Source organism: Orbicella faveolata, unplaced genomic scaffold (genome assembly GCF_042242905.1).
Source record: "Orbicella faveolata isolate gen_17 unplaced genomic scaffold, um_ofav_v1 contig_35, whole genome shotgun sequence".
NCBI classification, from domain to species: Eukaryota; Metazoa; Cnidaria; class Anthozoa; order Scleractinia; family Merulinidae; genus Orbicella; species Orbicella faveolata.
Genome location: NW_028301564.1, coordinates 6,325,838 through 6,397,426, shown reverse-complemented (window position 1 = coordinate 6,397,426; position 71,589 = coordinate 6,325,838). Strand labels below are relative to the sequence as shown.

The window sequence follows — 71,589 nt, the reverse complement described above, 5'->3', positions numbered from 1 at the left end:
AGTGAATACGAAAGCCATAAAACAAGACAAACGAAAATGCTTTTAAACAATTCATTGTATCAACAAACTAAGGATCCTAGCACAACTTCGCAATTGTTTTTTCCAAGTGAGTAGGTATTGGTCGGTATTGCGTCCTTTCATTGAGAAATGATTAGTCATTCTGACTCCATCTCTCTAGGCCTCGGGATATTTTTAGCAAATTTTGGCTCGATTAATTGGCGTCGGTGGAGAGCAGCTCATTGAGCAACCACCTGGGGACATCTGGCTGTTAAACTCGTCTTTTTGGTTCCAGAACAACATCTTATTGAAACTTTTTCTTTCTCTTTTTCTCCTTTTCTTAGGTACAAAATACCATGGTAACTGATACTAGTGAAGTAGTGTGTCTACTAAGCTGTTCAGTTATAATCGTTGGTTTTCACTTAAGTGTTCCCAGTTTTCAGATGATATGTAAAACAGTCCGATCATTCTTCACATTATAATTGTCTTTCACATCATGAATGGGTTTTTGGTTCTTTTGTACTTTTCACTGTTGACTCCAAGTAGGCGCATCTTCCATTATTGGGAAATTAACTTGAGGGAAGTTAATTGTACAAGATGACTGCGGGGCGGAAGACCAAATGAAGATAATGTCCGCTAAATTGGAGTTTTTCTGTCGCGAATTCTTGATGGTTCATGAAACCCGAAATGATTTTGAAATTCTGTCTGAAGATTTAAGTTTTAAAATCGTCTTGAACGGGATTTTAAAAGAACCTTATTTGAAATGGTCATTCTTGTAGTCTCTTGACCCATCGCGCCACCTAGAGAATTAATTTTTCTGCAGTCAAAAGTTCTTTTAATCTACTTCGAATTTATGGTCGCCAGTTTGGAATTTAACGCGTCGTAAGGGAAACGATACCGAATTCTAAGCTAAGTTCCCTCCACTGACTCAAAATTCTGTTTTCGAGAATTACGCAAGTATCCGAAGGGAGATTGTGTCGTTTTGATAAACTCAGCTAGCATTAATAAACCAATGCAACAAGCATGTTCTTTTCGATTTCTCAAAGGAGTAATTTATCACGAGAGTTTTAAATGTATGATATTCCTAACGCACATTGTAAACTTACTCCTACTTATGTAGCTTGGTAATAACTTCAGCGATATTGTCGAGTTCAGACTATTAGCTCTTTGCTCATAAGTTAGAGTTATAGAATCCAAACTTGTCTATGAATTTTAAACCCTGTTCTGCTAACTTAACTTGCTAATCAGGTTTTAAAAGTTAATCATTGGACTTAGCCGGCATTTTAACAGCTGTTTACGTTCAACAGTCAGCTATTTACTGGAACACGCCATGTCGAGAGGCAGCGAGATTTGAATATGTGATGATAATAATAACAGAAATAACACTTTCTCCCGACATTTGTCTCCGTTAGTCACTTTCCATAGTAAAGTCATGTGACTAACTTCGCATAAAAGAGAGAGGAGAGAGTGAACTTGTTAAATTTGAGACTTTGTGGCCAATAAACCGGCTTCAGATTAGCATAAAACCGCAGTATATTTCAATGGAGGTTTTACGTTTTCTCTTAATAAAGTGCAGAGACAACGAAAATTCTTGTCATTTGTTGACCTTAAGTTCAAAGCACTAGGATTAATGATGCCGCGCTTAATTCCTTATGAGTTCTTTTCTAATCAATGCTAAATTTCATGTGTAATACTTCTGGGAAATTTTCCTTAATATTTTCAAATATGATGATCATGCTAGAATACTACTTTTACACGTTTTCAAATACGAGGACTAGATTGGACTTTATTTTTGTTTCTCTGATGATTTTGTCGAAAATTAAAATCCTAACAGAGACAATTAGCTGAGAGAAGCTCACTGTCAGCTAGGGCAGGATTTGGAGTCGGACTTCGAGTTAGGATCTCCAGTCAGGATCTCGAGTCAAGATCTCGGAGCATGACTGTTTTATGCCAACAGTATAACACTGTGAAAGCCCTTTGCTCTCTGATGTTTATGTATTTTTTAAACTAATGTAATAAATATATGCATAGTATTGTCTAACTGAAAAATTGAGTCAAACTGCAGGAAAACCAGAGTCAAGGTTAACAGTGAGCAAACCGCATTGAAAGCTAACCACAATGCAAACCATCCGGAGAGTGAGTAAAGGTCCAAGCAACTCATAGTGAAAGCTAAGCGGTCCTCGGCTCGCGACCTTGACTCGAAATCCTGACTCGAATCCCTGACTCGTAGCGCGCTTACCATTTAGCAAAAAAAATTCGGAAATTTCGGTTGAAAGTCAAATGGAACAGCATTTTTCCGGGAAAATCCGTTTGGAAATTGTAGACCACCTCCAGAGGTAGTCCTCTTTTTCCGTCAGGAACGGAACGACGGAAATTTCCTTACTATATCATTTGCTAAATTTTAAAGTTTCCAGTCTTTCATCATCCGAAAACAATTACGAGAAATCGAATTGCAAATAGTAAGCGACATCTCCTTCGGTTGGTTTCCTGATTTTGGAAAAACGCTTACCATTATTCGACGGTCATCCCAACCGCTTCATTCTGACAAATGGTAAGCACCCGTAGTTGGTGACTAGCAATCCTAATTCGTGATCTTAAGTTTTCCTCACTTAAAAAGTGGGTCTGATGCACCATTATGCATCCCTATTATGTGTCTTTCAGACGCATAATTTTAATACTGCCTACCATGTTAAAAGTTTCCGTATTTAAATCGATGTATAATTCATCACTTTTAGATGAATTGTTTGTCTACATGTAAAACTACTACAAATATGACCAATAACACTTGAGTTCAAGTTCCCTAAACGTTGAAAACTGGGCGTATACAGATCCTTCACTCACTACCCTTTGTGGCCTGCGTAGGTGGATGTCCTTTAAAGGTTCAAAGAATCATCCTAACATTAAGATTCATATTCATAGCTGACTACAAAGATTCATGTCAGCAGGCTTTTCACCAAAATGTTTTGAAAACAAAGCAATTACGATCACAAGAGCAGTACTCTTCAAAAAATGAAGAAATCAATTAAACTTCGTGGCTTTATTTTTGATGTTAGGTCGCGCTAACGAATTGTTTTAATTTGTCTTTTCATTTTCCTCACTCCTCTTAATAAAAAAATTAGAAATATAAAATAGGTGCTCTAGCTACGTTTTATTCAGAATAAGCTCTTGGGAGGTAGCACTGACGTTTGCGACGTCAAATCAGCGGTAAAGAGCTTAACGTGGACACAATGTTGGCACCCGCCAAGTGAAGTGAAAATGTTTGAACCCATTGAGCATTTCAGTAATCAGAGGCGTTGTATAATTGTTGTTGTTAGCAAAAAAAACTAAGATGTTTACCTGTTGTTTACAGCTTGTGAAAAATTCGTCGATTTAAGGGTTATATGAAGGTTTCTGCCCCCGGGAAAAATAAACCAACTTACAGGCTCGGAACTGAGGTAGACTCAGCTCCTCTTAAGAGGTATATGTAAAATTGCAGATGTCAATCTGTCGCATTGTAAACAAGACCAATGAACAATTGCCCAGAGCTGAGAAATTTGCATTTTTGTCAAACGTATTTAGTATTAAGCAGGTGTGTTCGACAACACAGCTCTTTCTAGCCTTGGAAAACTGATAGAATCTAGTGAATAAATAATCAGTGAAGATCTTGTGATAATCTTTTAATTACCGAATGATTTAGAGTGTAGATCTTGGTCAATTCTCGCATCATGGGTTTAGCCACCTTTGGCTCAGTTAGGACCTGGAGCTTTGTTGATTTCTCTCAATGGTGAATGTTTGTAATTAGTTTTGTCAACATGTCCCTTCATAAATTAAAAAAGCAATCACCCCCAGAAACGGAAATTTGCCTTTTTATCGCAAGTTTTATCTCGAAAGGGAGGTTTCGTTAACTTTTTGATGAAAAGAATGGATAAAATATAGAAGCTAATTGTAAAAGTAGAGTTTGTCCCGTTTATAATCTTTTTTTTTATTTTTTACACCGTAGAGAATTTATCTCTTTCCATGTAAAATTTATAATATTGAGCCATTCTGTGTTGAATGCAAATAGTGTGGTCAAGACAAGTTACTGCATTTACTCATTATAAAAGTAACAATAAGAAAAGCTCAAAGAAATAGACAAAGATGTTGAATTTCATGTTTCCTTTTTCATCAGTTGGACATTATAATGGGTCACTTTTGAAATTTCACGTCTGCTGCAATTAAGTTGTAGCATATCTCCCCCTCAAGTTGCATGCAATCGGTTTAATCATCTGGTGGCTTTTCGGTTTTCTTTTTCCTGTCCCCTGTGGAATTTTACTATTCGTTGGAGAAATTCCTGTTGAGCGATGCTCAATAACCCGTCTAACTAATGCTCAAACAACCCACTGAATGTTATTTTGATTTTGAATATGATTTCTCGAGGCACTGTGAGAGTAAGGGAGGGTATTCAGTCCCAACTACGTAACACAATGGCGCGGAATCCGGACCACTGGAGTTCCACGTGCTGCAACTGTTGGTTATTGACCATTTTTGTTTTTTTTCAAAACTCAAATCTACGAAAATGATGGTAATAATAATAATAATTGCGATAACATAAAATACGAATAACCAAAATATAAATAACGATTAACGAATCAATTAAGATTTAAGGTTTTCAACTCAGTAATTATTTTCATTTTGTCGGATTCAGCTTGGCGAGTTTTAACGCAATCTCAGAAAGTAAACTTAAGCTTCAGGAAGAGACTGGAAGAAGCCACGAAACGGAAGATAAACACAGACCAGCGAACAAATCGGCATTGTCAGTTGCGTCAAGACCGAATACCAGACTGCCATTATTCATTACACTGCACGGACGTGATCTTTATCGGTTTTTTTGGGGAAAAAAATTATGACTGTTTGGATTAAAGTTGCTTCGGTAGCTATGGGCAGGGCTATACATATAAACATAAAATTTGCAAATTTGCGAGAAAAAAAGAAAGATCAAAATAGCGAAATGATGAACACTCATGTTAACCACGGATGCAGAGTTTTCTCAAGCTCCAGTTCCAAAAAGCAGTTTGACCCCGAAATCGGTGCACTATGTACTCGTGTGTACATTTGAGAAATTAGAGTAAAATACTGCGCTAAACTTCAAACCGTGATACGAACGCAGTAAGGGGGTAGCAGTGACTCGGGGGGCGGGGGGGGGGCATTGGGGTTACGGTCTTACGGTTTTGGTTATCTCTTTCAGGCTACAGTTGTAGATAGGCTTTTCAAATTTTGCCTTTAAAACATCCGATGTTTCGCTTATGGTAATTGTTATGGTTTTCGGCTTTCTCCTTTCCTTTTTTAGCATTTGGCTCTTGGGATCAAAAAAGCAATTTTTCGGTTTTGATTATTCCTTTGCCTAGTTCCTAGGCCTCTTTATTTTAACCTAGTAAATCTGTGTAAGTTCACGATGTGAGTCATATAATAGTGGCCTTTTAGATCGGAATTCGAGTGCGACATTGAGGACGAATACGATTTTTGAATTTCAATCCAGCGACGTCTCTAGAGTCCCCATGGCTCATGGGATGAGATGGATATGTGACGTAATAATGTGGAGCCTGCAAACTGGAATTTAAAAGTCGTACGGTCACTCGATCTCGTGCTCGTGCTTAAATTTTAAGTCCCCTTAATAATGCAAATTAACAACGAAAGACATTCCTTGGACCGTCGTTCTGACAACTGATGCTGCAAGCGAGTCCTTATTTCAGCCAGATGTGGTCCAGGTGTGTTTTACTCGAACAGATTGAAACAAATTTCGATCTGGAGATTAGAAACATCTTCTCCATACCTCGAAGTGGAAGGGAATGTTAGTTTCCTTGCTCAAATGAGTTTTTGGCTGGAAATAGGCATTTATAACATGCATTCAATTGCCGTTTTTTTGAAAATAGATAGCAGTCAAGGGGTAAATAGTTAGCTAAAAAGATTTCTTATTACAGTTTTAATCATTCTTTTCGGCGGTTTTTCGGTTTTGAGTGATTTTTACGGCGGTTGATCGGTTGTCAAAGACATTTTGAGTGATTTTCCAGTTTCTAGTAGGCCCCAATGACACACTCCCCCCCCCCCCCCCCTCACCCTCTTTAGCTACATACTCATTCGGTCAAGCCATGTCAGAGTCTGCCATCATTCACTGGCGAAGGCAAAACATAGCGATAAATTAAATATACCACCCAAACAAGGTTAACAAGTTTATCTGACAGAAAGATTATAACATGAAGAGAAAGAACTATATTCGTGATTAAATCGCCGCATATAAGATAAACAAGATACCCTCGATGACGTAAGCTTCCTCCCCGCCCATTCAAAGCAAACAGAAAGCAAATATTATTGTCTTGCAGCTTGACCAGACTATCAGACCCATTAGTAAGAACCAATGAAAATGACAAAAGGAATTCGTGTGATACGTGGCTCTTGTGACGAAGCATCCGTGACGAAAAAGATCCAACCCCTTAACTGTCTGTGTTAACTGTTCTTCACTAGCTGGACAATTTCAGCCTTCCACGACGGAATCACGGGAAAGAAATGTGTACACAAAACGAAACCCTGTATTCAATGAATTAATTTGTTTGACCTCAAAGAATTCAGACTAAAGTAACATTATTTTGACCAATTACTGTACACAGACGTCTCGCTTGATAGAACTTCACAATCGGCTTCAATATCCTGAAACGCCTATTGCTTTCGTTATGGGTCAGCAAGTATTTGAAACTGTACGTAATTAAACAAAATTAAATCAGAAAAAGCACTTTCTGTTCTTTACCAAATTAGTTTTGTTTTATCGAATTGAAGAATATTGGATCCCAAGATATACTGATTGACAAACGTAAATAAAACATGTCGATGGAGATGAATACGAAAAGTTTCAGACGAAAGTCCCCTGATAACTAAAGATCTAAACCATATAGATAAAATACGCTAACGTGCCAATAATGTAGTTTCACGGATGTCGTCATCCTAGCTGTTTATACGTAGACCCTGCCCAATTCCATTAGTTTTGCGTTTGATAACTACGTCATTTGTGCGTCAATTGCCTGCACTTGCTTACCCTCTAAAATTTTTATCCAAGAGATTTGTTATTGATACTGTAATTAGCTAGTGGGTTAGGATTCAGAGAGCGGATCGTACTCATATCTTCAAATGTTTCGCCCGATGTATTATTTCATTCCAAATTCCTTTCAACTACTGCGGTTATTATATTGGTGTTATTATTGAATTTTGCATTACCTAATTGAAGTAAACGTTTGTTTGTGTACTGAACCTGTACTATTTTGCGTTTTTTTTTAAGTTTTACTAATTTAAAAAAAGGACTGTTCTCTCAGGGCAGAGTTTCAGACATTCCATGTTTCAAATTGCGGTGATCTTTTCATGAGCATATATTTCGCGGATGGAATCAAGATAACATCAAAGACCAAGAGTTTGGATCTGTTTCCCGTTTTCTCAAATGCATTTCCTCAGCAAATAGCGTTCTTTACCAAAATACTACGTGAAAGATTTTCATAGATCGAGCAGATAGTTTATAACTTTTTTGCACCGAAGGAACACGAATTATATCATGATCCCGATTAGTGGAACACAGCTGAATTTTAAATGGCGAATGAAGGTTCGTATAACCAATTCCGATTGCCCTCTCGAGATTGCCCGCTATATTTAGCAAGGGAATATCTTCCTGTGTACTAAATGATGATTCCTTTATTAACCAAACTTATTTTGTCACCACGCCAGGAGCTAGCCATCTTGACCTCATGTTTGGTCAATATACTGTTTTTTATATGGAGGTTGCAACGCCCGTGTGTCATAATTCATTATTGTCAAAACAACTTGTTCCATACCTCAACTGGGATGCAGTTTTCTATTGGACGAGAATTTATCATGTGATGTACCTCACAACTTCTCTTCTCCTTTTGGCAACAATTTCACTATTTTCCCAGGCCAACAACAGCTTAAGCGTGATCAGGAAGTGCTCCTTGCCCCCGTGCAACGCACGCAAACAATGAAGGTGTCAGTTAAACAAAAACTCCTTGTTCTTCTTGTGGCTATTGTAGTCATTGATTGCCTATTAAATTCAGGATTGCACTCAAAACATTTGAAGGATTTAAAATTCAACTCAAACTGAGAAGGTTAAATATAAAAGACGGTGTCCTTGTTTAAAAAGAATATCGAAGATAAATTTTGCGTGCATGTCTTAATAATAATCAAGTCGGCCATTTGCTCTCCGCCAGTTCAACGAGCAATAGGAAATTTTGCAGACGGGATCTAGAATGAAGTTAATTACATTAAGCCGTTCGGCGCTTATGGAAATCTAGTCGGTTTTCCATGTCTACTTTTAGACATTAAAAGTAAGAGTATCCACGAGAGTTCGGAAAAAAGAAAACTGCAGGCTTTAAAGGGATTCGAACCAATAACCTCTGCGATACCGGTACATTTCTATACAGACTGAGCTATCACATGGTTTGATTTTACTGTTATTGTTATTATTCATTATTATAACTAAGGCCACTAACCACTTGCTAAGAATCTTGTATCGATGGAGAGCTCTATTTAGAAATAAATAAATAAATAAAATAGCAAAATGCCTGTCATGTCTTTACCTCTTTCTCCGCAGTTCCAATGTATGATCTTTCATGTATTCACTTACAGTTTAGAAAGGAGTTATTCTATTCTGTAGACACTGTCTACAAAATCAAGTGCACAACATTGCCTAAACGCTAATGTTCTAAATGCAAGTAGAAAACAAATCTGATTACTTACCCTGGTGGAGGTTTAAAGTGCTCCAATGATTTCCCTTTTGAGTACGATCAATCTTCCGCGATGAGCTAATTCTTCGCTTCTGGTTATGTTCTGCTGGTGATCGGGTGTGATAAGTGCTTTTGTACTTCAAGAGACCCCAATTTGTATTGCGATGAAATACGACAATGTCAGACATATGCAAATAATTAATGATGGCGTTGACGTTAAACTTGAAGTGGGAGGTCATAACCATTAAAACTTCCTGTGTCAGTGTGGCTTACCATGCCATCTACATTTATCAAGGATAGTTTGAATTGCTCAAACTATTTTAAACGAAACTTTTCGTCTGAGATACTCATTAACAATGCTACAGCCTATAGTGTATAGGGCATTGAGCATTTCGCGGGTACTAGCATTGCGCACTCTCGTCACATAATTCCTTGCTTATTTCGTGAATGTATGCACTCGATCGGTTTTATTGAAGTGTGGTTTTTGTCGTCAGACTCAAGCGTGCTTGAGGTCAGAGAATTTAATTATGAATAAAAGTAAAGTGCCCGTTCCAATTTACTGTTGAAAAAACTTTTTTCTTTATTCCACTGGTGTACAGAATGTTCGCGAAGCCTTTTCTCTCGAAAGTTCAACGAGTGGTTGTTTATAAATTTAAATAGATACAGTTGACAGGTGAAATGGGAATTTTCGCCTCCAAGACCAAGGATGACTTATTCAACTAGAAAAAAATGGGACTGTGTACAAATGGTGTATGAAATGTGGCAATAAGTAAAAATAAGATACTATGAGTATCTTAGTGAAAATGAGACTGAGCCAGAAATAATCCCTGTGTACGTCACAAGTCTGGAGGATGCTCAACACAACCAAAAAGGAAGCTAAATTTAGTTTTAAAAACAGTTGAATTTTAAAAAGGATGTCCTTTTTTAATTAATGTTGGACTAAATTATTCATGACATTGTATGATAGAAAAAAGAAAGTTTCTAGAGCTAGGGAAGTAATAAGACACCATTTCCCGGGAAAGTGGCACGATATCACTTCCCAGGTCATATCACCGCAAGAACAACCAGAACGGTCCGAAAATTTTCGAACATGAATGATAAAGCCATTCTAAGGTTTCCGAAATGTTCCGGAGAGTACCGAAGATCACCGGAAGGTAATGTAAATTTACGATGATTTCAGAATATTACTGAGGGATATCTTTTAAAAAAAAAAAAATCCGAAATTAGGAAGAGGTACAAAATATTGCTAAGCTTGAAAAACCGAGGCTTCCAAAGTTATGCGAATATCGCCCGGAAGATTTAAATGTGTTTTTTTTTTCTGAGTGAAATTACACCTGTTTTGTTATCTTCCTGAAATAGGTAGTGAGGAAATCATCAAATGGCGAGGGCGTGATATTGTGTTTATTCGCTCATATTTTTTTTATTCGCTCGTATGCCATACGAGTTAAAATCCCATCTTGTGAACGAGCGAGTTTATACTAGTCAGAAAAAATATCGTGCTCATAATATATTATAATATACACTTAACTACTGGTTCAGAGGGAAATTGTTAATCGAGATTCGAGGGAAAACAAAACTAAGTGTTTCTCAAGGGACCAGTAATTAAGAAGTCAAAATAACCTCTGATTGGTGGGAGGGCGGGCAACCATTGCGAAATGATTGCCCGCCGGAGCGACAGTTAGATCTAGCCATTGCCACGTGACCATAAGTCAATCAATAAGAGAGCGCGTTTGATTCGAATAAATTCCAGCTAAATAAGAACCATTTTCATTATCGTTATCGTTATCGTTATCGTTTTCCTTTTCGTTTTCCTTTTCCTTTTCATTTTCATTATCATTATCATTATTGTTATATGAGAAGCAAGATAAATCCTGCGCTTCGTTGCGCGGCCGAGATGAGGCTATCTTGCCGGTTTGGGATTATCAGCTTTATCCCTCGAAAAAGTAGTGTCCTGTATACCATATAGTAAATCCGGCTAAGTTTGTTAAGTCAAGACGGCTGAATATTGACCTTAATATCTTTTTGCATGTTTATAGACCGAGACTACATCGATACCATATCACCGACTAATATCAAGCAGTCTATACTATAATAAATAATGAAAAATAAATGATTGTATTTAAGTGTCAAATGTATTTAGCACTGTTGCGCTAATTGGGAACACTGTAAATAAATAAATAAATAAATAAATAAATAAATAAATATTGCAAATGGAACATAAACTATTAAGATTCCCAACTGGTGGGAGGCTGACCAGTTGGTTATTTACACAACGTGGTCGAGGAGTTGAACTCGGGGCTACCGAGACCAAATCCAGATAGCGGTACGGTAGAGGATTTGACTGGCCAGGAACCTTCAGATTTCAAATCTAGCACCCTAACCCACTCGACCACGCCACCTCCAGTAAATGACCCATTTAAATTGTCAAGACATCTATAGGCCTCTGAAGAAATGTTGTTGCCGAAAAAAAATTTCTTCAACTCTACTGCAAAGCATTGCCTGGATAACGCTATATTTACAAAGGATAATGACGGTCTATTTAGTTTGGGTTTTCTTTAAATGATTTCGCATTGTTGTTTAGTTTCAGCCCTTTTTTTTCTCCAGCTTCTCAGTGGTCCGGAATCCTAAATCCTTGAATCTGCTTGGCTAATAGCGAGCGCTCCAGCGGTCCGGATTTTCCCATCCGGACCCTCAGTTACGGACTGCTCTTAAATTTCCAACTTTGACAACTTTTCATGCTTTTTGTTATACCGTAAAACAAAGCAAAGTGGAAGCATTCAACACTTTGGCAACTTGTCAAGCTATTTTATTACTTTTTCTACCCGAAATGTCAAGTAGAGAAAAAATAAACGCGTTATTTTCCGGCCTTGGTCGGTCTGTAGGGGGAAAAAAACTGTACCCTCGATCTTGAGTAAGGCCCACGGTCGGGCACAGTTTTTCCCAATACGGACCTCCCGGCCGGCAAAAATAACATATATGTATTACTACTCGCCGCAAATACAGCGCCAAAGCGGCCGGGAGCGATGACAGGCGGCGGTGTTCACAGGATAGTAATCAAAATGACAGGATTAACAAGATTTTTTTGCCATTTCCTGCTGTCGTTTTTTTTCTGCTATGCTCTTCTTAAGTGAGTTATTATCTTTCGCACGTGAGGATATTGAACACAGCGTTTGACATAGTTAGACCGCAACCACCCAATAAACCATACGTGCTCGTACATCACGTACGTGGCCCCAAACTGTTCCTGATTTGCACTCGAAAACGGCTTCATATGAAGACTTCGAAAGACAGTGCCAACAGTGGCAGCTTTCTGGGCGCACTGCCAAGTTTTCATATCGAAGTCCACTAAGATATCACACAGATAGTAACGAGGAACACCCAGGAAGATTTTTGGCTATCTCTAAAATCGGGAACGGGGAATCGAAGAATCGGAGAACGCAGAAAGGGGAACGGGGAACGGGGAACGGGAAACGGGGAACGGGGAACGGGGAACGGGGAACGGGGAACGGGGAACGGGGAACGGGGAACGGGGAACGGGGAACGGGGAACGGGGAACGGGGAACGGGGAACGGGGAACGGGGAACGGGGAACGGGGAACGGGGAACGGAGAACGGGGAACGGGGAACGGGGAACGGGGAACGGGGAACGGAGAACGGGGAACGGGGAACGGGGAACGGGGAACGGGGAACGAGGAACGGAGAACGGGGAACAGAGAACGGGGAACAGGGAATCTCTAAAAGGGGGAATCTCTATAAGAGGGAATCTCAAAAGGCCGGTGGAATCTCTAAAAGGGGGAATCTCTAAAAGGGGAAACCTCTAAAAGGGGGAAATCTCTAAACGGGGGAACCTCTAAAACGGGGAATCTCTAAAACGGGGAATCTCTAAAAGGGGGAATCTCTAAAAGGGGGAAATCTCTAAAAGGGGGAATCTCTAAAACGGGGAATCTCTAAAACGAGGAATCTCTAAAAGGGGAAATCTCTAAAAGGGGGAGTCTCTAAAATAGGGAATCTCTAAAACGGGGAATCTCTAAAATGGGGAATCTCTAAAACGGGGAATCTCTAAGTTTTTTTTTCACTCCTCCTGTTTTATTTGCACTCATGATATTTTTTTCCGGTAGCTTATAACAAAACGATAATTGAATTTATTCTAAGCCACAAAGGTTAACATTTTCATAACAGACAAGTATATTCTTAAGGTTTTCTCAGTGTTTTCTTAGCTCCAACAAACTGATGGTGAACAATAATATCTGCGTTTATCGTAAATTAAACAGCTTTAGAGCACGGGTTTCGGTAAAGAAAACATCGTGGTAGTATTTCCGTAGCTAGTGACAAGCTTTCATGAAAATTCGCACAGCGAATTCGCACAGCCTGAGAGCAGGATCATGATTGTTTTCTCCAGATAAAATACACTTATCAACCGTAGCCGGTAAACATGGCGTAATGAAACAAAAGCCGGAAATGCGTCTGTGCCGCATCAAGTCCTTCGCACGTTCTTAAACACTGGTCTATTGTTCTCAGCAAAGCCGTGGCCGTGGGAACAGCGCTGCGCACTATTTAATACTATTTAATACTCAGTATAATAGTTTGCTGCTGTGTCAAGGAGACAGCGGATCTAGGGTATCCAGAAAAACCTTGTAGTTAACTAAAACCTTGTAGTTCAGTTACAGGATTTTCATATCACACTTCCAGTAATGTATATACATGTGGTCGAACATTCAATTTAAAACAAAAAATGCGAAGAGTCACGAAGGGGCCAAACCACCCCCCTAATGTTTCATGAAGGCTATATTTGCTTGGTTTATATATTTCTGAACCAAGTTTGGCAGATGAGCTTTCTTTGTTCTCCAGTTTATTTTAATTTGGAAGTTGTGACAAAATGTCAGATTATGACGTCATAATTGATGACCTCACCAAAACGTGCTATAATTTTTTGTAAAATCTGATTTAAAAAAAGATTATGTCATTGGAAAGGCCTTGACTTGAGGAGTAAAATGCGGGAAACCGTATTTTGCTATGATGATTATTTTTTGAGATATGGTAAATTAAATATTTTTTTGTTGTCCCCCCCCCCCGGAATTTGCTTAACCATACTGTCCTTCTTAAGTCAGTCTCTCTGGTTTATTTTTTTTCGGTTTTATTCAAGGAAGGCTTATAATCTAGGAAAATAGAAAGCTTGATGTTGTCAAAAATCGTATGGTTTTAGAAATTTGATTTTCAGCTTTGTTAGGACGGTATTAACAGTAAAAACACGGATGACGTCACAGGTTATGACGTAACAAAACTAATTTTAACGCAATAACACTAGAGGGATATTTTTTCCGATTTTCTTCTTCATTTTTGTTTTAGTCATCTGGCACATCACACGCGCAACATAGCTGCATTTGCTGGAACAAAATTACGGCTCCAATTTGGGGATTTTTCTCAAGTGGGGGGGACCCCATATTTTGCAGAGTTATTTTTCATATTTAAAAATGCAATATTTCATTTAATTTTTGTGATATGGACAAAATTTTTTCAGGCTTCAACTCCCCTTGATGTGCTTTTTCGAACACATTGTAAAAATATGCATATTAAAAACTTCAAAAGTGGCAAAAAACATGACGTCATCACTGTGACGTCACAACTTTGACATTTACTGACATTTTTCACGTAAATGTAATTGGCAATAGGTCTCCTGCTCATCTGCCAGGTTTGGTGTAGAAAGAGTCAATACTTTTTAAGTAATGCGAAATAATGTGAAATACCCAAGAACCGACGAAACATTTGGGCGGTGGTTTGGCCCCTACGTGAGTCGGAAATTAAAGATTTGCTACTTAAACAAGCTCCATTTAACGTTTCTGGCAGAGTGATGAAAAACAAATCAGATAAGATACCCCGAACTGTATTAAGTGAGGCTGAGCCAGTGTGGTTGCACAGGCGGAAAATGATCCCTTCACGGGATCTTGTTAAGTGTTAGGCATGAGTGATGCGAAGTTTGGCAAAGCCGTTGTAAAGAGCGCTCGAGCAATATACACCTTTGATAATCAGATCAGGAAACAAACCAAAGGCGAACCGATTGGCCTCGAATTAACTAGAGTACAAACACAAAGAACTTACCACCATACCAGGCTAAAAAAATGAGTATTTTTCAGAAGATGAATGAGCGGTATGTGGACGAAATCAACATGGCCATACAGGCAACACCAGCTGGATCGAGGAACAAGAATGGACAAATCCTCAAAGATGAAACTGCTGTGGAGGAGGATGAAAGAATCAGCGAGGATGAAAGGACAATGACATTGGTCAAACACATAGGAGATGACATCCATCCTTCAATAAAGCTTGAAGTAGACTATCCATCGAAGCACCAAGAGAGAAAGTAACCGATCCTTGACTTAAAGGTTTGTGTGGAGACCAGAGAGAAGGAAACAGAAGGTCAAGTCAAGACGGTATCAACAATCCTGTATGAATTCTCCTCAAAGAGGAGCGGCATTACTGTGGAGTACCAAAAGGATGGTGCTTACGCGAAAAGTCCTGAGAGTACTACCAGATTGTGGCATGTTATTACCATGGGAGAATGTAGCTGACAGGGTTAATTAGATGGTTTTGCGGATGCAATATTCAGGATACAGCTAGACGAGATTTACTAGGTCATTGAGCAGCAATGCTATTACTTATATTCCTAAGCGAAGTAGAACTGTTACTTATAAACGATCATTTTTCATACGCGCGTGCCGCACATGGAATGTTCTGCCCACCGAGTTACGCACAAGTCACATCTCTCTAGCCTCGTTTAAACGCAGCTACTTCAATATTAGAATATATAGGGCTCTAGATCTGTACGACGTTGACGACATAAGAACGTGGAAAACAATCTGTCCCAGGTGCAACATAGCAAGGTCTCTTCTGTGTTCGCCGTCGAGCTGTTTCTAGCAATTTGAACCTTTTTGTTTCCTTTTGATTCTTCTTGTTTACACATGAGTAGCTTAAGTTTAATTCTTATCAGTACCCTTTATAACATAGCGCTATCTTATTCCTATTGAGCCATCATGAACAAAATCTCTATGTACGCACGGCCGTGCGTATATTTGATGACGTGTGCAGTTTCAATTTAGCTACAAAATTTCCGTCGAGTTTAGTGCGAGTTCCTTTTGTTTAAGTTTCGGCAATGTGAAGATTATTCTGAACAATCAAAACTCTACTTCGAGCCTTTGACTTTTGCCAAGCTAAGATGTTTACTTAAACGTGAGTATTTTGACTTTGTTTGTTCACATTTTCATCAAGTATTTCTGACTTTGTCTGCCTACATTTTCATTATAACTAATTCGAAGAAGCGAATTTTTCATTGACAATTTTAGAAACCAGGTTAAGCGTTTTCGCTCAACCGTTGCTCAACTGATCGTGGCGTATTAGGATCCTAATGACCTTTGTTTTTCTTCACCGTCCATTGTGAGAACTTTGTAGTCAGTCACAAATTAAACATGTTTTAGCGCCCAAGTTGTTGTCGCCATGTTATAAAAGAATTGGTTCATGCTTTTAGCTGTGCGTATATCGAGTTATGGATGCACTTGGGAAGTTTGGAGACTGACTCGAGAAGCTAGAGTCGCACTCGGCTGTCGCCTCGTACGGCTCTTACGCTTCCTTCGTGCTCTCCAAACTTCCCACGTACATCCATAACTCGATATACGCACGCTGAGCATGAACCAATTCTTAAGGGGTCCACTGTAATTGGCTACGCTGTAATGGTCTCCCTGCCTCATGAATTTTGTTGTATATAAGTTAGTATTTTAGTTAGGCGAAGTTAAATAGATAAATAGAAATTCAGACATGAGTTCGTAGATTCTGCCCTCAAGGCATACAAAGCAAGACAGGAGGCTGATGAGAAAGAAGAACGACCATTGCACAGACCCAAGGAGTGGAGAAAGAAAGAGCGAGAAAAGGAGAAAGCAGAGAAAAATTAAGCAACTGGTACAAAAGAGCTGGAGACGAGTCAGTCATCTTTGTACCGGCCACACTAAGATCCCAACTACAAAGGAACCGCCAACAAGAGGTTGAACAGCAAGGGTCAGCAAGGTTTCAAGATTAAGGTTGTTGAGAAAGTTGGTGTACCTTTTAAAAGGTTGCTGCAAAGATCTGATCCATTCAGACCACACCAATGTGAAAGGGAGAGCTCTCTGGTTCGTAAGGCGGAAGGGAGGTGACCGTGTGATAGACATGGCGTGACATGTCAAATTAATTGCACCGAATGTGGCGACGTTTATGTGGGAGAAATACCGAGAGAACGCAGTTTTAAAACTGACAGCAATGAAAAAGAACATCTCGAGTACTTTTGAACACCAAAATATAGCACTTACACATACATTACAGTGATACAAGTGGCAGTTTTGCTGGTTTGCATTCGGGGCTTCATCAGTCATTGATTCCGCTGGTGCTATACTTTGTGTGCAAAGTACTCAAGAAGTTATTTTTAATTGCGGTCAGTTTTAACGCTGCTTTTCTCTAATCTATACATAGCACATTCGTACCGACTACAGTGAATCATGTGTCCAACAAAGCTTTTTTTAAAAAAACCGCTAAACTATCGGTTTCGTTGTAAAACGGCGTAAAAAAATTTATGGGCGGATGCATGGAAAATTAAAAACGCGAGTGGACATTTTCTAACGCAGATACATCCTTCAAATCAAATAAAATCCTTTGACTAGTATCTTAACTTTTGTTATTCATAAATTGTTCAGAATTCAGTATTTAAGGAATTTCTTTGCTATCGTATGCCCATATAAACACTGTACTTTCTGCGGCGTGTTGCCTACCCGAGATGGCTTCCAAAGTGTGATTCGCTACTCACCTTGCTGATCTAGTTCCTCATGAAAATTTACAAACTTTCCTGGCAAACTTCAGTCAATCACGACCCAGCAACTCAAGATCTGTCGATGAATTATTGAACCGGTGATATAGGGATGATTTTTGTTTACAAACACTGGTTTTGTTATTCAGATTTCTAGACAATTAGACGTCTTTGGTCAGTACTTTAATGGTTCCCATGTCCCATATAATGGGAACAAGAGTTGTCATAAAAGAACTCTTTGTTTCAGCAGCCTATAGTTCTCTGGTTTCCACGACGAAAATAGTAACGAGAACACCACCAATAAGAGGTGCAATAAGTAAAACAATGGCTGTGCAGGTGCGTTATAAATCTTTAGGGATATTACACGGTGGCTCAAAGATAATGAATTTTACGTCCGAGTGGCAAAAACAATGTAATATTCTCTATACATATATGTATTCACGGTAGCCAGTCTAGAGAATGCGAACGACGTATTTCCGTTTGACATTGAGCATTTTCATTACATATTTAGCCTGGGCAGCAAGTTTTAAGAGCCATGGGCGTACTAAAAAGATCGCTCTCGTCGATTGCGAAATACACCCTGGGGATACTCTCTTATATGGGCTAAAGGCAGCCTGAAGGGTATGCATGGTTTTTCAGCTGTTTTGGTCATAAATAGGGTATCGATTTGGCCATTTTGGTCTAAATAGGGTATGGTTTTTGTACTCTAGTCTTGAATTGTGGTATGTTTTTTAGAAGAAGCTACTTTTTCATCTTTATCGAAACGACCATCAACAAAAGCCCTTCAAAAACTATGTTTAAGGCAACTGTGTCAGCCGCAACGTCGAATTTTGGTCTGGTCATAAATAGGGTAGGGAAAATAGCAGATTTTGGTTATAAATAGGGTGAGGGTTTTGGGAAGCGGGCTCCACATCCCCACCAAGGGGGTACCCCCACCCTCGGGGAAATACGTAGGTGAAATATAAATTCATTACGACACTAGAAGTCGCCCTCGGCGTCGCCCTCGACTTCCTAATAGCTAACCTCGATCCCAGACTCTCTCCCCTTTGCCTGATAAAACCTTCAAAATTGATTTTTTTTTCTTAATGAGTGCAATCGAATGTAGTTGAAGCTTCTTCAAATTTAAAGAAACTTTTTAGTCTTTTTTAGGGTACAATCAGTCTTTTTAAGGGTACAATCAAGGCTAAATTGTTGGTCATTGATAGTATGATGAATTGATATCAATCCTAAACCAATACGGTTACCTTTCAAGTTCAAAGCCCTGTTAAATAACAGTTCATCTAATCATCATTTGAAGACCAGCTATAAGCGTAATTCAGAACAAGGTTCGTTATGAAAATACCACTAATAGTACAGAGGCTTGATAGCAAATGTTTGAAATGTACCGTTACTACGTATCATTTCAAATTAAAGTTTCTTACAGTCTTGGTTTCCGGAAAGCGTTATTCGTCCCTCGCGAAATTATGGTGCGATAGCTGTTTGTCTACTCGGCTTAGCAACCCCTCTTCATGACTCACCATGTGGTGATCTATTCTTCGTCATTCCTTTTCAGTTTGGTCGGGGTGCAGCTTCCCATTTCTAAATTTGGAGTGACATACATCCGTACTTTTTCCGAGAGGTGAACGCCATGTGTTCCAGGTTTTCCAATATAGCTTATCTCATTCCAAGTGTAGGGAATTAGTTTTCTGGTCTAGATCTAGCAGATACGTTGGTGGGTTCTGAGCTATTTTACAATGATGGGCATCTATAGAAGAAAACCTTTTTCCTGGTCCCTTCACATTTTGTCCTACAAAGTTCCGCTCTTGTAAGTTGGAATATTCGTTATAAGCCATTAAATAATAATGCACGTTTTGATTGCGCAGCTGTTATCTTAATTACTATTAAAAACTGGATCATTGGATAACGCAATATAAGAGTTTTAATTGGCTTAGCCATCATGGTATATCTACAATTACTAAAACCTGGATCATTGGATAATGCAGTTGGTTTAGCCATCATGGGTTATGGGCCATTGTACAACGCTCTACAAATATGATAAGAGTGTCTTTTCAAATGCAAATGACATTTACCTCTTTTTAACGTATTTCCCCGCATTAACCTCAGTTGCAAGCTAGTTCCAGTCCAATACCGAGAATACGAATACGGTGTAATATTACTTTGGTTCAGGTTTTATTACAAGTATGACTGCTTACCTTCCCGTCCAGGTAGACTGCTATTAATTCAGTAGATCTCAGAAAGCTGCTGGCGTAATGTCCATCTCATTGTTGTCCTTAGGTCAAACAAAGAATTCAGCTACTGACTCTTCTTCAACCTTTCATGTCCTCGGAACGATGTTAGAACCCGCTATTGCTGTTGTCTCCCTCTAGTACTCATTTTAGTCAATTTCCACCATCTCACCGCTTCAGGCACGGAAATTTCAGCCTCGCTTTTGAACAGTTTTCGTTTGAAGCATAGAAATAACTGCTCAAAATGTTAATACATCAATCTCTGACGCCCGAACCTCATACTGTTTTCCCGTGGTTATTGCTTTTCATCCTTTTGCTTTGATATCCGTTAATGAAGTATATTGCGCTTGTAAACGTGTTGTGCATACATAACAGAATTTAACACTTTATCTTAACATAGAGGTGTGAACTTCTTACAGTTCTACGTAAAAAAAAAAGCAATTAACTTTTGTTGCAAAAAATGTAAACAAAGAAACGAGGGTGCTTGTTGTCAGCGCTCAACTGTTAAAAATGTAAAGTTCAGTTGTACTGGACGACTGTTCTGCAGACACGTTGCTTTCCACTGTAAAGAAGGACCAGGCATGGTCAAATTCTAAATAAGTGGAAAATTACTGCACCTTGTGTTAATCAACTACAATGACTGACAAAAGCGTTGAAACACTTCGCGGTGAAATTCGATTTTCGAGCGTCTTGGAAACATTTACAGAGCCTAGTATGAAAACGCCGTGTTGGTGTACATCCGTGGTATGTATCCGTGGTGTAATTAAGCGAATTCGGCATCTCACTCCATTTAATGTTTTAATTAAAGTTTATAATAGCCTTGGTCAACCACATTTTGATTATTGCAATGTAGTGTGGGAAACTGTAACAAGGGCCTTTCTGAAAAACTGCAAAAGCTTCAAAATCGCGCAGCTCGCACCCTAATGTCTGCGAGCTATGATAGTGATTTGGATGATTTGTTCCGGGCACTAGGGTGGCAAAGACTCTAACATCAAAGATTGGAACAGAAGTCTATCCTAATGTATAAAACATTACATGGTAAGACACCTGATTATCAAAGATCAAGATTCGTATATAGTGACAACGTAAATGCTTATCGTTTAAGGAATACCGACAACAAATTAGTTCTTCCACAACCTCGACCTGATTATCTTAAGAGAAGTTTTTCGTACAGCGGAGCTCAGTTGTGGAACAACTTGCCTATAGACCTAAGACAAGCATCTTCATTGACCGATTTCAAATCTAAATTAAGTCGCCATAGTTTAAAGTAATATCTTAATTTAAGTAAATTTTTAGACATGGCCTCCATAAAAAGCAGTTTTTTTATTATTATTATTATTATTATTATTATTATTATTAATTTTTATTGTAGTTAGGCAGATAGTTAGATAGTCCATTAACTTTGTTGACTGATGGGAAAACCGTGTATAAATAAAGTTATCTTATCTTATCTTGTCTTATCTTGCCAACACCTGGGGAAGAGGAGTACTCCCTCATATGGCGGCCTGAAAATAGTGTTAACATCTGGAACTTACTTTAGCTATCTCGGCGACTGATTATCAGTGCTGAACAAACAAGCATTTACATAAGCACTTTTCCTAATGCTCCAACTTCTAAAAAGAGGGTGGCAAAGGTGGGGTACCAATAATGGATCACGCTGAATTTTTCTATTAAATCACGCATCACGGAGAATTTTTTTTTCATCGATCACGCGTCACCTAAGTACCTCGGCAATTTTACTTCCTCGACCCTAAAAGCGTCGTTCAAAGAAGAACTTTGCCGATTCAACCACAAAATGCATCGGCAAATATGTGACCTCTCACGCGAAAACGTTCCTTACAGTGTCCGTCCGAACGGCTGAACGCACGGCAAGTGAACTAGCTTGCGAACAGGCTCTCAGCGAGCCGCAACGGCGGCAAAAAAATGCGGCGGGGCGGAAAAAAGAAATACGGCGAACGAAGCGAGTCGTTAAGCGCGAAAAAAAGAGTTCCGCGAATTGCGCTCCCCTCGTCACCATCGGCTCTCCTCGCTCGCCCTCGACCACATTTGGCTAGCTAGCACTAAACCCATCAACCAAACCGGGAGCCTCTTCGCAAGCTACAAGTGAACGGATATTCAATTCACTTGTTCCAAGATATCTCAAGACCACTTGGTTCTACACAAGTTGATAACCACTGAATATAATGAGTAACGATTCTAGAAACGATTTAATGAAATGCAAACTGTGAAGGTAAATTTCAGGGATTCATGAGATGTGGGCTGTGTAGGTATATGTTGGGAATTAATACGATGAAAGCTGTGTAGGTATATGTGGAGGATAAAAGAGATGTATTCTATGTAGGTATACGTAGGGGATTAATGAGTCAGACTCTTTGGGGGTTTAATTAGTCTGATGATGATGAGGTTAATTAAATGTTTTCTGATTAATTTTTATATATTTTCTATTGAGTGAAACCTCAAGTAGTAACAATCCTTTTGTAGTACTTCATGATATTCTTCATGATTATGTTGTACTACATGATTTAAATTTGCCAGATACAAAGCTAGCAAAATGACTGAGGTATTCACAATGAGATTAAGGGTCACCTTCAGATGGTTGAAAGAAGTTACGTAGTCTTCAACGCTCTACAAAGTATTGTGTAATGTATGAACAAGGAAGATACTAAGTTAATGACATTAACCAAAGCAAAAGTATAGCTTAATTTAATTTTTCTTTTTCTCCGCTTTTTCTTTTTACACAGTTAGACCTCAGATTTCACCGCTCTCCTCTCTTTTAATAACTTGACTCTCTGGCTGGAGACAGTGTGACGTGGTCATGTACATCAAATTGAAGTAGTTTTTTTCATGGACAGTGAAATGAATGCCAACAGTGAAATGAATGCACCTGTTGGATACGAGATGATTAAAGCCAATTCGGCGCTACGCGCCTCGTTGGCTATCTATCATTTCATACCCAACAGGTGTGAGTGGAATAATTGTTTTATTAAAAATGCCTCCAAAATATAGAAAACTAGAGTTAAATAAAAATAAAAATGCTCAAGAAATCACACATACGCTTTCCATATTTGTGGAGCATGGCATAATGGGTCATATCCCATGATGGCTAAGCCAATGAAAACTCTTGAATTGCATTATCCAATGATCCAGTTTTTAATCATGCTCTTTGCTCATGTGTTTTTTGGGATTTCTTATTTTTATTTCAGTTTAGTTTTCCACATTTGGGGGGTGTTTTTAATAAAACAATTATTCCACTCGTGCTTGTTGCATATGAGATGATTAAAGCCAACTCATGCCTAGTGCGCCTCGTTGGCCATCTACTATCTCGTGTCCAACGCGCGCTTGTGGAATAATTGTTAATTAGCCAGAGATAATGAAACACCAAGAGTTTGAACACAAAGATCACTGAGTGTGTTTATATACTAAAACCAGTCATCCTTATTACAAAATGGCAAGGTGACATAAAGATCACTGTTGGTATATTATAGTCTGTGTTCACCTCTGAGAAAGACTGAATATTTAATCTCAGACCAAAGTGTTTACTAAATGGCTTCACGGTGTAGAGAATTCGGTCTTTTTGTTTCGGGATGGGAGAGATTTTTTTGAAGCTGGACTGGCATTTTCAGTGGGGTGTTTGGAGGAAGGAGTTTAATCCAAATGGATCATCGTGTTATGATATGAGCCCTTGTTACTTCACTGATGTTGGCAGAGATTTGAATGTCTTCTGTATATGCTATAGTCTTATTTTTTACAGTAGTGGGTCATCAGCCCTCAGCCCAACACCCAACCTGGACGGCCAGGTGATAACAATTTGTCTGGTCCCCATCCTTCAACCTACCACAAGTACAAGACTCCAGATGACATAGCTCATAGGGTCATGGATACAAAAACCATCCCTCCACAATTAGGTGGTGACCCCTTAGGATGGTTGGAAGTTGCGGGGGGGAGGGAGTAAACAAATATTTGGTAGCAGGGTCTGCAAGGGTATGGATTTTATGTGGAACATAGTATGAAAAAGTAGAATTTTGTTGCGGTGTAGGCTACTGAACCTCCTCCTTAAAAGTATCTAGGAGAGATGACATACAGTATTTGCTTGGAACAATTTAAGACGGTGCTTTCTGCAAAAAGGCATATTTTCCAAGGTGGAAGACGCAGACTTCGGACTGCAGGCCAGGTGTTGGTAATAGTTTAGGTTTCAAGTTAGCCGCGTTTTTAATTCATTTAAGATGGCTGCCAACAAAAGTGCCAGAAAACTGGAAAAAGTGAGCAAAAGTGGGCAATCAGGTGGATCACTTTAAAGGCGGTGTAAGGGAAAAATGGAGATGCCAAGTGGGTGGTGGTGGGTTTTCGGGGGAATCAGGTGGATCACAGGCTTTGTAAGGCAAAAGCCAAGTGGGGGGTTGTGTGGGTTTTTTTTTTTTTTTTTTTTTTTTTTTCAAGAGAAAGGGAAAAGCCAAGTGGCGGTGGGTTTTTTTGGATGTCATGGCCATAGGGGATACCCCCTCTGCCCCTCCTCCCCTCCTCCATTTGAGTGGGCTGATGTCATGGCAAGGGGGGATACCCCCTCTTAGGAGAGCATAAAAAGAGTTGAGTTGTCGTTTTTTTTAATAGACTCACTAGACTTTGAAGAACATGATGACCAGATCGTGAAAGACTGGTTATGGAGGCAGGTTTGGCGGAACGCGACCATAGCAGAAGAATTCAGCCACGTATGCGACGGATACGATGTGGACGAACTGGGTCTGGGCGGTTTTCAAGCAAGAGAAAAAAAAAATTCTTGCTTTGTTTATAAGTCTCGTAGTTCACTTTTTGCATTTGAATGCCAAGAACAAACTACCTACATGTACATTAGCTTGGAGAACCGATAAGTTCACTAAATTTTCCGCACTCGCTGTCATTGATAATAGTGTGGTAACTGGCTTTTGCGTTTGTACTGAATGTCAGTGACCATTAGTACAAGACAAGGTCGGAATTTTTGTTTCTAGCTGATCGCGTTCCTGATCTAGTTGAAACTTGCGTAGTGTCATCTTCTGGTTGAATCTCATCGTCCTTTGCTCCTTCTTCTTCAGTAGCGTAAGTAAGGGTCCTACTGTCACCACTGTCGAGGAACGCCACTAGAAGACAGTAGTAAACATTGTATCGTCTTCTCTCTTATAGTTTGCAACAGGGCTGAAAATACTGGTTGTCTTGAGTTGACCAGTTGCAGTTGTTTCGACAAATTGAAAGGGCAATGGAGGATCTTGTCCAAAATAAGTAGCCTTCACTGCGGGGTTCTCAACAGCATAGTACATGTTCTCGTCGAGCCTGGCCAGATAGAAAGGTGATGGCTGTATTGGAGGCTGGCTAACCTTCCTTACACAAACAATGGCACCTTCACAAATTGCCACTTCTATTTATTGCCACTTCTGTCTGTGCAAGTCTTGCAAAATCAACCGGCTTTGGATCGCCCGTTTTGGTTTCATAACAGTTCATGGGCAAATAGTACTATTTAAACGTTGTCCAACTTTGACAATCACATCCGTTTTAGTCGACAAAGAGAGGTGATCACAATCTAAAAACCAACAAACACCATCAGCTACATTTACCATTGCACTGTACACAAGGATTTTGGTTGATAAGATTCGACAATTCGCAAGGTATTTCATGATCACTTACAAAACCAATTAATTTAGGGGTTTGTTGAATCTGCGTTATTTGATCTTACTTGAGTCCTGACAGAAGACGCAGGACCAAATAAACAGAACTGGTGACTAACCAACAGCTTTTTAATTTAATTTTTTTGTAGGGGTAGTTAACCCCGCATTCCATCGTTAACTACCCTTAGTTAACTACTACTGTCTTCTAGTGGCGTTCCTCGACAGTGGTGACACTAGGACTCTTACTGAGATACGGGATAGTTAACCCCGCATTCCTTTCATATTTTAATTTCACTCTGTTACAGCTGCCAAAAATAACTTTTGTCCTAGGAAACACAGTTATGGAACCCGGATCATTTTCTATTTAGAGCCATGAACGTGATCAACAAAACTGCAGTGCGATGTCTAAGACGAACCACAGATCTAGACAGTAATTCAGAAAAAACCGCGCATTAGTTTTCGGTGAACGTAAGAGAAACCTGATCTTTGTCGATTTTTGTCCAGTTTCTGAAAGAAGAGGTAAGCAAAACCAACGAAGTAAAGATAACCGACGTTGAAATCGTGCTTTATATCAATGAAATGACCTGGAAAGACGACCTTCATGCTTCAACAGACACATTAGACTTCCTGTTTTCGATTCACTGATTGGGGACTGTCCGGTTGTCTGTGTTTTATGCAAATGCAGCTCACAACGGCTGTTGAACGTTTTATAGAAAACGTCATACCATCATGAGTACAGAGATAACAAGGAAAGACATCCTGATGTTGCTTCCATTAACCGCTTTGCGTCTAGCTGATCCCATCACAGACATCCTCTCATTGATGGAAGTTTACAGTGCAGGCCACAAGATTTGGTTTGCAGTAGGACTGATTTTTTTGATTTTACCTTGCTTCGCGTTTTTTGCTATGTTCTATGGGACTAGTAAAGAAAGTACCATGAGATGCATGTTTGATTGTGCGTGTCTTTGCGGATTTCATCCGTTCTCAGCTGCTGTACAGAGACTGGAAGCTTTCATTGTCTGCAGCAGGAAGAAACTCTGGCGTGGCGAAGCAATCGAGGAGGGCTCCCACGAATTTGAAGTTCTGGACGCCTCCAAAATGTCTGCGTTGTTTGAAGCCATCTTTGAGTCAGCTCCACAATTTGTAATCCAGCTCTATGTCGTGAGTGTTCAACAGGAACCGGTGAGCATCATTCAAATGATTTCTTTACCAGTTTCATTTGTAAGTTTGGTTTGGTCTTTTAAAGCTGCGGATGAGGACGAAATAATAAACATACCCGTGAAATACAAGATTCTGCACTTTCTAACACACTTACTTCTTCTGAGCGCTCGACTGTCTGCAATCACATACTTTGTCGTGGTCTACAAGTGGTTCATCATAGGCGTCTTTATCATTCATTTCATTATCCTACGGATTATGCACTGCATTTGGCCATACACCGAGGATACTAGTAACGATTCTACTTGCGAAAAGGTGTTTAAATGGTATTTTATTTTTGGTATATCCTGGATAGGATACGAGACTTTTGATACAGATGACAATGAAACAGAGACCGCCATGAAACACCTGAAAATAATTGAGGTGTGTTCTTACATTTTTCTAGTGCTGGAAAACTTTGCTATGATCTTGCTGTACTATATCCCCTTTAAATATTTGCACCCCTGGTACTCACTACCACTTACAGTGTGTGTATGTTTATTCAGCTTTTTCGGTGTTGTTTTCAGATTTACTGTTGCTCACTTATTTATATTCAACGATGGTGCTGTCCATCCCCAATAATCGTTCATCAACTACAGTCAGTCGACCACAGCTACAATTAAGCACGTATTTTAGGATATGTTTAGGATCTATTTGATATTTGTTCAATTGGCATTGTTTTCATTTAATATTTACTCAAGCGACATTTATTCATATTTGATTAACTCAGTATTTCATTCGTTCAGGAAGTTCCCCTGCCATCGATAGAACTTTTTATGACGGGACATACTCCCTGATATTCTTTCAGTACTTCGGTTTGCTTGTAGGAGAGGATTTTCCTATTTCCATTATTGTGGGTTCGTTTTTGGGGAATAAAATATATCGGTGGTATTTACTAAACCTTAGTAGTGTGTAAACAACTGTTAAGGAATCATTTTCGGGACTTATCGTGAAAATTATCAAAAGGTTAATAAACCACCAGGAAAAGAAATATGTTCTTTTAAGAAATGTTCGGAGCTCCGTTTTATGTTAAACTGAACCGGCAATCACAGGTTAAACAAAAAGAAAATATCGAAAAGGTGCTAATAGCTTTTGAAGGAAACTCGTTTGTGGTTTATTTACTTTAAGATAATTGATATTTACTCAGTGTACTCTTATCTAGACTATGAGTGTTTCGTGTGTTCATCGTAGCTAACTGTGTTTCGACAGCTTTTCTTTATGTATTTCCGTCAGTTTTGTCTTAGAGAAGATTTTACTGCACCAGAACCATGTTAGAACTGTTCATATGAATGTTCTGGAATTTGGATTATTTTAACTTTATAATTAGTTAACGATTTCGTAATGACTTCGGACGACCTACGCTTAACCTCACTCTTACGGCTAAACTCTAAGAAACGACTTAGCTGGACATATTCTCCCAACACGTATTTCTTCCATCTTTATTGAGGTCTACTTTAATCTGTGAATCAGGACAAACAACAAAACTTCAACGAACTCTATTTCCGTTGGCATTTACGTTACTTTCATTTAAGAAACAAACATTAGCTAACATTATAATATTACATCCGAAAACGTGATTACAGCTGGCGTGCCTCCTGAGAAGCGATGTCCTTAAAGATAAAATTTTATTTTAGGTTGAATCAAGGTCACACATGTATGCACAATGAGGTGTTTTCTGAAACTTATTGAAATGACTTGCTGACCTCTACATTTCTAATACCTCCGAGGTCCGTTAGTTCTCAATCCGTGGGGATACACACAAATTTACATGCTCTTTCAGTCTAAACCTTAATTCACTTTTCATCAGGACCTACACCAAGATCATAGTTATTTTTCTGTCTGTTTATTTTCTTTTTTTGAGCATTCCTTTGCATAGAAATCTCTTGGAATAGGAATTTTTTTGCAAAAGTAAACATACCAAGATATGATGATGAAATCTCTTATTTTGGGCAACTCTAACAGCTGAAGTCATCTTTTATGCATAACAAAGATATTTGATTTAGTTAGTTTTAGTAAATTAGGTTTCTCTGACATAAATATGAGTGCAACTTATAGAAACTTCCCCTGTAACTTGTGCCAACTTCACTGATAAAAAGACTTGTAAAACTTTGAAGACACTTGGAAGACTTAGAAAACCTCTATAAGCCTGACGAAGATATCCAATAAAGTCTACGCTGTTGTGAAACAAAATCTGCTTCGTGACAATAAGTTGTCACGGAATGACTTGCAGTAAATTCATAAGAAAAAGTTTATCTGAGTTCCAGGAACTTCTATTTGCACATTCTTAATCAATATTTTTCTTTGCACAGGGACCGCGGAGAGGGAGGGGCTGGTAGGGCTACAACCCTACCACTTTTTTTTTTCTGGGATTTATTTTCTACGACTCCAGATGGCGCGCAAATGCAAGATAAATGGCGAAAGACTGTCCTTAACGTTTGTCTGTATTATCCAGATTTTTTAGCCCTATTACTTTAAAATAGTCTCTGCGGTCCCTGTTGCAGGAGACATCCTGGCACTGACTTGACAGATTTGCCGTGTATTCTGATTAAAATGCTTTTAGCAAGTCTCTTTCGGCTTTTTGCTGAATAGGCACGGAACGTTATGATTATATCTATCTTTTTATCTGGATTAAAGGAGCGATTGCAAAATGGGGCGTTGTCTCTTGTCAACACTGAGATGGTCTGACCATTTGCCATCATTTTATGGTCATAAATTTTAACACTTCTCTAAGGCACTGTTTACAAGCAGGTAAGGTAACACTAGCGGTAGGGTTACCCAAGCAAGAGGGTTATTCTAGTACTTGCAGATTTCTTCTTTTTTTCATCGGCGTGTTTACATGGCAGCTAGAATGAATGAATAAATGAACGAACGAACGAACGAACGAACGAACGAACGAACGAACGAACGAACGAACGAACGAATGAATGGATAGATGGATAGATAGATGGATGGATAGATTGATGGATGGATGGATGGATGGATGGATGGATGAATGAAAGACTTTATTTAAGGGGGTCTTATACTCTCAGATATAAATTTTTCTCCAGAAAACCATTTTTTTGGAACATGAAGATTCAACATCCCTGTCCATTTGTAAATCGTATTTTGAAACGATTTTCCTCTAATTACTCCTGAATTTACGTTTAAATTAAGAAATCTAAACACTTCTAGCTATATTTCAACATAGCAACACCCATAGCAACCATTGTTTACCGTCTAAAAGTACTCACAAAATGGATTCAATTCAGTACATTTTAATGATACTTTACACAAACGCTTTAAAGATGTGTAGTTACGAGAATTTTGCATCATGGTCCTGAACATTATTTCTTCTACCATCTTATACGCTCCTTATACTTGGTTAACATTTCTATGACTGGTGTGTATTCGGGTGTTCAATGAAACATTTATGTAAAACCTTTAAATATACCCCTCCCCCTGCCCCTAACCTCCCCCCCTAGTTCACAGGGCTAATTTGGGCTCTCGGAGACCGAAGTAAAACTTTAAAGCCTTATTTCTCAAAATGACCAAATAGACGGATCATCAATATCTGGCACACGATATCTCCACTGGGTTTTAACCAAATGTTGTCAAATTTTCAACATTGATGAAGGACACAATTATCTAGGTCTTAAACCTCCAAAATTTGCAATTTATGAAATTTTTTCCTGTTATTTAGTTAATATAGTTAATATTAGTTAATATTAATATACTTTTTCAACATTTCACGAGAAGAATCCCCTCAAAACACTGTTTTCTGAGATTTGTCTCCTGGACAACTTGCTTATGGACAGGATGAACTTAATTCCATACTTCTCGAACCATTCATTATTACGTTATCGTGTTTATAATGAACACCACTTTTTAACACTAAGGAGCTAGTTATTCATTAACTATCGTGGCACGTGAGCTGGAAAAGCTCATTTTTGAAGTCAGAGTGCAAAGTCCTTTAACGTGATACCAAAACTGTTCCACACAGTTGTTTTGCAAAAAAAAAAAAAATTTAGGTATAAGACCACCTTAAGTGCCAATAGTATTTAGTTTTAAAAAACTAATTGAGGACACTATTTACACAATTTTAGCGGTTAAGGCCGCCCATGGCTAGCTATGGGCGGCCATCACCGCTAAAAGCACTGATTTTGGGTGGATTTCCTCCAGGACTGCAACATGATTCCTCTAGCTTCCTCTGAAACTTTTTCTGCCTCAAACATGCCATCAGTTGCATTTTCTTCCATAGTGGGTGATTTAATCGGCAATGTGGCAGCCTTAACAGGTTCTCCTTCCTCAGTAACAGCCTTGGCGGTTCAATCAACATGGACATTATCCTGGGGTAATACGTCTGGGTAGGCCACATGGGTACAATGATCACTACCTCTGCCTTGTCTGCTGTGATCTTCTGTAAACATCTGGGAATGAGAGAAAAAGACGGGAATGCATAAAATGGCATCCTGTTCCATAGTATTGAAAAAGCATTCACAGTAGCTGCACCAGGGTCCGGTTTCCGTGATACATAATTATCAATCTGTTTGTTTAACCTGGGAGCAAACAGGTCAATCTCAAAAGGACTCCACAAAAGGGATCACTTCTGGAAAAACTCTAGATTCAACATCCACTCCGTTCGGTGATTAAATACCATAGATTTGCCGTCAGCCAAGGTATTCTGTTTCCCTGGCACATGAGCTGAGCTGAGGAAATTATTTCTCTCCGAGCCAAATTGCCGAATTCTCTTTGCAATATCATTACAGGCTCTAGATTTACTGTCTCCCATATTGTTTATGTAGGAAACAGTGGTTGCGTTATCTGACATGATGCGTTTGTGCTTGTTACAATACTGTTGCACAATGAATGTAATGCAAAAAGGACTGCTTTGAGTTCCAGCTCATTTATGTGCAAACTTGCTTCCACAGGGGACCACCGACCACCCGTGGTCTGGTTGTCTCTCACTCGGCAGGGACTAACTCTGCTTTATGTAAATAAACCATCATTTACGCAACTTTGATTACCAAATGAAACTTTTTTAGACCGCATCACAGTCAAACCTGTATAGGGAGGTTCCCCCAGAATTCGTCATGTCAATATTGGTCAGAATTAAAAGACCCTGAAAGGGACAAATAGAATTCTCGTGGACGATCGATAACTATGAAATACCGAATTTCCATAAACCATGACAAGGACATGAGGTAAAGCGATTAAGTATACAGTAACAGTATCTATATTGATCGAATGATGTACAGGTTCACAAAATCAAACAAGAACAAAAGTTTTGTAAAACCAAAACCGAATAACGAAGTATTGCATTTCTGTGACAGCTCAGTTTATTGGCAAACTTAAATGACCAATCTACTAAAACGTGGACAAAAAACTTATGCATTATTTTTGCAGTGTCCGTTTGATACAGGTTTCTAACAATAGAAATGACCATAAAAGTCAAGTTCAAGGTTTCCGCGTCCGCTTAAGAGAGGTGTCAGTTGAATACAGGTATTTTCTACAGTGAATATGGGAAAAGGAAAATGGGACTTGCACTGCAGTCGGCTTAATATGGGGTCCGCTTAATATGGGGTCTCCTGACTGTACTACTTCACGCCGATTTAGTGTGACTCCGCTGGATATACTAGTTTGAGGGCTCGGTTTTATTCTTTAGGCATTCATTTCGGTAGCCACCGAACACCTGTCGATGATAAGTTCGGCTGTCACTGCCAATGCCACTACTTCTACTACTACTTCTTCTAGCTGCTACTACTTGACTAACAGATGCAAACGCACTTAAATACCACATCGGTAGCTGCGTGTGCCGAGCGAGACGGGCAAACTGACCTTGGAGGACTGAACTCCTTTTAGAACACTAACTCAAACACTTTCACGCGACCTTTCAGAAGCGAAAAACATAGTTCTTGAGACAACCAATAGCAGCTTAATTTAGACAACAAGAAACGTAAACAGGATCTTTGTGGAAGATCCGGACCAAGGAAAGTAGACGAGCCTAAACATGACCATCGATAGAGTCTTGTTCGAAGTTTAATTACTCTCGAGAAACTTAGATGAACAACTTGAAGTTATCAGACTCTCTGTGTGGGCAGTCGGGTCCTAGAATCACAAGACTAACGTGGTGACTGCAAAATGACACACAATACTCAATTCTATAAAAAGTTATTGAGCTTCATAACATCTGTTTCGCTGACACATCAAGACCACCACCAAAATTTGCTCTGACTCTGAGTTCAGAAGTGTAACATTTTAACTTAAGTCTCAAACTCTTAAACTGAAGTCGCACTTTGAGAAATGGATACGTATAAGTAAGCAGAGTGGATGTGCCAGTTCTTTCCGTCAACCGAAGCTGAGAACGTCTTTCACCTCAACTTTGCGTTAACCTTTGACTTCAGCACAATTAAAACCTTTCTAACCGGCCTGTAATTAGCACAACTGGTACAAAACCTTTTAAGCCTTTTAAAAATATACAGTTTTTATGAGTAAAGAGGTGATACCTGGATTATACTTTCGTAAGTTTATAAACTTGAAAATAAAAATTGACTAATATTGCCCAATACGGACCGAACAACGTATTGTTGTATAGATCATAACGGGTTTTGATGTGATAGAATGCGTCCTCACGATCCAATGCTCGAGAAACTAATTAAGAGATTAACATTTTACTGAGCCAGAGCTTACTAAGACTGAGACGAATATTCACGAAACGAATTTTAGGTTTGAATAAATCTATATATTAGTTTGTTTATATATGCTGTTTTCGACACATTGCATGACTATGTTGAGAAGTAGGCTTTTCGAAAACAGGCCGCGCCCTGGGCGGTGTCCTGAAGTACAACCCCTGTGCCATGATTTTAAAAGGGGCGTTGGACCCAAAATGAGTGTCGCTACCCGGTGGTATTCCCTTATGGCTATATAGCTAGGTATGTGCGGCCCCAAAGGGTATGGCTCAGTTTAGCCGTTTTGGTCATAAATGGGGTATCGATTTTGGCCATTTTAGCCTGAAATAGGGTATGGTTTGTGTGTAAAATCGGTTGACAGTGTTTTCTTTTATTTCAAATAAAAGTATATAAACAGTACTTTTAACGTTGGTCAGAACTAGGGAGCTCACTATAAGGCAAGTCTAAAATAGGTTATCGAATTTTAGCTCATCTGTGAAACTGAGTAGCAAAAATCACAGAGTTTGATCTGAAAAGGGTGAGACCTTTGGGAAGCGGGCTACCCCCACTTTATGCTTCTGGGATTACCCCCCGGGATTCGCCCGGCCGATGATCCAATCCGGGATCCTTCCCTTGCATACATGAGCCAATCAAATTTTTCTATTTTGCCGTTAGCTGTATTTGGACCAAAGAGAAAGGATCATCTTTTCTCTTGTTGGACTATAGTAGCAGTAGTAGGAAGCAATTTCTCGATATGGAGTAGGATGTCTACTTGGTAGTGTTCAGTTTATGAGTTCGTTGATGACTGAGCAGTTCGATTCTTGAACGGCAGATTCTCAGACAGATGGGCCGGGCATCTGAACTCTTTAGGGATTGGAGCTGTGCTGGTAGCCTGTTGCTTCTCTTTTGTCGCTGACCGGAGTCTCTCATGGTGTTCTTTCCTCTGTTGCTTACTGTGCTCGGCACCAGTGTGGATGGAACAGCTCCAGCTAGATCTGTCGCTGGCCTGTTGTTCCCAGTCCTCGAGCTGTACACACATAAATGTTCTCAGCTTTTTGCCTGTGTTCTCCTTGAGGAAAACATTCAATTCCCTTCAGCTGCCTGAGCATGTGTCCATCAGTTAAAATCTTTAAATCAAAAGAGAAATATGGAACTGAGAACTAGACGAGCTGCTCTGAACGGGCTAAGTGCCTTTTACGATTTGCAGAAGAACGTGGTGCTTTACCTTAATTTAACGAAACTCGAGGACCACAGCTGTTTCACTTCTAATTAACTCGACGCTCTTATCGGCTCTTAACATGTACAAAGTAAAAAATACACGTATGTTGTTCTACTAGCGTGAGGTGCGTATTGGGGAAATATTGGTCGTTGCACAAAAAAAAGGAAAAAAACATAAAAGAAACAAAAGAACGAGACCAATATATTCCAATATGGACGAACAAGCTGGTAAAGTACGTTTCTTCATTATGGCTCTCTTAAAATCTCTGCTAGAACTGAAATTAATCCATCCCGCAGATCTGTTCTCGGTAAACGCGCACAAAAGATCTAAATGTACGTTTTGCAGGTCGGTTTCGTAAAAGTTAAACTCAAATATTCTGCCACTGATTAGAAGGAAAAAATTCAATCTGTTTCTTTTGTGAGCAGTCCATCTTTACGGTCCGTATTGCAAACGTCGCACCACGCAGTGAACCAGTTTTGCTCTGCAATAAAGAAGCCGGGTTAAATACATTATACGGCTGTTTTTATGTAGCTACAGAAGTTAACGTTTTTTGTAAGAAATCGACAAGATCAAGTTTACTCACCAAACGTTTTCTTAATCACGTTTCTCACGATTTTCATGACCAGTACTGACCAATCGACAAAATTTCAATTTTTTTCTCAGCCACGTCACTGTGTTCTTACAACTAATTGCCATAAACTGCATACAAATAACCATACGTTGGATCCCTTTTTGTTGAAAATACAAATTATCCATAAATCAAGGCAACGCAAGTACAACCACAGCTCGACTTAATATCATCATGTGAAAGGCACAAAAATTTTTCCTTAAAAGGAAGAAGATTTTGCCAAGTCATTAGGAATTGCAAAGGTTGGGGAGGGGGTGGGGGGAAGGTTGAGGGGAACAATTTTGCTACGACTATTAAATAATAATTTCCTGTTACGACTTGTAATGCAGTAAGTTACTGATATTGCGATTAGTGCGACTATTCTTGACTGTAGTGGATGAGTGAGGGACAATATCCAACTTAGACTCGTCGATCGGCGACCTAGCTTGTCTTGCTATGAACAGTCTACTGCTGCACATGAAATCACCCGTTTTGTTTTCTTTTTACACCATAATATTCAGTAGCACGTTTCTACATCATAGCTCTTTCAAAAACTCTGCTAGTACCGAAATTAATGCGTCCCGAAGATCTGTTCTCGGTACTCGCGCACAAAAGATAATACGTCTTTCAGGTCACTTTCGTGAAAGTTAAACTCAAATTGTCCACCACTGATCATGATGAAGGACAAAAATATATATATATACTTAACAACAAACTATTTTCTTTCGTGAGCGGTTCATTTTTACGTATTGCAAACGTCGCACCGCGCAAGGAACCAATCAGAGTTGTCCCTTTCTTAGACCAGTTTGCGCTATAACTGAAAGAGGCCGTACTAACACATTTTGCACTGAGCTATTTTTATGTAGCTAAAAAAGCAACCGTTTTCTGCTAGATCAATTTTACACACCAAATGTTTTTAAATCAAGTTTCTATCGATTTTCGTAGCCAGCACTGACCAATGGATAAAATTTCTATTTTTTTTCACAGCGACGTCACTGTGTTCTTACAACTAATTGCCATAAACTGTTTACAAATTTTGAGAATTTTATTTGCATTAATAGTGTGAAAGACCACACGTGGATTCCTTTTTGCTGAAAATACAGATCAAAGCAATACACGTACAACCACAGCTCGACTTAAAATCATCATTTGAAAGGCACAAAAAATTGTCCTTAAAAGGGAAAAGATTTCGCCAAGTCATTAGGAATTGCAAAGGTTTTTTTTTTTGTGGGGGGAGGGGGGGTTGACTGGGGATAATTTAGTTACGACTGTTAAAGGATAATTTCCCGTTACGACTTGTGATGCAATAAGCTACTTATATTGCGATTAGTGTGATTACCCTCTACTGTAATGGATGAGTGAGGGACAATATTCAACTTAGACTCGTCGATCGGCAACCTTTATATTTTGCTATGAACAGTCTACTGCTTCACATAAAATCACCCGAGTTTTTTTTCTTTTTGCACTGTAATATTCAATCTTTACCCGAAACAAAACCTTCTGGCAGGTTGCCAAATCCCGCCATTTAACCTGTGCAGTTCAGTCCAAATAAGGCTACAAATAAACCTTTTGGTCACACTGTCTGCATATATGATAAATAGCTTTATGCCATATTGTTTTCTTCTTTCCGGTGCAGGAAAGACGTAAGATACCTAAAATTTTATCCTAAAAACAACGGGTCATATTAATGCCATGCGCGTAAAATTGAATTCATCATATTCATTCGTACAGTGCTAAACATTATATGGTCAAATAATTATTTTTGAATTATTTTCTGCCTCGGTTTTGCATCATGAATTAAAGACTTTATGTCGTGACATTTTCCTTACGATGTTCACGCTTGATCATGCGCAGTGCGGTCGTGACGTCCCGCACTAAATTTAGGAGAAGACGTATTTGTACCCGGCTCGAGTGTTTCCTCACAAATTGCTGACCTAGACAGTAAACGTTCTGTCAATCATCAGTGTAAGAGGGTATAAAAAGCTGCAGTTAACAACGTGTTCAGAATTTTGGAGAGGATATTCGCGAGCAGTTAGTTTTGTTTTTTCATTGTTAGCCGTTGCTACTTCTTCATCGCAGGAAACAGCCGCCTTTGCTTTCGTACACAAAACAAGCAAGCTCACTTCGATTTGATTTTCCGGTATTAATTTGCCATGGATGGCACGATAGGAAAATATCGCCCAAGAAGCGAATCTCCGGTTAATTCTGTGGAAGGGCAAAATCTAAATGATTTTGAGGTGAAGATCGCCCCCGAAGAAACGAATGGTGCACCTTTTGCAAACGGCAAACAACATGTGGGCGCCGGGGAAGATGCACATGAAAACGTCGATGAAAGGTAAAAGCGATGATTGTTGTCATGCCTTGTCAGGACATAATGATTTTTATGGTCGGGTTTCGTCTGTAAATGAATAACATAGCTGTCCAAGATAAGAATTTTACAAGGATATTATTACGTAAGGACTTTTATGTGAATGCACAAATTAAGGTTACATGGCCGGTCTTATCTGCTTGTAGTGGAGCGTGGTAATTGTGGCACATTTGCATGCTGTGCATATGCCTGATAGCACGTTTTTTTCTTATTTGTTTATTTCTTGGCTGAAGTATTCCTTTTTGTCTGGAACTTAACTGTCGCAATAAAATTTTTGCCTTTGACGAATCCCAGAATTATAGCTTGGCTGATTGAATATTTCCCGCCTGAAAGACAAGCTCACAGTAAGGCCCAGTTCAGACGCCAAACTTTTCATGAGCCGAACCTAATACGTTGAATTAAGTGCATGAAATGTCTGAATCAGTTAAAAACGGCTATTTGAATTTGGAACGGCTCAGCCGTTCTTCCCGCCTAGCTCAGGCGGGAATTTCGGCTTTGGAACGGCTTTGATTCAGACGTCGAACTTTTCATGTGCCGAACCTAATGCATACACCTTGCCTGAAAACCGCTGATGTTTCGATGTGTTTTGGCTCAAACTAAATTAAGTTCGGAGAAGTAAGTTCGACGTCTGAATCAACAGGCGTACTTTTGATAATTTGGGTCGGTCCAAATTCGAATTAAGTCCGGCTCATGAAGAGTTCGGCGTCTGAACTGGGCCTAAGATTTATCCATGGACTTTGATAAATGATGAGTCACGGTGCAGGTTTTAAAAATAATACCGTGTCAGTTACCCACATCATCACTTTGAAATCATATGAAATGTAAGTGAAATCCCCACAAAACGTTGTTGATTTCACAAAGTTTTTAGGAGATAATATCTGGGATGTTTAAAACGAGTTATGTGGGAAAAAAAACCACAATGATGAAAGAAAACATGTGAAATTTGCATTTTACTTTCACAAGGCTGATTTCACATTACAGGATGTAAAATACTGACAGTAATATTTCACACTGTAAACCATGTAAAAATTAAAATACCAGGTGAATTAAAGGCAAACAAATTTGTAATTGGCCAATTTTTCAATGGTCAGCAAGTATCGAATGAGTACTGAATAGGTCAATGTGTGAGTCAACAATATTACTGATTGATACATGTTAAGTAGGTAAAGTCTGCATACGAGCCAAGTGGTCCATAAGACAAGAGGTTATTACGGTTTCTGTAGCATGAAGTGACTAGGAATATTTCTGTACCCCCCTGGATGGGTTGCTCGTCCATTGCGATTCATACATGTACACTTTGCATTTGCCAAACATGTCAATATGCCTCAGCTTGTTGAGATGTCAGTAATACAATTAATGTTGACGAGTTGTGGTAACGTTTGACTGAACCGCATTATCAAAATAATGAACAATTGAGTTGTACTGGCCAATATACATCAGGAAAGAGGTCAAATCAACATGACTTGTGGTTTAAGAACGTTTGTGGTGATAATTGTTTCTGTCAATGCTTACGGCAAAAATCATGCATAACTTGTTCAAGTAATTTGAATTCCGCTCAAAGTTTGAGTAATTAGTGCAAAATTATTTACTAAAATCTACTCACAGCACAGTAACTCTTTGAATAATAGTAAAAACATCTCACTTTAGTTTATTTCTCCAAGTGATTGCATAATTAAATTCTCAAGCATTCTCAAGAAAGTCAATGTCAAACCTCGTGAGAATCCTTAATGCATGTGTTATTGTGTTTTCAACTAACACTAAACGTTGAAAATATGGATAACTTCTCTTGCGGGGTCAGCTTGAGAGCTTAAGTCTCAATTAATTCTTCTTATATTTGACCTTTATTCAAAACATTACCATGCTATGAGGTTTTTTTGGTAACTATTTTTGCCATTATTGCTTGAATGTTCTGCGGAAATCATCTTAAATGAACTAGCACAGGGTTAGTGGCCACTGCTATAGTTTATGCATGGATTTAGCAAGATTTGGTCTTTCTAAAGATCTCTTTCTTTACCATTTTTGCACAATAATTGTTTCTCAGAAACAAAGCGCAAAACGGCCAAAAAAAATACAGGGGAATGTTTTACTACTAAATTGAAAAGCACATGCAAAAATTCAGGCACTTTTGAAGAAAAAAAAATTTCACCCGAAAAAGTCACTTACGTCAGTCTTGCACCAAGCCATTCAATTGTAGAAAAAATGTAAAGAATCCATGTACTGGTAGTTTGAAATTTTTGCTTCACTGACATCAAATTCCACTCTTTGAGCATTTGCAACAAGGACAACTACATGTGCAGTATTTCCAATGAACTTAACAGACCCGCTAATAAACAAAAAATAAGAGAGATTTGCTCTTTTGAAACATCTGTAATATTTTTGACTTAAAGACCATGCTGAGATTCTTGCCCTAATTTCTTCAACATTGGCCTTATTTTTACACATGCTTTATATCTGAAGCAAAGTTGGTGATTCTTGAATTTCTGATCAAAGTAACTAGAAACATCACTGCAGTGCCACTATGAAAAAAATCTACATTTTATTTTGGTATGAGGGACCAATTTTTTTTTTGTGGGGAATGTAGAGGGGGGGGGGGGGGATCTGACAGATAGGCCCTGCAATAAATATATTTTTTTTCTCCTGAGTATATTTATACATTATGAAGTGTAAATTGACAAGAATTTAAGTATACAGGAATTTACGGTGACCACCCACATATTGACACACAAACATGCACGCACAATACAATGTATCTACTTTTTTTTAAAAAAAAAAAAACCTGGGTCACGTGATTAATTTAAGAGCCTGCACTTAATGCTAGGTAAGTCTAATTACATATCAAGGTGTCAAAGGTTTGAACTTCCTCTTCTTATGAAAAGTGTGCAGAATATTATTCTTCTGTGCAATATACATTAATTCAGTATCATCAGTGGCAGATCCATACCTTGTGGTAAAGGTTGGGAGGGGGGGGGGGGGTTGGGGGCAGTTTTGTTTTGCTGGCCCTGCCGGCTTTTCTTTCTTCCGTGATTTTTTTTTTTGCGCAAACTAAGGGAGGCCCAGGCCCCTCCCCTAAATTCGCCAGTGATCATGATAATGTTTACGTAACATAATTTTAAATGACTGCATACTGGGTTTCACATTATTTCTTTTACAATGATAAATTACTGTTTTTCCAACCAAAATACGTTAATTCAAAAAGTCACTACCATTGCCATTGACATCTACAGTAATATCCTTCAGAGATAACTTAATAACTTCTTTTGTGTTATAATACGAACACCACTTAGAATCATTCCAAAAATGCAATTAATAATGACCTTCATCAGAAATGTTAACCTGCACCAGCTTTCGTAATAATATTATTCTTAACTTTTGAGATGACCCCCAGCCAAAAAAAAAAAAAAAATGATGAAGTCAACTTAAACTTATCATGCAAACTTTAGTAATATATGTTAAAATTGATAGGCTATATTTGGTGGAATGTGATTGTTTAGTGGGGGTCAAGGCTGTCAATAGGAGCTGTAACCCGTAACACCTGTTGTGAATGAGCATGTTTGATTACAATCTGCCGTAGGAAAAAAGATGGCGATTGGTGTATCTATCCATAATTCTTAACGCAAGGAAACTTTTAACAATGCTCATATAAACGTACAGAGAAATTCTAGCATCTTCAAACCTAGCATACACAATATTAATAGCACAGAGACAAATATTACACAAATATGGCTTTCCTTGTACTTTATGGGCTGTGTAAGGTTCGCATGGTATAGTGGAAAAATGTGCAGCCGCCATATTTTTTCCTACGGAGGATTCACTCACAAATGAGAGTAACAAGTTTTCGACAATAAAGGTTTCAGGTGATTCAAAACTTAATCATATGGCAAACCTGGGGGTCGATTGTTTTTGCAACTGAGAAGGTGGTGGGTGATCACGAGCGTAACATTTTGCGTGGCATCAAAAAGGTTTGATTTTTTCTTATCAACAAGGCTCATAATTGCGTGAAAATTGGCAGACTTCTACAAAGAATGTGCATCTCAAAAATGTAAACATTTTTCATGATGCTCAGACAATATTAAAGTTATAGGAGTTTAAAAGAACGCGATAGCAAATCAGTACGTTTATAATGAAAAACGGAGTTTTCTTTGCTGGCTTTATCGTTTTATTTTAGGACGGAATGAGAAAAATATCAACAAAACTGAAGTGCACACAGACCGTTTTAACTTTTTTTATTCACTATTTGCCGATATGTTTTTCGGTTAAAGAATTTTCATTACAAATGTAATGAATAAATGTCACTTTGCTTACCTCGGAAGAAATCTTCGTTTTACTGTCCATTTCGTGCCAATCGTACCCTTTCCTATCGTGCCTTACGTCACTCTCACCGTGCCTTATATCGTGCCTTACCGTTCCTATCGTGACTTATCCTTCTTATTGTGCATATCGTTCCCAGAACCGATCGTTGGTAACACCGTGGTGTTTAGACGTCGTTCACGATATGTAAGCCTGTTGATGACGGGAATCCCGAACCATCGAGTGTGGATTCGAGTTCGAGTTGGACTTCGAGTAAATATGCAAATAAAAAATAAAAATAACAAAATAAAAAAAAAAATGGAGGAGGAGGGAGGTGAGACACTCGCAAAACAGCATAACCCGCCGATATACTTGCATTTCTGGAAGGACCGCTTTTCGGGGAAAAGGGCGTAGGGAAGCCCTTGATGAGCATTCCCATAATCGGGGATGGCACAAACGGTGGATTGCTTTTCTGCAAATTTTAAACTCTAACCATAAGCCAACGATCTCGTGTCTGTGGCGTGACGCGTGACGCGTGAAGCGTGACTCTAACGTTGTCCACCTGGTCATCTTGTGTTAATTGAGACATTTCCTGGATAACCATGGTATGATCTGAGGTCCTGTCATTAGCCTGTTTGCTGACCATCGTAGCATAAGCTATAGAAAGGTAGGTATAATTTGCTTTATGAAGACATGTAGTTGAAAGAGTTATTTTCAAATGCAAATTAACGCTGAAACATGCCTCTGTTTTCAGCGAGGAAACAATCACAGAGATCACTTCACCTACTGGTATTTTAACGTTGCAATTCACAAATTGAGTAACATTCAATTTTCGAAAAAGTTATTTGCCATCGGATTCCTATACAAACACCGTAATTTCTGACTTTGCCTACCCGTAAAGATGATGTCGATTCCGTCGAAAACCGCGATAAGGTCTTGGTCAGATTTCTAATTACCCTAAAGATTTGGCCTGGCGGTTAGCTGTCTTCTGTCAAGTAATGAAAAATTTGGAGTTTTTTTTCCAGCCTGCATGGCTACTAGCTAGCCAGGGATATGTTTTCTCATCCATACACTTTCAGTAGCTCCGATCAATTCAATCCAATTCAATCCAAAACGATTCAACTCAGATCAATTCAGTTCGAAACTTAATATGCGACTGGTCGTTTGATGAATTCTTCACATTCCTCTATCTCTACGGGAGGACTAGTGTTTTTAGCTTTTACAAATTTACCACCCTTGCCATCAGTTTCAAAGATGGGAAAAGGCCGCGTTTTTGCTCGAGTGCGTATTCATCATTGGTTTGTTGGGAAGGGGTAGCCATTTCTCTCTTTATTCAGTCCAAGATAAAACATCCTTCAAAGCTCAGCATAAATATCGTCATTCCTGGAAAAATCCATGTTAATTAATAAATTTTGCCTGATTTTCTTTCACTCGCCAGTTGTGGAAATTTTTGATCCCCCTATAACAAAGAGGTATATATATCATTTTAGTTTAAGTGTAGCAGCTTTGTTGTCATTTTGAAAGAAAAAGAATATGCAAATCTTACATTAATCTGAGACAATAGTTGTTGGTATGTAAATTGTAAAGGTTGGTTCTCGCCAGGTCCTCCCTAATAAACTTGTTGTTTGTCGCCCAGTACCTGACTATTTTTGGTAAAGAAAGAAGAATAAATACACTGTTGCAATAGATTTCTTATTACTTATTAACTGCTGAAAAAAACAAAACAATTGACTGCTGCCGGGCTACAAAGCCGGAAAGTTTGGATCTTCGCCTATCTCTTGTCAAGTCCAACTCTATCTTCAACTCGAAGTCCAACTCGAAGTCCAACTCGACCTAGCTCGAATCCAAACTCGAAAGATTATTTTTCCCGCCGATGGCCACATTTTTTTGTGCCTTGCATGTCCTTCCCGGTTGGAGATGGTTGTCGCATTTGGGTTTATCAAATACGCCGCGCATAATTCGGCTGGATTTGATGGTATTATTACGGAGCTAGAGTCTGTGTTTTCCCATCGAGCGAGCTGGAAAGATGCGCTATTTATATTTCAGCATTGAGACGGCGGAGAGCAAGGTTCATTCGTTTCATTTGCCTCTTCGCTTTCTGGTCTGATCTGTTTCTTCTTGGATACATGTAGTAGTTGAGGTTATAAATGATCAACTTAGAACAGTTGGTGCCGCGTGAGACGTCGGCGACACAAAATAAATAGATTAACACCAAAAAAAGCAGTCAACGCTCGTTCGTCGGTGAAAGGTAACCTTATGTAAAATTATCTTAAATACAGCCAAATAAGCCTTTGTGATATTAAAGTAATTTGCAGATCCCATAATTTACAAGAAATAAGTAATCTTCCGGGTAATATTTTATAGTCTTCTTCCTTGAGTGACATTCTAAACATTTTGACTCAAAATGACATTTCATCCGTTTGCAGAACTCCTTGCCTAGCAAGCTAAGTGATAGAAAATCTTCCCACCTCAAACGTTTATATCAGCCGAATAATTTGTGCCATCTTGCTTTTCGTGTACGTAAAAAGAGGGTTACGGAATTTATCATTACTGTAGTTGTCCTTATATCAAGAGGCATGAAAAAAGTTACTTACAGCTACTTTAAACAATTGTGATGTGCAAACACGTCTCTGTTTTCGATGCCCGACTTACTGCCTTCTAGATATCGATGGAAGCTGCTGTTCCTTCCTTTTTCCTGCATTATTTTTGGAGCTTTCATCGCATCTCGCGGACCAAGTTCTTGTAATGATAATTCGTATTTGACAAGCGTGGTGTGAGCAAGAAAAAAAAGAACGCCTGACCGCGGAGTGGAGCGCGACTAAAAACAAGCGATGGACTGAAGACTCAGGGAACGATAGGAATGATTATGAATGTGGGCACGATTGGCACGATTGCGGCGTGTTTGTTAGTTACGCCGGAAGTACAGATTTTCGAGCATGTTTTGAAATACTTTTAGCTCTTACTACTCACTCGCGAGCTTAATTGATTTTTCACATACAAAATAAAATAAAATTATCGTATGAGCGAATATTGTGAGGGAGATTGTAAGATTTTTCCATTTTTCTAAACAGTAAATTAGAATCAAAGACAACCGCTTGGGCCAAAAATTGAGTGGTAGACTACACCGTGTGCTAAGAGGCTGTCCTTGGCCATCCCAAGCACTTAATTCCCCCTGGCATACATTTTGTTCTGAAAAATAGCAAGTTTGGGTGACATTCATGCCCCTGACATACATTTCTTTAGAACTAGAACTTCAACTCCAGTTTGGTTCAGGTCGTTCAGCATGATCATTTGTTTGCATACATGTATGATATAATAATTAATAATTATAATTAGTTGTTTTAAAAGCTACTTTAAAAAAAAAATACAATATTTAAAGAGGAAGCCAATATATGAGCCTTAGCTGTCTGAACAGCAGAAATAATATTCAGCTCCTTAATTACTTAAGGATCATATCTATGTTTACATCATTCATTGAACTTCATAACTTTTCTAAACTCTGGCTGTATTTCCAGGGTAGTTTTTGATCTAAAGGTTTGTTGTTAAAGCCGAACATAAAGTGTCCATACCAATCTCTTGGGTTCTGCTGCCAGTAATTAGAATAAGAATAGATATGGGCAAATAATAATAAGCATGGAAAATTGTAAGTACAAAACCTTTTTTCTTTGTTTTGTTTAGTGGTGACAAAGGTAAAAATGGAAAGAAAAAGAAAGAGAAAGAAGAGAAACCACCAGCTGTGCCTTTTTTCAAACTGGTAAGCTGAGTAGTCAATGCTAATGGTATCATGATGGTTTTAAAAGAATTTGGCTTTATCTGCATGTACTCAGTGTCACTTACAGCGTATACAGATTTATCCCAACTCTGTAGAGGTGACAATTAACATGTTTAATTGACCATTCACTATTTTTATTCACGCCATCTGTTGTTTTTTGTCTCAGTTTCGTTTCAGTGACAAGTTGGATGTTCTGCTCATGGTTTTGGGAACTATATCAGCATTTGGTCATGGTGCAGCTGTCCCTCTCCAGTTTATCATCTTTGGAGATCTTATCGACAGTTTCATTAATCATGGAAAAGCTCAGGCGCTAGCATCTCCTAATGAAACGTCATCTGTTCTAGATGCAGGTCCAGATCTTAATGATCAGATGCAAAACTTTGCACTGTACTATGTTTACCTGGCCATTGGAAACTTGGTTGTTGCCTATGGCCAAATGGCGATGTGGACACTTACTGCTACACGCCAAGTGAGACAAATGCGTTTGGCTTTCTTTAGATCTGTCTTAAAACAGGACATTGGCTGGTTTGACACAACTGATCCAGGAGAGCTCAACAGTCGACTCACTGCGTAAGTACTGTATTTGATTATAGCGATTTACAACATGAAAATTATGGTATTAAAAGAAATTCTGAAAACCTGGTGGCTTATGGTTTTTACAGCATGATCTGTGATGAACAAGCACATTTAATCATAAATATTTTTTAGTTTGGCTTGGCATATCTTCATCTTTAATGTGCCTGCATGTGCACTTACAAGAACTTTTTGATTGACAAGGTTTTAGCCAGAATTTGAAAAGTCAATATCCAGGGCCAGTTCCATTAGACAACCCTTCTATAGGGATCTTGAGGGCTCAAAGTGAAGCATGTATAGCTATATTAGGGTGAATTTCAATCCACAGTTTTTACTTAAGTTTTATTTGAGGTTTAACAGATTGCTATCATGCTGAATTGTCACCATCATTTCACATACATGTACAAAAACTTTGAAGTCAAACATTTTATTACCATGTAAATACCAAAATGTTTATTTATGTCTATGTTTTGTTTTTGCAAAAGGGGTTTTGGGTAATTAATGTCATGTGCAATAAATAATACCTATGGCCTTTTTTACAGTATAAAATTTAATGTATTCTAAACAGAGTGGCTCTAATGCCCAGCAGCTGAGTCTAAGGGTCCAAAAATGATATTCTTAAGGCCTAAAATTGTCACACTGGTTTTCAACAAAAAGGCTCATGCAAAACTCTTGAGAGCATCCAATGTTTCTTTTTTCTGGCTCTGATTTGCCTCAATCTTGGTAAATTGACTTCAATAAGTTATATTCTAAACACTGACCTGGACTTTTTTCACTCGTTTTCACATCTTTGGAAGAAAATCTGTTGGGTCAAGATTGCTTTCTCTCACAAAGATGATGGTGTCTTATGCCAGTATGATACATAAATGTAGCTTCTGTTTATAATGTACAAAGTCAAAATCAAATCCCTCAGTATCTTAGCTGTCTTCTTAGGAATTAAAGGAAAATAGGAAAGAGCTCAGGGAATCAGGTTGTTTACATCAGTTATTGTGACGAGAAACACAACACGTGAGTTCTTTAAAATGTGCTGGCGTGATGGTAATGGATGGCTTCCCGGCATGCATTGCAATCTCGCTCAGTGGACATTTCATGGCTTTCGGGATCTGGTAAGCATCTTTAAGATTGCCTGTTGATGTGAAATCAACATTTTCCCTTATTTTTGAAGTGAAGATAATTAAATTATTACTTTCAAAACTTGAATTGAGACAAACTTATTTGCTTTGATACATGGAACAGAAACTTGTTTTGAGATTTTTTTTTTTGGCAATTCAGAGTGAAAAGAGCAAAAGATAACCTAAAATTCGACATAAGGCAGATATGCCTATGGCCCTTCAATTATAAGACGTATAAAATCTTCTTGAACACTTATGGCAGACTCATAGTTAGAAATTATTTTATTTTCTAACTGGGAGTCTGAAATTGATAAAATTAACAGTTAATTAGTTGCTTTAATTAAGCCATAATTTATGGAAACGAAGTTAATTAAGATCCATTTATATTTTTTCACAGAGATCTTGACAAAGTAAATGATGGCATTGGTCAAAAAATTGGAATGTTCCTCATGTCCCTCACATTAGTTTTAGTTGGATTTATCATGGGTTTTGTGTATGGATGGAAGCTCACCCTTGTTATCATTGCTATAAGCCCACTGATAGCTATAGCAGGTGGAATAATGGGAAAGGTAATCACAAGAGTCCAGTGGAAATATCAAATCAGTGCACTGTGCTCTGTTAACTGTTATCATTAGATAATGAAATCTTATAAAAGAAATTATAATAACTACTGTATCCAGAATAATCAAGGTCAAGGTAGGGGTTATCAACCGAAGCCGAAGGCTGAGGCTAATAATCCTCACTGAGACCTTGATTATTCTGGTTATCACAAAAACCAAATCTACTATTTGTTTTATTATACATTGAACGAAAAAAAGAATGGAAGTTATGTTTTGGCTTCTTCATTGACAGCAAGCAACACGAAGCACACAAACTTGACATGATTACTCTTAGAAATCATGCACTGCGGTCATATATTACATGATTACCCCTGAGTGTCCTTGACATGATTATTGTATAATCTGCAGCTAGATGACGTCACAGACGCTGAAAATTGACTGTACGTTTTCGGCCACTCAAAAAATAGATAGTAGGTTCAATGTATAAATAATAATTATTATTAAACTGTGATAATAAAATCAGTAACAATTTTATATTTTTGTTACAAATCGCTTCATAAAATAATTTTTGCTTATTGATGTTTAGTTCCAATAAATTAGTTGTATGACTTGACACATGTACAAGTACAATACCTGATTTAAAGTCACTCAGTGTGACTTTTGAATGTTGTAGTTGTTGTCTTCAATTACAACCAAAGAACTTGATGCCTACGCCAAAGCTGGGAGCATAGCAGAAGAAGTGCTATCGTCAATAAGAACTGTGGCTGCATTTGGAGGAGAGAAGAAAGAAATTGAGAGGTAGAAATCACTCTAGCAGAATCCTTGTGTTTGTGATGATGATAATAATACTAATAATAATAATATCTAATACGAAATTCTCGATCATGATTGGTTCTCTGTGTGCCTATTTGCCACGTAATCGGAGTGCAATCACGTGGGTGTCCAATAACAGGTATCCAATTTGAACTTTTTGTAATGGGACACCCACGTGATTCGCATGTCAATTGTGTGCTCTTTGATTGCTTTCTTTGTAATGTTTCCTACAGTTTTCAAAACTTATGAAACATGCTACATACGTTTTTGCTCAAGAGAAGTTCTCAAAAGACATTTTTAATTCTGAAATTTGTTATAGATGCGATTAATTAGTAATTGGACCTCATGACACTTATAAACAATTATTGGATGAGGTTTCTGTGATATCCAGAATAATCAAGGTCAAGGTAAGGGTTATCAGCTGAAGCCAAAGGCTGAGGCTGATAACCCTTACCGAGACCTTGATTATTCTGGATATCACAAAAACTGAATCTAATAATTGTTTTATTATACATTGAACGAAAAAAATGGAAGTCATGTTTTTGCTTTCTTCACTGATGGCAAGCAACACAAAGCGTGCGAACTTGACATGATTACCCGTGACCTTGAGTGTCCTTGACATGATTATTGTATAATCTGCAGAGATGATGTCACAGGCGCTGATTTCGAAAATTTACTGTACGCTTTCGACCAATCAGAAAAGAGATAGTGAGCTGAATGTATAATAATATTATATAGCACTGTTTTCTGGTGGTTCAACAGCGCTTTACAGATCTAAAAATTCGCTAAAATGATCATGCAACATGAATTTAAAGAAACCAGAAGTGAATATTGTTGAGGAGCTAAATGATTGTTTTTCTTGTAATTACACTGGATTTTATGAATTCGTGCATTGAATGAATTTTAGAATTGTAAAACTCAATAATTATTTAAATGCATGTACACAGAGCTACTAGTAAATTTACAGTGCCTTTAATCGCCAAACTGTAAATTGAGTTTAATTACATGTATCTCATAAATTGTGTTGATTTGTAGAGTTTCTTAAATTATTTTTTAAACATTTGCAACAACTGAGAACTTACTATGCTGTGGGAGAGTTCTCAGGAAGTCAGTTTCTCTTCTACAGCTGCATGAATATCTTTAATTGTTTCCTCTAGATATTCATCACATCTGGGAGATGCTCAGGCCTTTGGCATCAAGAAAGGTGTAATGTCAGGACTTGGTATGGGCTTCTTCCAGTTAATCATGTTTGGCAGCTATGCTTTGGCCTTTTGGTAGGTTTATTGTCGTATAATCCAGCAAATATTATTAATAATGTTACGAGGTATAAGAATAATATTGGAAACGGGGATAAGCTCCTGCCAGAGATGGGCCACTTGGCTCGTAAGCAGACTTTACCTTTATTTTAAGACTAATATTACTATTGTAATAATCTGTTTTTTACTCAATGAAAGGAACTGGCGGAAATCATAATTATAATTATTGCACCATGTTGTAATTCTCTCAGCGACATTTAAGGTGGCTCAAAACAGTTTCCATCACTTAGATTTTGATGGGTCGTTATAACCACTCTTCATCACTTGATGCTACAGTCATAGTATGAAAAAACTGCCCACTCATTGGTGAACACATTGTTATCATTTTTGTGACACAATAGGTTACCATAGCAACAGTATGACCTACAAATGATGATTAAAAAAGACCACCAACCATGTGCACTATGCTTGAATGTACAAGCAGATTCTATCCGTGCAATTTTATTCATAAAACAAAATAGTGCACTTCAATAAGCATCTGCTGTTTTGAACTATCTTGCTTAATTTTGCAGCTGTTTTTACTGTAATGAACTATTTTAAAATAGTCAAATTAAAGTTCTGGGAGGTTAACTGAGTTTTCATGTATATTAATTAACTTCCTTTTATCTACTGTGATCTGTAGGTATGGAGCAAAGTTGATCATTGATGATGAAATGTCTGGTGGAGACTTGCTCATTGTAAGAATAAAATTCCTGGCACAAAGATTAATAGTTATTAAAATATCCCATAATTTATCAAAACCATACCTTCATTGTACTTATTCTCTTCTTTTTGAAAAGTTTGTTGTAACATTCTTCTGAATGGCTATTTTTGCTGTATGAATTAATTTCTCTGATTTGATCCACCAAGTCATTCTAGTAGATCTAAATGTGACCTAAATTGCGTGTACTTGACCAAGCTATGAACAGAGCTTAATCAAGACGCTATCATAATTCCCGGCATGATCAATCGATGACAATCGATCATCGGAAACCAATCGATCAATCGATATCAATCGATAACAATTAGTTAATTGTTATGGATTGCTATCAGCCAATCGATGACCAATCGATAATCACAAGCTCGAGTCCTCAAATGTCATCGTTTGCCATCGATTGTCTCGCATCTTGAGATTGTTATTTGCAAGCTTCATGTTCGCAAGTATTAATCTTGTTTCATTTTTGTACGATGGCAATGAGCATTTTCTTCCCATGGACTGCCAGTAACCAGAAAACTTTAAACCGTAGGTTTCTGTTGTAACTTGAAAGAGTAAGAACATTTTCATCCCAGTTTAGTTTGTGTTAACAATGTTAATTTTCTTGCATTATACCCGCATTTAGAGAGATCAATAAAGTTATTGTTACTGTTGTTGATGGTAACGATGATCTTCACAATTACATGTCACCATATTTCTCCTGTCAAATCATTTTTTTACCTCCCCAAAAGATATGGTAATCGATGACAATCGATGACAATCGATGACAATCGATGGCAATTAAAAAACACAAATTTTTTGGCCATTGATTGGTCATTGATTTCCGATATCAATCGATTAATTGTTATCGATTGATATCGATTGCCATCGATTGTTATCGATTATCGGTTTCATCGATTGATCACGCTGGGCATAATTATGATCTAATTAATGATGATGATGACGTTGATGATGTTTATGAAAATTCTTTTCATTGGTGTCCGCAATTTATCTGATGGCTGTTTTTAATTCTTCCTCAGGTGTTTTTTTCAGTTATGTTCGGTGCCATGCAGCTGGGTCAGGCTGGTCCCAACTTTGCAGACATAGCAACAGCCCAAGGGGCAGCATATCAAGTGTTCCTTGTGATTGACAGGGTAATTAATTTAATCACCTGTTCTATTGCCTGGTTACTTTCAGTAAACATGCAACACCCGGTTTCAGTGTTACGTGCATACCATCTTTCAACATGCTATGGTTGGAAGACTGTTTAACTGTGAAACTGGCAATTTTTCCAGTTTTTAGCAGAAGAAAATAATGACAAATAAACGATAATTTACTGACCTCAAATGGCTGAAGGAGATTGTGGTCTTAATTGCATGTGTCCCGATTTATGGGATAATTTAAACGATTTTACTGTAGTTGATTGGCTCTCAGTAGTGACTTCCAGTAGAATTGGGCTGCTACCACTTAAGTGACAATAATATTTTTTTTGTAATTCCTTTATGTTTGGTCGCTTTTGGAATTAACTAAGCTTATTAATCTAACTCTGAAGTTAACTCCAGCCTCTGATCCACAGTGCCTTTCCACAGAAGATGGCCTTACTAAAGTATGGGTACTCAGCCTTATTTCTGTTTTTTAGGTTCCTCCAATTGACTCAAGTTCTACCGAGGGTGAAGTGCTTGATGATAGTTCATTTAAAGGAAATGTCAGCTTCAGCAACATTGAGTTCTTTTATCCATCAAGACCAGACATTAAGGTACCTATTAAGTTAATGTAAAGAATTACTGTTAAAAGTAAAATTTACATTACAAACTTATTTACCCATCAGAGTGGAACTTCTCTCAGGTTTTATTAGTATGAATTAAGAGACAAGGAGTACTTCTTACCCCTGCCGTGCCCCCCCCCCCCCCCCACCACCCCACCCTCTCAGAAGCAATTCTAGGGTTACCTCCAGTGTTAAAGTTACTGGTACCCATTTATCAACCTGGCCCAGGTTGTTCAAATGGTGGACAAAGCTGTCCAACAGATAAATCACTATCCAGTGAATAGTGTGGTTTGCTCTGTTAACACTTTTCCACTGTATAGCAATTTATGCAGGGGCCCAGCTGGAGAGAGCTGAAGTGGAAGTTTTGTAACTTGCCTGATACCACAACACATTTGTACCCTGGCAAGGGCATGAACCCAGACAACTTGATCTAAGTCCAGTGGACCAACAACTTGGAGATCACATTTTCCATTTTTTGATATGACTGTAAATTCTTGCAATTGCCTGTCAGTGTTTGGCATCGTACATAGATTGTATATTGGCATTGTGGGAAATTAACAGCAATTTGTGAATGAAAATGTTGGTTTTTCTCTCAGATTTTGAATGGTTTGAGCTTGAGTATTGACAGTGGCTTGACTGTTGCCTTAGTGGGTGAGAGTGGCTGTGGGAAGAGTACAGTTGTCAAACTTCTACAGCGATTTTATGATCCCAATAATGGCCAGGTAAGACCTTTGATAATGTTGACTCTAAACTGTAACTACAGTAAGATTTTGCTAGAATTATTTAACTCCAATTATGAAATAAGAACACAGTCAGTGAGCAATTAAGGAGGTGTACAGTATGAACATAGTTATAATTTGTGTTTTAAAATCTAGTTAAAGCAAATATTATGTACTTTGATTAAGCAGGCAGGCTGGCCATGTTTTAGCAGTACTTTGTGAAACTTGGCTGAAAGAAAAGCATAGCAAAAGTGCAATTGTCCTGCCCAAGAACAGGACACAAAGAGCCTGTTTATCACTTTTAAGTTATTGTTCCACTACTCATGCATGCATACTGAACACAGTGTTAATATATCTTTCTTTTTTTGTGTGTGAAGGTGCTTGTTGATGGCCGTGACATTCGTAGTCTGAACTTGAAGTGGTTGCGTGAACACATCGGTGTTGTGAGTCAAGAGCCCGTTCTTTTTGCCACTACAATAGCAGAGAATATCCGGTATGGAAAAGATGGTGTGACACAGGAGGACATTGAAAAGGCAACAAAAGAGGCAAATGCTCATGATTTTATCATGAGACTTCCTCAAGTGAGTGGATTCCTTTTTGGTATTCAACTGCATGATGAAAATGGCAGGTTTTAAACAGCATATTCCCTTAACATAATGATGTCACTATTTTTAATTTACAAGGATTTTTGCAAAGCTTGAAATAACAATTATTTTGATTTTGTAAGTTTTTTTTATATATTGTTTTCCCTGATCTTGTAGGGCTATGATACTCTTGTTGGTGAACGTGGGACTCAGCTCAGTGGAGGACAGAAGCAGCGGATTGCCATTGCGCGAGCTCTTGTGAAAGATCCCAGGATACTGTTGCTGGATGAAGCAACTTCAGCACTGGACAGTGAAAGTGAATCAATTGTACAGGCTGCTTTGGATAAAGTGAGTTATTTATCTGCAGTTAATCAGTCCTTTTGTTATTGTTCCAACTGTACATGTTATCAGTTGGTAGATTTTTCAGTTCCTAGTAGTTTGTTGTGATACATGTACATGTAATTTGTGTATTCAGTCAGTGATAACAATGTTGTGCCACTTTCAAGTGTAACTATTGGTTTACATTGAATGCCATTTAAAAAGAGGCTTTTAATTAGTATCTAGCTCTCTGCACGCATTGCAGGCCTATGATGATAGAGCCTAAGTAACTAGCTCTCTGCACGCATTGCAGGCCTATGATGATAGAGATTGTTAAGAGTATCATTTTTAATTCTTTTTTTTAGGCTCGCCAGGGTCGCACCACCATTGTGATTGCTCATCGTTTGTCGACAGTCCAGAATGCTGATGTTATTGCAGCTGTGCAGGATGGTGTGGTGGTTGAGAAAGGAACTCACGATGAACTTATGCAGACTGATGGTGTCTATCACCAGCTGGTTACACTACAGGTACAGTTAGTTAATCTACAACAAATTTTTTTATCTCAGAATTATACCATCTTTGTTATAATAACCATAGTAATTTTGTTGATAATCAAAACACAGCTTCTATTTTGATTAAGCTATAATTTTGTAAAGGAGGGTGTTACATTTAGGTAGAGGATTTGCCTTGTTGGTTCTTGAAGAGTAGCAGCAGGCCATTTGTGTTTGCGTTGTTCTTGGTTGCTCATGTTTCTTGCTCTCTTACTTGCTTTCATGTTTGCTTGTTTGTTTGCTCATCTGCTACTTTGCTTACATACTACATCTATACTTTTTGTTTGAAGTACATGTACTCACTCACTTTTTCGGATTATTGTTTCCCTTTCTCATGAATTCTGTAGCAGATCAGAAAAAATACTATACTTAAAGATTTCTTTTCTACTTTAGACAGTATATTAATCTGTTGTTAATATTTTTGTGTAGACTTTTGAAGAGGAAGACGATTTGGAGATTGATGATGACAATGATGAGACAGAGGACGTTGAGGAGAAAGGTAGCACAACTCTATGTCATCCTGCTCTAGTGCAATGCCAGCTTAATAGGTTTGACTCTAAAGGTTTACCATTGATTTAAGATACCCCTATAGAAAACGCCTGGAGTTTGTAATGCAACCTTTGAATAGAAAGCAGAGGTAAAATCAGTTCACAACGATTTTATAAACTTGTCTACAGTCAGTGCTCAACTTATGTCCTTCTTTTTTTGGTTTTCAGAGTCCGCAGCAGCAGTGAACTTTATGCGAAGTATGTCACACATGTCAAGTGACAGTGAACATGAAGGTACAGAGTTTGAAAGGAAGCTGTCCACCAGAGCATCTCGCAGATTATCAGCCAAAAGAAGGGGGAGTTCCTTTACAGAAAGGCCCAAATCTGGCAAGGCTGCTGAGGTACATGAATGTGGTGTTAACTGACTAACTGAACAAATGAGTGACTGCTGATTGATTAATTGGTTGATTGATTGATTGATTAATTAATTAATTAATTGTTTGATTGGTTGACCAGTCAACCTCTTGAGTATTTTGTTGATTTGGGCAACAAAATTTCACCTCGTGCTAATGGTTAGATTTGCCTGTAAAGTGGATAGAGTTTTGAGATATGAGTCAAGCATTTGGAGGGTATCCACGGCAACACCAGGCAACACAGCACTGAATAAGCCAGTGGAAGAACTGATAGTTTGTAGTAGTAATTGGACCGATAGAAATAGAAAAATAGAAATCTCAATCTCATAATCTAATTGTGTAATAGAAAGGGAAGCAACCTAAATCACATTTTTTAGCTTCATTACTGAGATTATCAATATGAAATAATGTTCTACAATATTTGAAGGGAAATGTTCTGCAGAGTCGTTGGTATGGCAAATCATGGTCTGTTAACTTGCTGTTTCCCTTAGGACAAGAAAGACAAGGACGACAAGGAGAAGATTGTAGAGGAAGAAGTTCAACCTGCCTCTGTGTTCCGCATCATAAAGATGAACCTGTCTGAATGGCCGTACTTGACCATCGGAAGTATTGCTGGTGCCATAAATGGACTATTTCCGTTTGCTTTTGCCTTGGTTCTGTCAGAAATTCTTGCAGTAAGTAACACAATTAAGTTCACTTTCATTAGGAAGGCAACCAGTCTTGGTGTGATATTTTGGTTAAGAAGAGCTTAGTTTTTATTAAGCTATTATTAGGTAGATCTACATGTGTAAAATTCTGGTCATGTATTGTACATTGGTTGTATACATGCAGTTGTTTTGCACAAGCTGGCTTTATGATGTACCACGGTATTTTTTGGCGTTGGACTTTGCATAGAACAGTCCAATTTTTCTATTTTTGATTAAGAGTTGTCTGTTTCTCGTCCAGTTAAATTTAATATGCATAGTCACAACTCGGAAGCACTCCTAAAACAGTCTTGTTACTGGGTGCTGTGTTTTTATAGTTTCAATAGATTAATGTACCTCAATTAACAGAATTCCTTCTCCACTTTCTGTTTTTTAGGTGTTCGCTGGGACTGATAAAGATGAGATGAAAAAGGAATCTGAATTCTGGTCAATTATGTTTCTTGTTATCGGTGTTGTGAGTTTTGTGGCAAATATTATCCAGGTAAATTTAGGATTCATTTGTTTAAGTATAATATTTTTGATTAAAAAAAGTGTGAGGTGATGCTTCACAACGTACCTTCTCCTGTTTGTGAGACACTCACTTTGTAATTAGAACTACAAAGTGAACAAAATCGTATTATATAGCGTGTTTTTCCATAACGTCACGGCAGCCATAGTGGTGTCCCAAAACAATAAGACGGCGGTCATGTTGGTGTCCAAAAGCAGTCCTTTGTGAGTTGAACTCTTTTCCGTTGTAAACACTTCCTTTAGTTCCATAAATTTGCATGAATGCTGGCCACTGCTGAGTGAAAATGCCCTATTGACCGCGGTCTAGATTTTCCTATATAGACCGGTTACATTTTGCGGTGAAAAAGGGGCAAACTAGAATACAAAAAAATATTGAATGATGTTTTTCTTCTAAAATTATTAGTTCCAGGAAATATTCACATTTATGGAAGTGCTAACAAACCTGATGAGAATAAAAAAGTATGGGGGACGAACAAACTGTGACAGATTGCTGTTTGCAGGCAAAATGTCAGCTTGTAAAAAGTAGTTTTCATTGAACGAATTGAATTTTCCTTGTTTGCCATATAATAAGCATCTTATTATTTAACCGAGCTTGGTATGTACAGACCGAAGTAGTATGCACAGACCGAACGGAGTGAGGCTGTACTAACGACCTCGGTCAAGATTCACCCATACAGACCTCCTGCTCGGTTAATAATAGCTAAGTATCAGCACGCAAGTTTGTTAGCGATACCAGGCCCTAAAACCGAACCCCCTGATTTGCTATGATAAATAATTTGCTTTTTTTTTTTCAGAGTTCAGCATTTGCCAAGTCTGGTGAACTTTTGACCTTGCGGCTGAGGAAAGTTGCATTTCATAGTATCTTAAGACAGGTCAGTAGTGAAGGAAACTGGCGATAAAACTTGAAATGATTTTTGTGAGACGGCAGGTCTCATGATGAAAGAAGCGAAAAGAAGATTTGAAGGACGATTTGATAATTATATAAAATTGGGTTATTGAATGATCAATTACTGCAGCAATCATCGACAGTTGCAGTATACTTGTTTTATCACTTGTTTTATCACTTGTTTCGTGTTTTCAAATCTTCTCATGTACTGTATTAAACTGAGAGAAAAGACACAAGTTAAGAAAAACTTATCAACCTTGTCATTGTTTCACAGGATATGGGATACTTTGATGATCCACTTCACAGCACTGGAGCACTGACTACAGCACTTGGAACACACGCCTCAGCTGTGCAAGGGGTAACTACACATGATTACACTGTTATAATGTTGAATTTATTTTCACTGTTTACAGTAAATATTTGATTGCACCTTTGACCCTGCTCTGTAGAGCATAGAGCTCCATTAAGTTGCACACTTTTTTTCTCAGGCTGCAGGCACTCGTCTTGGCACAATTGCAATGTCTTTGAGTACAGTCATTGCTTGCACCGTGTATGCCTTCATTAATGGCTGGAAACTGTCGCTCGTGGTTCTTGCTTTCATCCCATTGCTAGTAATTGCCAGTACAATTCAGATGAGAGTGTTCGCAGGAGGCAAGGTTTCTGCTCATGGTGAAGATGAGCTTGTCCAGGCGGGCAAGGTGAGATTTAGTTACATTTTCTTCTAGTTAATAGTATTTCCCTTTCAAACAACATGCAAGAAAATGCGTCTCTCCTTGAACAAGATTCCATACACATCACTCTATTTAACAATTTTGGCGCAATATTCCGTCGTTAACTCCTAGTTTCCAAGACCTATCGGCCATCCAGATAGCTCAAGCAACCTTTAATATAATGTCTCAAACAGCGACTGTCAAAACAACATGAAAATGATTAAGGAGTAAAGCTTACAGCATTATCGAGATGTTGCGTTCAAAGGTGTCTGCGAGTAAAGTCTGAACGATTTCAAGAATATAAGATGTCTTTAAACCGTAAAAGAAATGACTCGAAAAATTCCTTAGGCAATCATTGAGGCAATCGTTTATTATTCAGACGCGAAATTCCCAGAAAGAGCTGAAATTTGGTCGAAAGCAGAAGCCACAATTATAGAAAATGTTTTAATTTATTGTACTATTATATATTATATGATTTTGTCTCAACAGATTGCAGTTGAAACAATAGAGAATATCCGAACTGTGGCATCCCTGGGAAGAGAAAACACTTTCTATAACGCCTACTCCCAGGCTATAAAGAAACCATATAAGTAAGAAACTCTGTTGGTTGTACAATAATGTACACTGTATCAAAACTTGTTACTAAGTTTACTCTGAGATCTAGGTTCGTAACTTACCTTTCACTAGAATCTCATCACATTCTCTGGAGTAATATGTTTCTTCAATTTAAGTTCTCACCTTAACAAATAGATTCCATGTTACCGTGCGCCTCGGTTCAGTAGTAGACCACAGATGACGTCAAAATGTGGTAAGAAAGTGGCACACAAGTTGGTAGCCGAGTGTGTCACTGATGTTCATACCAAATTTTGCAGCAGCTGTTACAGCATGTTACTGGGGGAAAGCTTGGGTTTATAAGGCACCACTGGCGACCGTAACGTAGCATGTTATCCCTAGCAAACGCTTCAAAACATATCATGTTCTTGGCAAACAGAATGAATGCCATCCTATAATCTCAATTTGTCTTTTTGTACATAATTAATGAAAAGGCAACATTTTTAATCTACTCGTTAATGGGTAGTTATTTGAAATAACAATTCCACTACAAACCCCTCTATACCGCAGTGGGTAGGCACGTTGTGCGTTTGTGTTTATTATCACAGCTTGCTAATTTCTAATTTCATTGTGATTAACAGAAAAGCCTTGACACAGGCTCACTTGCAGGGAGCTTCATTTGGTTTATCTGAGGCATTCATGTTCTTCGCCAACGCTGCAGCCTTTAGATATGGAGGATATCTCGTGGAGGAGGGAGAAATGACCATGGAGGAAGTTTTTAAGTAAGAATCTTTTACCTACTGCTTGAACCATGAAATGTTCTGTAAGTCAAACGTAAAACATAAAACATGTTCCTGATCATTACCGCAAACCCGGTTTCGCGATATTTGGTGTACTCGAGTTGACAAAATTCGGTGTCAGATGTGGGTTGGAGTGCTCTACCAGCCGTGAACAAAATCCACAATTGATAGAAGTCAGCACGAGGCTGTGTTCTGCCTTGTTATAACTGATTCTAAAGATCTTACACTTCACTGAACTATGCCGTCTTCTAAATCACCACAGATCTGCAGGGCGCATATTTAATTGTATTTCTACAACGCTTGTGTGAGCCAAATTTACCTCCGTGGAATATCTTGGCATTTCAGTTTGCTTTGTGGTGCGATGCAGTCAAAGTAGTGACGTGATGTTTTACTTCTGGCTTTGCAAGCAACTCTAAGCGTTGCAGACGTGAGTAATAACAAGAGTTGAGTTTGTTTGTTTGTTTTTTTTTTTGTTAGGGTTGTGCTGTCTATTATGATGGGAGGGTTTGTCCTTGGTCAAGTCAGCGCTCTCTCGCCAGACTACGAGAAGGCCAAGATCGCTGCTGCTCGTCTCTTTAAAATCTTTGACCGTAAATCTGCAATTGACAGTTCCTCTGAAGATGGTTTACGACCGGTGAGAATATTCTCAATCTGTGTTGGTTATACTGATTTTTATGAAGCTACTGCTGAAGAAAATGAATTGCTGCCTTATTACCACCACTCCGTCAGTTCAACTGTGTTCTTATTGCAGACACTGTGCTTTGGACCCCACCAAAAGCTCGGTTATCTGCTTTAAAATGGATTAGTACTCGTATCATAATTTTCCCGTACACACTGTCACTAATACCATGTTTCATGGGTCATCGGTGGGTACATAAACCCGGGTTTTACAGTACTTGAAAGGGCATTCTCCATGCTTTAAACCCGATAAGAATTTGTGGATAAACCCCCAGTGTGTGTGATGACTCAAATGAAAGTTATTGAGCTCCGAGTACTTTTATGTGGATTGTTTTTATGCTGTACATATAATTTTGTGGAGAAATCCTAGTGTAGTTCGTATGGTGTGATCGTCCGGGTGAGTGTAGTTCTGAAAAGAACTGTTGCAATGTTGGTGACTGACGTTTCGACAACCTGAGCGGAAGTCATCTTCAGAGTCAAGTGAATAGTGTTTGTCAGTCGGTGATGTTACAAGTCTGGTCCGTTGAAAGTGATTGGTCAGTTTAGCCATGATGGTGTTGGCTGAAAGGCTCGTGTGTCAGTTTCTAGTAAGTTTCGATTCGAGTTATTTTCATCGGACCAGACTTATAACATATTATAACTACCCTCACCAGGACGATCACGCAAGACAATCTACTGATACTCCTGGGTTCAAACCATTTACTATGAAACGCTAGTGTGTGAACGTGCAACTCTAGTACTATGTATTATTCTAGTTAGTTCTTGGAGTTAGGATTTATTCCAAAAGAGCTTGTGGAGGCAATTTCTCCATTCCTGTGGCAAACAACTCGCTTTTCTTATTCACCATGTACAGTAATCATTCGCCAAGTCCCAAAGATATATGCCTTGTCGACCATTCATCAGCATGGAAGCCGTTACGTACGAACCCATTAGTATCTATGCACAACTTTTGTAGACTTCAAAATTAAATCTTTATTTGCCGTTTGGTTTGTGTAGGCTTCTGTGACAGGAACAGTGCAGTTACGCAGTGTTCGTTTCCGCTATCCAACACGCCCAAACGTCAAGGTTTTACGTGGAGTCACTCTCACTGTCCAGAAAGGACAGAAACTTGCTCTTGTTGGCTCAAGCGGCTGCGGTAAAAGTACAGTGGTTTCTCTCTTGGAGAGATTTTATGATGCCGAGGACGGAGAAGTGGTAAGTAGACTAAGTAGATACCAGGAGAATGAATATTCTTGTCGAAGAACGATCCGAACAGTACAGTAATCGTTGAGTTGAAATCTAGTTTGTTAATAAAACCAAATGTATTGTTTGTTGTTTACTTTCCTTTTGATCAGGAAATCTCATTTTACTACTCGGACTTGTTTACAGGAATACAATTGATGTACTAGCAAATTCTCAGATCTGACATTGAAAAATGTTGGGCCTTTAGTTAGGAGAATAAAGAATTAGTCTTAGCTTGCGGACCGTAACGATAGCTGGTTCTTCTTCTTATAGGGTCCGGATTTCTAAAGCGTTAGTCTCAGCTTTCTCTCGAGAGACAAAGCAAAAAAATAAATGGCTTTGATGCTAACCTTCTGTACATATTGCTGCCGATGAAAAAGTCAGGCTTATTACTGGTTTCTCATGATTATATTTTTGTTTCCAGGCCGTCGATGGTTGTAACGTTCGAACTCTGAACATACAGTGGCTCCGCTCGCATATTGGTATTGTGTCACAGGAGCCTGTGTTGTTTGGCTGTAGCATCGCTGAAAACATCGCGTATGGCGATAACTCGCGTGAAGTAAGCAGGGATGAGATAGAAGCAGCAGCAAAAGCCGCAAATATACACAGCTTCATTAATTCTCTTCCTATGGTAAGATTATTGACTCGACGTTTTAGCTTGTTCTAAGATTGTAACAATGGAATGGAAGTCTTTTTAGCTCAAGATCAGTTTCCAGATTACCACTCCTTCTTTATTATACATGTACAATTTAGAAGTCTTTTTCAAGCTTGTAGACCTTACACTCAATGTCTCGCAGTGATGGACTTCTCCCTTTGCTGAACCCCCTATGTTGATGTACACCAACGGAAGTCGTACACCAAGTCCTTTTTCGATGTCAATAACTTGCCTAGAATATTCTTCAAGACTTATAAAGAGGCGTAAATAACTCTAAACAGTTTCTCAGCATCTCTCACAGTCGTGGCGTTGTTTGCAGGGTTATGATACTCTGGTAGGGGACAAAGGAACTCTGATCTCAGGAGGACAGAAGCAAAGAATAGCCATCGCCAGAGCGTTGATCCGCAATCCACGAATCCTGCTTCTAGATGAGGCTACTTCTGCTTTGGATACAGAAAGTGAAAAGGTAAAACGCGAGAGTTTGTGCTTGATATTTTTAAATAGAACCAGTTTGGATTTTTGTTATGTGCAGAACCACTTTCTAGTGGTGCCCTCCGCTTTTCAATTTTTTTCCAAATAATCTTCTTAAATAATGGTTTGGATTACCACAAGAAAAAGAATTTTAATTCCAGAAGTTTTCAGTCGCGATAAGAACTCCCGGCAAATCGCGAAGAGATCTCAGTTTCGCCAAGAAAGCACAGGATAGCAAAGAATTGAATTTGCAGCAATGACCTGATCTAAAATCACACCTCGTTAAAGTTTCGTCTATAAACAGATTGGCACGATATCAGTGGAGAGCGTTAGTTATATCTGGTTCATTTATTACTGACAGGTTGTCCAGCAAGCTTTGGACGCCGCTAGTGAGGGACGTACAGCCATCATTATCGCACATCGATTGTCCACGGTGCAGAACGCTGACATCATAGCCGTCATTCATCACGGGCGCGTGGCAGAGCAAGGCACACATCAAGAGCTGTTGGCTCTTAAGGGATTTTACTACGCTCTCGTCACGGCACAAATGCAGGTCCCAAACAACTAACTGTCATAAAGTTGTTGCACGTTATGACCAAGTTATAACGCGAGGCATAAATGGTGAGTTGACGTTCAGTTCTATGCTACAGTGAACTGAAGCCCAGTTGTGGATTCCGTGGACCAGATATCTCTTTTGTCATGTACTGATTCAAGATAACACTTACACAGAACTCTCCTACACACGATGTACGCATTGAAAGTTGTACGAAAATACGCCTGACTGAAAAAAAGTAATGAAGGTCGTGTGAATTGTTTGTGTTTTTATCATTTGTAATCATTTTTACAGTAGATTGTTATTTTTTTAGGCCTCATCGATATGAGACTGGCATAAAGGCAAATTCTTTTCTAGATATGTTGGTAGCGACACATATCATGATTTATGTTAAATATCAAGTATTAGCAGATCATCTCATCTGCCATTGCATTTGTTTTGAGATGTTGACGTTACTTTCGTAATTGTAAGTGTTTGTAAAACACGTTAATCGTATCTATAACAAAATTCTTGATGGTCATTGGTTCTTCGCACGCCTATTTGTGACGTGATCGGCGTCCCACTAATTGGCTGTCTAAGTATGTTTTTGAAGTGACTTAAGCGATATCCCCCTGAACTGCACTCCACTCGGTCCATTTACTATCACTAATATTACCCTATTTTATGATATCTCGGTTACCGCGTGCGCTGCGAGCGCTATGGTGGGTTAATTTAACGGGTCTTATCCTTGAGTATGGACCGCTCAAATTCGCAGCAGCTTTTATACCCATGTCTTGTTTATGGTTATTGAACACTAAAACGTTTCTTTCACCAATAATTTTGACGACATGTATTTAAACGTGCTAACAGCACACGGACTTCGAACTCGATTAGTAACAGGTACTTATTTTGTTATTTTATTTTATTTATCACCAATAATTTTGACAAATCTGAAGAGGAAATCTTCGGATAATTGTTTTGCTTTGGACCTACAAGTCTAATTTCAGTTGAACTCTTTATATCCATCTTGTTTAAGTTATGCTTTTATTGTAGATACTTGTTCAAGTACCGTATTTGTACCTTTTATCAATAATTCTACTTCATATTGAATCTGAATATAGTGGTCATACTCTTAAATCAAAGCTAGTTTCCAGGCATGCCACTCAAACACAGCAAATATCTGAAACGCAAGTCTCAAATAAACACAACATGTTTAGAATCCCAGCGAGCAGCAGGAGGTAAACCTGCTGGCCATTTAGAAAGCGTTACCTCGGAATTTACTATGGGGCCACCGAAAATAAATCTAACTTCCGAAAGAGTTGAGCGCTTACGTTACCGTACATTGTTTTTATAGCATTATTTTGTTGTTAGAGTGGCATACTGGAATATGGAAATCGCCGTAACAATATGATTAATTGGCATGAAAGTCTTTGTAGGTAGCGCTCTATGACAACCAGGAGTTGGCGACGGCCTAGCATTTGGTGTGAGATGTTGACCAACAGTTTACTTTCGTAAGAAGACTTGTATGCATTATCCCGATACGTTTTGTTAAAACAGCGGCAATATTGGACAAGTATGAAATGTATGGAAAGCTTCGGTGAAATGTTTGCTTCATTTCGGTTTTAACCAGCATGTTCAGTTATTTCTATTTTTAAAAACCCCTTCATATTTGTGTAGCGTATGTATAATCCAAACAAAATGTTTTTTTAAAATATGTTATCTTCGTTTTATTTACAGATAGTTGTTTGAAGGCTTTGAAGGTTTAAGACTTGTGAAATGAAATAATTTATTCCCCGTAGTTCTAATATTCGGTTGACAGCCATTAGTTATCATTTTTCTCTCTTCCCAGTCAGATAAAGAAATTCACAGTTTATGTTTACCCCTGGTCTAGTCGGTCTAGAATATACGTACTCGATTCGGGTTTGTCGACTAAATCACGCACAAGGCCGTTTTAATGCGGCAGTCTCATAGAATTCAAAAAATTGTGACCAGTTTTGATTTCAACCATGTCATTTCTACTGAAGGGAAAGTTATTTCATTTCATGCGTATAGTAGAGTGTATTAACCAATTGATAGCCAGTATGTATTAGCATTGGACAATTAACCTTTTCAAATCAGGTCATTACAAGAGATCACACGAAATAGTATGTACCGGACGAGCCATTGTTACTTCATCCCTCAGCGAAGATCTTGCTTGTAGTATTAAAGGAGCAAAGTCACGGTTGGCGAATCTTGAAAAGTTTAGCCTAATAATTGCGTAATCCGTGTCAATCTTGTCCATTCTAAACCATCCTTGTACCTTTATGGTTTATTATTATCTCATTGTTGTTTTTTTTTGTTTGTTTGTTTGTTTGTTTTTTATCTTAGTTAACTATTATTTTCAGGTTTCCGTCAATAAAAAGGGAACTTTGTACTTGGCCAAAATTAGCCTGCGTAGCTTGGCGGTTTAGCAATTTGAGCGCGCCAAGAAAGCGGCGAAGACGCGAAGAGCCTGGGATCGAGACTACTGTTCCTCGCGGCTTCGCCGCTTTATGAGCTCACGCTCAAATTGCCTAAAAAATAGCTTAAACCGCCGAGCAACGCAGGCTGGGCCAAAATATCATGACTGAGCTCCTTTAAGAGCAATCGTCCCAAAATTTCGCCTAGAGGTGTGCAAAATGAAAAAATCGAAAATCCCCAAACTTTGCCAGGATATAGATCTGGATGAACTATTTCTAGAAAAAATACTGTAAGTTCGATTAGATTTTTATTTTACGCGAACGGCGACAAAATCGGTTTGGCGGCTCTCACATCAGTTTCACGAGCTCCAAACAACGCATTATTTGAGCTTCGCTTAAAAATAAACAAAACGGTAAATCTGGCCATTGAATATCTTAATGAAAAGAACACATGTTTACGAACAGTCTGAAATATTATTTTTCCCATTCCATCGCAAACTGAATTTTTGGGCGATTTTTGCTTTTCTTCAATATTTCACTCATTTTGGCGGACAAAAAAAAGGCAAAATTGACAGGGTAAAATAGCACCTTGGTACATGGCATGGAGTTACATCAAGTTAATCCAGCGAAAGAACAGGGTTTCTTCTTCAAATAACCGCAATAAAATTTTTGGGCTACTAGAAATGCGAGATTTTAGGGCGCCAGACAAAAGTGGCACAAAGGACAAAACACGCCATTCCTTGTCACGCAATTAGGGGTGAAAAATCAACAATGCACTCGTGGAAAAGACAATAGGCCAGTTTTTTGGCGTAAAATCGTTACTATTCCGAATAAAAAGCTACTTTCTATCAATATTTGTCCTGTCTACTGCTCAGGTTGCCTGAAATTTAAACTTTTAGCGATTATTTTTCGAATCAAAATACAAAATCCTCATGTTTCGAACGGCCGAGGACGGATACAATTTGTAAATTGTAATAAACCGTAAAATCGATACTTTGCCGTATTTATACTTCAATTTGAGTATTGTAGTTAATCTGTACATACCATGTATCAGCGCCAAGCATGGACTGCATGTGTATTGGCTTCACAAGTTGTTGCCGTTAACTGCCAACCGCTGCAAACGGTGAGAATTGCGTGACAGACTACTGAACGCCCACGCACCTTGTACGTGTTCTACAGTTCAAACCCTATTGTCCCTATTAAACGGCCACCCTTGGGGAAATGGATTTTGGGACTTCGATTACCGGCCGCCTAAAAGGGGTGGCCGTTTAATACGTGGCCGCTTAATAGGGGTTCGACTGTAATTAAAAAAAGTAGTCGTCACACTTCCTTTATTTTTAGTACAATTTTGTTGCGAACCTCAATATTGGAATAGTTTTTTCCTATTTTTGTTTAATAATTATTTCACAAGATACGTCTACACCTACTCCACCGTGCTGGGCCTGTTAATCATGAACATCCTGACAGATTTGGTGGCTATAGGCTATTAGCATGAAACTCGAAGTTATTTTGTGGCCAAACTAGTGTGAAAAACTGAAACTAAACGACGGAGGCATGGGTAATGGGTCTGTCGACCCTAATTGATGTATGTAACATCTGAATGTACACAAAAATTTAAGACAGTTATGCACACGAGCACGATCTCACGAGCTCTTCAATTAATTGAACATACGGCTTTTTTAGCCGTAGTGGAAGATTGTCAATTTCCATTTCAAAGTGGCTGCATATTATGCGCAAAATAGGGACGCTGAGCTTGGTTAGCTTATTTCTTGCATACAGTTCACAGAGATTGTATGTATCGTAAGTGATCGGGTGGGTCAGCCGACACTCTTCAAGAATGTGCGCACGGGCGGAGGAATACGCGTCTTGCTCTGCAACAGCTTGACCGTCCCACTCGTCTGCAACATCGTGACTTCCTTGCCTGAATTTTGCCGCCATTCTTGAAAAATAAGATTTTATTTGCTGTGGCGCTAGGAATTCATCTACAGTGAATCTGCGGCTCCCGTCTTCATGTTTTGCATGTCTCATATCTTGAGCCACATGTGCGGGGTCTGCTTTGAATCCTGTCTGTTCTCCTATTTTAAATTTCTCGTCTAGGTAGGCCTTCTGCTTAGCATTGAAACGGGCCGCCTTCTTCGTAGATCGCAATGCCCAGCTCCGCGGTAACGCTTGGACACTTTGCTCCGAAAGCTCAGAACCGGCAATAAATGGCTGTGCGCTTGATCCTTCCTGTTGTTTTTCAGCGTAAAGAATCTTTGCTTTGTCGAGAAGGGAGTGTCTTTCCTCTACAAATTTGCACTTGCCATAATGCATATGCCGCTCCAGGTTACAATTGCGCTGAAAAGTACTCACGCATCCTTCAACTGGACAGGAAAAAAGACCAGCGTGCTCGTTGTCAGCGGGTGCAGTGTTTTGCTCTCCTTGAACGGTGTTTTCTGGATTGTCTTCAACAGGAGACCGCGTGTTGTCAGACAAAGAGACGTTTTGGAAGTCTCCAGGAGAAAAGGAACTCTCGGGGAATACTGGATCCTTCACTGAACCCATTTGGACTAACGAAAAGAGAACATAAAAAATACCTAAACAAGACAAGACACGAGATTTTGTTGCATTTTGTGGCAATGGCATTTGAAACAAAAGCGCCTTCAGTAATAAGGGTATAAACCGAACCTAAGATTCTTCAAGTAATTACATTAGCGGTAACCCTGATATATTACGAGCAGCCCTTACTTAGTCCTTCGAGCGTGACGCGAAAAAAAAGCGCGCGAGAAAATAAAAATTTGGTAAAAGTGAGCAAGAAATATATATATATATTTTTACCTTGCAACTGAGACCATGGTATGGTCTTTCCTTCTCCCACATCAAATGCCTTCCACACAGTCAGACATTCCTCTCCATAATGGAAATTATTTAAGTTGCTCACTCCTTCCAGTCTCCCCTGCAACGAGATTGGATGCTGCTTTGTGGAATCAATCAAGGTAACTCGGACGCCTCTGACACCACCATGAGATAGAATAGCTCGTTTCAGATCATCCGCAGAGATTACATCATGGCCTTCATTGATGTAGCGAAGAACATGTGCTTTGATCGTTGCTGCTCTTCTGTCGCATGGACCCTTACCGCCTTGTGGGTCGCTGAAGTCCACTCTCTCAACTTTGATATCAGTCGCTTCTTTCATAAGTCGGCAAGCAGCTATCATGGTGAAGCTGTGGTAGCATCCGGCGTTGTCTTGTCGAAGAAAGGCAGTCTTAATCTCCGGATGTTCTTTCTTGAGTTGTTGGAGTGTGTGTCGTATGATGCTGACCACCACGTTGCTGTCTTGACTGCAATTCTCGACTATGTGAACAAACGCTTGGTGCTGCAGCTTGTCGGCAATCTTACGGACAACAACACTAATGTGCCAAGAAATCCCTCTTTTGCCAAACCAATCAGCTTGCGTTTCCCTGTACTTTTGTGGCAGGAACTTCATGGCCCAGTCCTGTGTGATGAGAACTGAAGACGTTTCCAGGTTTTCTAGAAGACTCGTTCTTGCCTTGTCCTGCTGAATTGATCTCAACTGATGAGCTTTCCATGATTCAATTGCCTGATAGGCTTGTTGAAGTGTGTACATCAAGTCATCCCGGTCTTCGTCTCTCAACTCGGAGGATCTTAATGAAGACTCAATTTCCATCATAATGGATTTCAGCTGGTCACAAGAAGGACAGCACTTGTCATGGGAATGGTCACACGCCACATGGAGACAGTCCTCTTTAGGGTCACTTAGAGCGTACGTGCTGCAATGATCTGGAACGTGTGAGGCTGCTGTAATATGGACCTTAACCATTTAAGAAAAATGTGACAGAAGATCAGTATAAAAAATGATATGTTGTACAGTGTATATACAAACCATGAAAACGGAACAACAGAATACTTTACACGCGTTTCCCCTTTTTTGAGTTCCCCTTCATGAAGAGCGAAGGAGTGCTCCGCCATAAGCTATGAGCTATATTAGAATTTGCCATCCAAAGATTGAGGATTTTTACCTGCTTTACTATGTACTAGAGTCAAAATATTAGCCATTTTGTTTGAAATGTCTTGAAGGGGTAAAAGCTTCTAAAAGAGCCACGAGAACGTCTGTATTGATCTCGTTTTGACTTATTTAAAAAATAACAATGTCCGGTATTATGATTGATTTACTTTATAATAATAGACCCATCTTCCAGTGCTGCCCGCTGTCCCGACTTCAGTTTAGGGTTGTAACTGATTTGTTTTGGTCGCTTGGAGTAAATCTAAATCTATTTAGAGCTGATTCCATACGTTCACGGATGTATAGTTCGCGCGTTTCGGAGGCAAGGTAACACCTTATAAGAAGTATCTCGTTCCGAGCGAGTATCCTGTCTCCAATAAATAAGTAAACTCATTTCCCTACTGGAATGACTTACAAAGAAAAATGAAGCATGCATGGCAATACTTACTTTGTAGTCTGTTTTGAAGTACTGTTTTCCCTCCTTCAGTGCCTGCTGGCATCTAAGGACCCACTGTCTCTCACCCAGTTTTTCAACAATTGCCACCAGGTCGTCGAAAGCTTTCGCTCCCTCAGCCGCAAAGTAGTCCAGTCCATGAAGTGACTTTCTCACTGTGGCGGCACATGATGACAATATACGCAACATTGTCGAGGTGCTGAAAGGTGTGAAGTTGGTCTCCAAGCAAAACTGACGATACTGGTCAGTTATTCGCTGAGGAATCATAGATCCAATGGTATTCGGTGTTTCGAGGATCTTGCCGTTTGTTAGGTACAAGTAGCGTTGGCCAAATGGTAAATCTTGTACAATGTGTGCACTAGTTATGAAACACAGGAAGTGATCTAATTGTGATTCGTCCACACGCATTCTTGGGCTTTTAGAGGCAGGTAAAGGAACACCGCGCCCGTGGTGGATTGTGTGCTGTCGTGCAGTTTTGATTCGATACTCAGTGATGCCTGGTATGAACTGCTGGATTACTGAATATGGAATCAGATCAGCTATTACTGACAATATCTGTCGGCGTGTGTCCCAACTATTGGCGTTCTGATATGTCTCTGCTAAGACTTCCAGATACTTCTGATCGGCTGAAGTTTGGGGTGTTATGCACAGGGATGCTTCCACTGACTGTGAACTCTTCAGTGCTTGCCACAACGACGCAGGGTTTCCAGGAGAGATGACCTCCAATGACGCCACGACAGCATCTTTTGCTTTCGAGATGCGAGCATTCTTGGTGCGTAGGCTTAACTGATCCCAGCTCTTTTTGGGTTGATTTATAGTTCCTTTACCGCTGACCCTAAGGAACTCGTTTAACTTCAAGCGACAAAGGGTCTGGTTTTCATAGTTGCTGGAGGAATCACTGGCGCTGCTAGTACCAGTACTTTCTGTTGTGTATGGGCTGTCATCTGATGTCACAATTGATAGGTTTTTCATAGCCTGAGACAGTCCAGTGGCGCTTTCGTTTTCCTAAAACAAAATGAACTTGAAGTTGAAAATGTATACCTAGGATAAAAAACACACACACACACAAGAAAACGCAATATCCCAAACCAAACTTGTGGCCTGCGCATGCGAGCAAGGTCTCTCGGCAGCTTGCCGGGCAGAGTGTTAGAAGTGTGGCCTTGTCAGCACAAGGCGCAGTCGCGAGGAGAATGGGAACGAGATCCGCCTTCCCGCGAGCAATAAAGCCACTTACGCAGACCAGGCGCAGGTAGTAACATAAATGATCTGCTTGTAGGCTCGGCCATTACACTTACTGGGTCACTTTCTGCTGACTCCAAGGGCGATGAAATACCCTCTGTTTCTTGCTCACCAGCTTGTGGGATCGCGGCGATCTCCTTAGTTGAGACAGTTGACATGGATGGCGCTTCAAACTGAGTGGATTTTGACTCTTTAGTTAGAAACAGCCGACAGCGCTTACAAATTGCTGGAAACAACAAAATTAGGGCAATAAATAGACAAAAACATGCTAGGTATAAAACAAAAATTCAGGTCAATGCACTGAAAAAAAATTGACTTACGCGAAGCAACTGGAACAAGCACAGAAGTGA

At 38.9% G+C, this 71,589-nt stretch overlaps 4 protein-coding genes and 1 pseudogene across 6 annotated transcripts in view; 2 read left to right on the top strand and 3 right to left on the bottom strand.

The window, feature by feature from the left end:
- The window catches only part of LOC110047676 (neuromedin-U receptor 2-like), a 10,998-nt gene extending 2,087 nt beyond the window's left edge, over nucleotides 1-8,911 (bottom strand). Inside the window, exon 1 of the mRNA XM_020753437.2 lies at nucleotides 8,743-8,911. The gene's annotated coding sequence lies outside the window, so the exon portion shown is untranslated. The remainder of the gene's footprint in view (nucleotides 1-8,742) is intronic.
- Nucleotides 8,912-25,693: 16,782 nt separating this feature from the next.
- On the top strand, nucleotides 25,694-28,797 carry LOC110047681 (uncharacterized). Of its 2 annotated transcripts, none has more exons than XM_020753444.2 (2): nucleotides 25,694-26,592; nucleotides 26,924-28,797. In XM_020753444.2, exons 1-2 carry the CDS (start codon nucleotides 26,140-26,142, stop codon nucleotides 26,969-26,971), a joined length of 501 nt encoding a protein of 166 aa, XP_020609103.2. In that variant the 5' UTR covers nucleotides 25,694-26,139; the 3' UTR covers nucleotides 26,972-28,797. The 2 variants fall into 2 exon arrangements, with proteins under 2 accessions (XP_020609103.2, XP_020609102.2); XM_020753443.2 differs by having other exon boundaries at nucleotides 25,695-26,592; nucleotides 27,135-28,797.
- Nucleotides 28,798-30,712: 1,915 nt separating this feature from the next.
- On the bottom strand, nucleotides 30,713-31,375 carry LOC149102772 (uncharacterized; annotated as a pseudogene).
- Nucleotides 31,376-36,902: 5,527 nt separating this feature from the next.
- On the top strand, nucleotides 36,903-65,446 carry LOC110047680 (ATP-dependent translocase ABCB1-like). Of its 2 annotated transcripts, none has more exons than XM_089272656.1 (27): nucleotides 36,903-37,412; nucleotides 45,411-45,486; nucleotides 45,671-46,074; nucleotides 47,587-47,758; nucleotides 48,423-48,547; nucleotides 49,720-49,836; nucleotides 50,501-50,555; nucleotides 51,592-51,705; nucleotides 52,191-52,307; nucleotides 52,913-53,038; nucleotides 53,413-53,616; nucleotides 53,797-53,967; nucleotides 54,303-54,464; nucleotides 54,918-54,987; nucleotides 55,205-55,377; nucleotides 55,881-56,063; nucleotides 56,470-56,574; nucleotides 57,395-57,472; nucleotides 57,761-57,844; nucleotides 57,975-58,184; nucleotides 58,686-58,786; nucleotides 59,390-59,530; nucleotides 60,026-60,182; nucleotides 61,223-61,420; nucleotides 61,872-62,078; nucleotides 62,422-62,568; nucleotides 62,935-65,446. In XM_089272656.1, the coding sequence occupies exons 1-27, from the start codon at nucleotides 37,231-37,233 to the stop codon at nucleotides 63,139-63,141; spliced, it is 4,086 nt and encodes a 1,361-aa protein (XP_089128782.1). In that variant the 5' UTR covers nucleotides 36,903-37,230; the 3' UTR covers nucleotides 63,142-65,446. The 2 variants fall into 2 exon arrangements, with proteins under 2 accessions (XP_089128782.1, XP_089128783.1); XM_089272657.1 differs by lacking the exon at nucleotides 36,903-37,412 and adding an exon at nucleotides 37,445-43,980.
- Nucleotides 65,447-67,090: 1,644 nt separating this feature from the next.
- Nucleotides 67,091-71,026, bottom strand: LOC149102771 (uncharacterized). The gene is made up of 3 exons (XM_089272658.1): nucleotides 69,995-71,026; nucleotides 68,290-69,354; nucleotides 67,091-68,054 (listed from the first exon to the last, which is right to left on the bottom strand). The coding sequence occupies exons 1-3, from the start codon at nucleotides 70,970-70,972 to the stop codon at nucleotides 67,167-67,169; spliced, it is 2,931 nt and encodes a 976-aa protein (XP_089128784.1). The 5' UTR covers nucleotides 70,973-71,026; the 3' UTR covers nucleotides 67,091-67,166.
- Between the last annotated feature and the right edge of the window lie 563 nt (nucleotides 71,027-71,589).

What these genes read in the sequence shown, in the direction of transcription:
- LOC110047681 (XM_020753443.2), top strand. Translation starts at nt 26,140, where the DNA reads ATGAGTACAGAGATAACAAGGAAAGACATCCTGATGTTGCTTCCATTA. An exon ending in TGAGTGTTCAACAGGAACCG is followed by an intron (nt 26,593 to 27,134) that starts GTGAGCATCATT and finishes TGTTGTTTTCAG; the next exon opens with ATTTACTGTTGCTCACTTAT.
- LOC149102771 (XM_089272658.1), bottom strand. Translation starts at nt 70,972, where the DNA reads ATGAAAAACCTATCAATTGTGACATCAGATGACAGCCCATACACAACA. An exon ending in ACTTCAAAACAGACTACAAA is followed by an intron (nt 69,355 to 69,994) that starts GTAAGTATTGCC and finishes TAAATGGTTAAG; the next exon opens with GTCCATATTACAGCAGCCTC. An exon ending in CTCGCGCGCTTTTTTTTCGC is followed by an intron (nt 68,055 to 68,289) that starts GTCACGCTCGAA and finishes GTATTCCCCGAG; the next exon opens with AGTTCCTTTTCTCCTGGAGA.
- LOC110047680 (XM_089272656.1), top strand. Translation starts at nt 37,231, where the DNA reads ATGGATGGCACGATAGGAAAATATCGCCCAAGAAGCGAATCTCCGGTT. An exon ending in CTCAACAGTCGACTCACTGC is followed by an intron (nt 46,075 to 47,586) that starts GTAAGTACTGTA and finishes ATTTTTTCACAG; the next exon opens with AGATCTTGACAAAGTAAATG. An exon ending in TTCATAGTATCTTAAGACAG is followed by an intron (nt 57,473 to 57,760) that starts GTCAGTAGTGAA and finishes ATTGTTTCACAG; the next exon opens with GATATGGGATACTTTGATGA.